Source organism: Perca flavescens, chromosome 20 (genome assembly GCF_004354835.1).
Source record: "Perca flavescens isolate YP-PL-M2 chromosome 20, PFLA_1.0, whole genome shotgun sequence".
NCBI classification, from domain to species: domain Eukaryota; kingdom Metazoa; phylum Chordata; class Actinopteri; order Perciformes; family Percidae; genus Perca; species Perca flavescens.
Genome location: NC_041350.1, coordinates 20,369,253 through 20,431,256, shown reverse-complemented (window position 1 = coordinate 20,431,256; position 62,004 = coordinate 20,369,253). Strand labels below are relative to the sequence as shown.

Here is a 62,004-nt window from a genome sequence, read left to right as displayed (position 1 = left end):
AATAAATCCCCAATACATACTGAATGAGTTGTTAGAAAAAAGCAAAAAAACTTTTTTTTTTGGACAAAAATATCCTACATTACTAAACGATAAATTCCATTTTTTTCCTATCCGCACTCACGGTGAATCACCCACAATCAAGAGGTTTGACTGCATTGGGTTTATAAATAGGCAGTGACGATTCTCTCCGAATCCACCCACTAATATTGCAGTGCTGCTGTGGAGTTATTTATATCTCTGATCCTGTTGGAAGCCTTCTTTGTCAGTGTGTCTGTGTCACAGCGGTGGAATCAACAACAGGTCTGCTTTTCTGCAGTCGCTTCTGGATGAGCCCTACACTGAGCAAGCAGCACTAAAGTTAGCTCAGACAAATATTAATTAAGCTTGTTGACCCCAACAAGCTGTTGTGGTCACAGCTATTTTTGCATCCACTGCAGTTTGCTTATATTCTTTTGGTTTAGGGAGAACATTTATGGATTGAGAAGATTGGAGTTTTTAATCACCATATATAGAGCCATTTAAATGCTGGACATGACTAGATGCAAAAAGGAGGCTCCATCTCCACAGAGCTCACTGCTTCATAATTCATAGTGTAGCATCTTTGACTTTGTCCCAGCGTAACCTCAGGATTATCTGCCCTCTTTATTGAAAAAGCCATCGGGCCAGATAAGATAATTACACTGCTTTGTTGATCCTGTTAGTCTGCATGCAATTGGATATCCATGGCCCAAATCTAGACGTGACACAGTCTTTACTTCTGTGTTCCCACAGGGAGCTATTTTTCCCATTACCCTTCAGACACGTCCACAGTGCTCTTGGGCAGGACATTGTGATTCTCTAAATACTTTAACCGTAAGCTCTCGTGAGGGTTTAACGTATCACATGCACCTATTCAGTTCGTCTCATTTGTCTCATATAGGATGATGTGTGCTTCGTTCATCTTACTTCCACCCACTGTCAAGCCTATCGGAGCAAATTTGAAGTTATATTTTTATGGAGAGAATGATTTGGAGGGGTGGGGGGGGACCAAAAAAAGCAGCAGGAGCATAATTGCACCATTAATTGGCCCATGATTCATCGTCTCTGGACAGCTATTTTAGTTTATCTCTACCTTTTTGTCTTTTGATTCCATGTCAGCATCACACCCCCTCTCTATGCCCTCAGGAGAGCAGAGATATAGACTATAGAAATAAACTTTCCACCACTCTGTCTTCACAAACACAAAAGGAGTGACATCATTCTGTCAGCAGGAGAAAATAGCATGCTTTCCATTGACATCACTCTACATCCCGTTGCTAGGAGACAGGGGAGTCAACAGTAGTTACTATGGCGACTGTACTTCACCTTCAAAGCTGCTGACCTTTTTGGTCATCTATGGTAGACTAGAATGTGTGTGTGTGCAAACTGTGGCCCTAGTGTTGTGTAACATGAGCATTCAAGGTCTTGTTGACTCATTCACTGCACTGTGATTGTTATAGTACATTCTAGATTAAAGGGCTACTGAGACAATACGCAAGATGCTCTGCAGCAACTATAAAACGTTGGCGTAATGTGTAATGAAAACCCATGTCTCATAATGTAATTTTAAACTGATGTTGACATTTTAAACTGATGTTGCGGTCAATCTAATGACATGAGCTATTACATCAATAATCAAAAGGTCAGAAGAGCAGTATTAGTATATAGAATACAGTGGTCAACCTGTCCTAGGTTGGCCATGAAAATCGAAAGAACAATGACTGGAAACGTGAATGAGTTGGTATAGTATATTTATTTATATGTACATTTCCTCCTGTAAGAGACTCTTATTTACCTGAGGACAGTGTATTTGAAGAGGTCCAGCATCAGCAAGTGATTGTAAAATGAGCAACGGAAAACAGCACAGGTGAAAGAGTAATACATGGAGATTCTGGCTGGTTCACGGTTGAAGGAACAGATATAGTTTGGTAAACTACTACATGCTGATGATAAAATTGTTAACACAGCTGGATCACAGTGACTGGAAACAGCCTCTTTACACTGAAACTACAGGGGTTCAGATTCATATAAAAAAAAAAAAAAAAACACTTCACTAACATTTGTCTCACAAAATAGGGTTGAAGTGGTCATCTAGATCCCACATTGCAGGGTTACAGAAAGTGCTAAAGACTGTCTAAGACAAAAATGTTTCCTGACTCACAGAATTAACAGTTTGAAATGGTATTGAGTGGCAAGGAGAGATCGGTGGCTAAAAGTGTTGTTGACGCGCCACTCAAATCTTGTTTCAATTTCGGTCCTTTTTTGGCACAATTGGAGTAGCTTTCTCAGCTGTCATTTGCTAATTGAGTTTAGCAGGCGCATCAATGCCAGTCCTCTAGAGAGGGACACAGAGGTGGGCATTACAGGGCTTTTTTGGATTAGGTTGAGTTCGTGGCCAGTTTTCCACTCCAAGTCTGGTCGTCTATGCCACCCTGCACATCGAGGGGTAATGTTGTCCCAACAGGACATTCTTCCACCTCAGCACCACCACCCACATCCTGCCTCTACAAGGCATCCCTTCATTCCCAGAAAGGGCACAAAGCTCATCTGCATCTACAGACATAGGATCTCAGTCAGATCTTTCATCCTGATAAACTGATGATTGCAAGAAGTCTTACCTCAGCGTAGCTTTGGGTACCCTTACCAGTGGTGGATGAGGCTACCCTTTCCCAACAAAGTCAGACTACACTATGTTTGGTTACTTTTTAAAATCGCGTCTGCTTTTCTCCCCTTTGGCTTTTATGTGCAAAAGCTACTTAAGCAAACAAGCAAAATAACATAGTCTATGTTTCCTGACCCATACAGTAATAAACATCATCACAGACGTTATCTCTGAGGACAATTTGTATAAAAAGGTAATTATACCCAATAAAGGTAAACAATGGTACACATATATACCTGTATATTCCTTAGTTAATCCATTGCTAGTGACTACTAATCAAAACTGATTCATTTAACTAGTCCCATCAGTCTAATCCAATTAACTACAGTGCCGATTTGAATATTGGTTAGAGTCAAGTCGTACAGGTGGTCTGTATTATGGCTCTGCTCCATATTTCATGACAATAACATAAAACCAAGGGCCACAGTGCATACAATAACATCAGTTACAAAGACATGGCAACGGTATACCAAATACTAACAGCATCGTTTCATCATGACACATGTCCACACTGAGGTTCTGAACAAACAACTACAATAAACACCAACAACATAAATTGATAAAATGCACCGACAGCAAGCTTAATAACAGAGTTCATACAAGGAGAGGAATACAAATGGAAAGTGACACATTATGTGTGATACATTCCTTGAATCCAACACATAACTCTAAATAACATTCCTCTTTTTCTGCTTCAAAAGAAAGGTAAGCTCTCTCCACTGAGACCATGCATACCGTCAGGAAGTGCACTCATTACTCCCGTTCCTTTCTAAGGCATGGAGCACTGGGTTCCTCAAAAGGATCCTCTTGCCCTCTGGACTGAACAGGCCAAGACAACTGAGTCCACAGTGTCCTTGCTGAGCAAAGGTGGAAACATATCATTGTCCAGCCAACCCCGTCGGCCATCCTCACAGCAGCTTTCCATCCAGCCCCTTACTCTTCTCACCCGCGTCGGCAGCCATGGACTTCCAGTATCGATGGCAGGCCAACTCCAGCAGCTCCAGCCCTCCAATCAGCTTCTGCTGGGCCATATACACTCCAACCATGACCAGGCAGTAGAGCCTGAATGGAGCCCACAGCCACAGGCCAGTGAAGCACAGAGCAATGAAGCTGCTCCAGTACAGCAGCGAGGCAGCTTTGATCAGAGTCACTCGCAGCTCCGTCTTACAAGGTGGCACACGCGCAACACCGTCCCTATCAAAGGCCCGGGGCTGGCCTGAGTAGAAGTCCCGCAGACGGATCTCCTTCTCAGCCCAGCGCTCTCGACACCAAGCCTCCAGGTCAGAGGAAGAGTCGGGCAGGGATGCCACTGGGTAGCGGCGGACGTGGAAGTGGATTTCGCGGGGGAAAAACCCCATGATGAGGTGGCGTTCTGTCTGAGGGATGTTCTTGGGGTATGCCACTGTAATATCATGGACGGCATCCAGGTTGTCTCCTAGGAAAAGGGACACAGTTTTAAATGATCACAGGAACGTCAAATAAAATCTGTGTAAAATACTAAATTTTCAGTCACAGCTTACTGTAAACTACGAAGTTTCAGACATGACACCGCAGGGAGACTTATTATTCCTTTTCCACATCCACACTTGTTCTTGGAATTGTTGTATGCACCCTTTATAATCCCAGCTCATAGCTCCATTACTCATGTATCTCTAATTTTCCAGGGGCTTAGAGCTTCATCCTCTCTCTGCCTTCAAAAGTACCATAAGCTCTATACCGTCGTCATTGATCTGCAGTGCCCTTACAACACACACATACATAGAGCTGAATGAAATATCAAGTGGACAGGGTAACACCTGCCAGCGCCTGCTCCTGTACAGCTCAGCTCTACCAAGGTAAAAATAGAGCTGAGAGGGCCACAGTGGACGTGGACAAAGACAACATGCACAGCATGTCAGTCAGCAGTGCAGAGAGAGGGAGAGGAGAATTGGCTAAGTCTGTTGACATCACAGCGATTCCCAACACCTGCTTGGAGAGTTAGTGCCATGCTCAGCATCCAGGGCAGGTGGGGGGGATGAGTCGGCAGGGCCAGAGGTGGTATTTAAGAACTCTGGAGGACTGCCAGAATGAGCTCATAGGGAAACATGAGAATCTCAGGGGTGTTGTAATGGCTGGCAGTAGGATGAAGCGTAGGTCTGAGACTGACGAATAACAGGTATGATATCTCTCCTACACTGATGTTACTACAATCATCATGAAAGCATGTCATGTCCCCTTGGTTTTGCTGATACAATATTTCTATCAGGATGACGCTGACCAAATAATGCCCATCCGTTTGACTGCCAACTAACAATACATTTTTTTTATAATGAGCCGATCATTGTCATGTTTATTGTAGACATTTCATGATTTCAGAAACAGTTGAACCTTTTCGTAGTCTGTCCACAATGAAGGTGAATCCAGTGCTGCGGGGATGCAGCACATACTCGAATTTCGGCAAGTTGTTTTGGGCAGCAAACGCATCACTCTTTGCTCTTGTATTTTCTGCAAGAGACACAGATACACAATAAACCTCTGGCAACTGCATTCACCATAATACGTTGTGTTATCTTGTAAATGATGTCACATATGTTGTATGTGGAAACTATTCTGATTAGGGAGCAATCAACTATGTGTATATAAATATATTTGCATCTTTTGTCATATGGAGCTAAATCGGGGCCAAATGTTTTGTTCATTTGAAAAAAATATATATAGTTGAAAAAATAAAGCTTGAAATTGAAAATTTAAGTTTTGGTCAAAACTTGGAAAAAATAAAACCATGTATTCAAACTTAAAATAAGTGTACCAATTTTTCTTTCAGTTTGAATAAAATATAGATTAAATTCTGGAATTATTTTGAATAAATTATAAATTTTCATTTTTCACTTTAATATTTGTTTTCAGTTCCACATTTCATGTTTTCAGATTCAAAACTTATTTTTTACGCCTTCAAATTTTTTTTTTTCGGTTTCAAATCTTTTTTTTTTTTTTTTCAGATCTGTTTTCACTTTCAGATAATTTTTTTTTCGGTTTCAGACTTTTGGCCCTGATTTTGCGTGGGGGCGTGGCTTCAACTCAGAGGGGCGTGGTATTATGGTGACAGCCTAACAACGAAGGCAGAAGACTCCTCTGTCATGTTGACTTCAGGAAATGGTGTTACTGTGAGAACTATGACTGAATGCTTTCTATCCACTATATACATGTGATGTTTACTTAATAAACTGATGCAAGTGACAAAGTTCCATTTAAAAATTGTATTGGACAACACATGGTACCAATTACACTATAAGAGCAATAAACTGATTGTGCAGTTCGGCAGGGAACAATGACTTCTCCCACTTCCATGTATGACATTGAATGTAGCACCACAGTATTCACTCGGCAGTCAGCATAGCGTCCGCTCCGCCAAGGCAACCTGCTGGCGCAGCCCACAGGTAAGACATGTGAAAGATATTAGCCTTTTTGAATAGATACTTTGGGACATTATCCCGCAGTGGCATTTTTTTGTCATTAACACATAAAGGGGAAAATAGGTGGACAGCTGGAAATGAAGCATCGCTAGCACAAAAGTTAGCATTAACTAACGTTAGCTTCACACTAGCTGGTGTTTTTACACCAATTTTAGTGTCCAGCTCAAGTTTTTTGACTTTAACGTGTAGTGGTCTTTGTTAACCTGTTTGTCAGAATGACCATAACTCGACAGTGGCTGCCTGCAGCCGTACAGCCTAAAATGTAAAACATTATAGATAACTAACATTGCTAGTGTTACCTTTTCATGGTTAGTTTAAACAACATAACTTGTCCTGGTCCGCTTTGTTAATCAATCAATCAATCAAAGCTTTTATTACGGACACACATGGTCCAGAAAACAGACAGTAAGACATACAAATACAAAAAGACAAGTTAGTGTATTCTGATACTTAAGTTAGGCTGTGGTAGAAGCCTTCAAAGTTTGCCCACTTGGCATATTTTGTAAGGCATAACTGTCATGCTGTTACATGTAACGTTATAGTGTAAAACGTAATTTATCAGGCTACAGCATTAATGTAAAGTCATATTTGTCTACTCTATAAAAGGAGACCTTCTTCACTGCAGCCAGTGTCAAGTTATGGTCATTCTGACAAACCGAGGTTAACAAAGACCAATACACGTTAAAGTAAAAAAAAAACTTGAGCTGGACACTGAAATTAGTGTAAAAACACCAGCTAGTGTGAAGCTAACGTTAGTTAATGCTAACTTTAGTGCTAGCGATGCTTGATTGCCAGCTTTGTCCAGCTGTCCACCTATTTTCCTTTTATGTGTTAATCACAAAAAAAATGCCACTGAGGGGATAACGTCGCAAAGTATCTATTCAAAAATGCTAATATCTTTCACATGTCCTACCTGTGGGCTGGTGCCAGTGAATACTGTGGTGCTATAAGTCATACATGGAAGTGGGAGAAGTCATTGTTCCTGCTGAACTGCACAATCTGGCACAGTTTATTGCTCTTATAATGTAATTGGTACCATTTGTTGTCCAAAACATTTTTTTAAATGGAACTTTGTCACTGGCATCAGTTTAAGTAAAAATCACATGTATATAGTGGATAGAAAGCATTCAGTCATAGTTCTCACAGTAACACCATTTCCTGAAGGCAACATGACAGAGGAGTCTTCTGCCTTCTTTGATAGGCTGTCACTCATAATGCCACGCCCCTCTGAGTTGAAGCCACGCCCCCACGCCAAATCAGGGCCAAAAGTCTCAAACCGAAAAAAAAAATATCTGAAAGTGAAAAACAGATCTGAAACCGAAAAAAAAAGATTTGAAGCCGTAAAAAAAGATTTGAAGCCGTAAAAAAAATAACTTTTGAATCTGAAAACATGAAATGTGGAACTGAAAACAAATATAAAAGTGAAAAATGAAAATTTATAATTTATTCAAAATAATTCCAGAATTGAATCTATATTTTATTCAAACTGAAAGAAAAATTGGTACACTTATTTTTAGTTCAAATACATGGTTTTATTTTTTCCAAGTTTTGACCAAAACTTAAATTTTCAATTTCAAGCTTTATTTTTTCAACTATATATATTTTTTTCGAATGAACAAAACATTTGGCCCCGATTTAGCTCCATATTGTCATGGCCTTGCAGCCCGGTTTGTGACACAGCTAAGGAGAGACAGCCATATAAAATTGTTTACTTATGTTAAGACACAACTGAAAATAAAAATGTGTATGTGCATTAGACTGATCATGTTATTCTATTTTCTAATAACAGTACAATTATTACATACATTATATTTACATCCAATGTAAGGTAATTAAAGTTCATTTTAATGACTCTTAACAAGCCAGCAGTATTGGATTCATTCTGACTTTGTACTTTACAGCTGCTTATATACTGAGTAGCCCTGTAGTCTAATTTATAATATATCTATAAAAAAAAATAGAACTTGGTAGATAAGAGATACAATAGCAAAAATAACAGTATGCTATTATAAAAATAGCAGTTAAACAATCATGTTAGTTACGGGATATGAGCACATTCATGAAATACATCCACCAGTGACAAACGCTTACACATTTGTAAAAACCACAGGGGGACATCAACACAGGAAAGATGACTGTTTATTAACCAGGAACATGTTAACTATATCAAGACTCATTTGTCATATTATGTAACAAGTAGCTCCTTCAGGCCAACTTGTAGGACAAAAAGACTACGGACAGAACTCTGTTGATCAGGCCTCTGCTCTCTCAGGGCGGGCAAAGCTGTGACTTGTCATTCTTACACAATCTTTCATTAAATTCACACAAGTTCTACAAGCTTTAAAAGGGGTCATGGAAATGTTTAGAGGGGCTTAAGTGCACTCTGGACCTGATCCTGTAGATGGAGGTCTGTATGTATGCCAAGAGTAAGGCACAGGACGACTTCCGCATAAGGCGTCAGCACATGCTTGTGTCAAATTAAGCCTTGAGGTGTAAGAGGCTTAAATGCAAACGTGTGCACATGCAGACACACAAATGCACAGGCGCTAACAACACCAAACGTAAAAACAATCTTTAAAGCCCTTAATCTGCTTCACTGGACCCCTCATGACATCATGATATGTCAAACCCAGTAAAGCTACTCAGGACTTTGATTGGCTTATTTGTGGTCTGAAAGGGCTTTAGACATTGGTGTCGCTGATGCTTGGATTGAAACAAGATCAGAGCATTCTTGGAGAAATGACTGTGTGGGGTGTGTGTCCATCAATTTTGCTATGCCTTTTCACTTGGAAATTGGATTTGCATAACAGTGTCAGTGCAAAGGTGAGAAGAACAACTGAAATGTGGGCAAATTGTCTCAAAGAATGGATGGAGAGTTGCATTGTTTAATCCTTACCAGTGAGGTCTGTGCCCTCCGGGAAAAGCAGCAGTTGCAGTGGCTCTCTGATGTCACAGAAGTAGTCCAGCATGTTACCCATGTGCTTCTTGTCGTCTTCCCAACGGCGCTGAATAAAGACAAAGCAGGCCACCTGCATTGCCCAGCCTGGAAAATACATACAAAATCTTTACATGTGTAATTGATTCATTCTTACGCTAAACTGATTCGGTAAGACTTTTCAAAGCAGGCAGGGCCTATGTTTTCCGGGAAAAGCATCTGACATTGGCCTTTTCCATCAGAGTAGCTATGCTCTGTGATTCCACTGCTCGGAATGTGCATTATACTGTTCCTCTTTTAAATTTAGATTCAGCTGTTTCTCTTCCTCTATTCAAAGTAAACTGCTTTGCAATGATGTAATGATGTTTTTGAAGAAATGCTTCGCAAAGCATATATATTTTGGTATGCAGAGGTGTACAAGTCTGTGTGTGTGTGTGTGTGTGTGTGTGTGTGTATGCGCGCGCAGGAAAGGACAGAGCCCCCACTGTATACCCACCAAAGCCAGGCACAGCCTTCAGGGCAGCCTTGAGGCAGATCTTCTCCAGACGAAGGTAGCTGTACCTGAGCAGACAGCACCAAAGAAACATCCAGTCCAGGCGGGTACGGTGGTTCATGATGATCACACTTCGCTCCCCCGGAATGAAGCCATCACCTGTTATCACCACCTTCACCCCAAATACCAGCTCCAGCAATGACTACAGAGGGAAGAGACGCCGGGACAGAGGGAGGATGATGATGAAGTAGTACAAGAGAGGGAGGAATGGAAAGGGCAGTAAGAGAGAGCAAAATGGAGAGGTAGATTATCAAGGGGAAACAAGAATGGTTATTGAAAAAGGATGTAGAGGGAGAGAGGAGGGACTGGTAAGAGGGAAGGTGGTAAGATACATTTAAGAGAGAGTGAGAAGAAAATAAATAAATAATGCTTTCAATTCCTGCGGCCACCGTAAACAACATTTGCATAATTGTTGTCAATGGCAATCTAAATAAATAAATACTTCTGATGAAAATAAAATCTGAGGTTACACAGGGAGGCATAAATAAGGAGATGACGAAGACTATCGTGACCGTGTCAAACCCAGGTAACTTAAAGCCATCTTGCACCCACATTAGTAGGCTAAGTAAAGGTTAAGCTGGAGTACACACCACAGGCAGGGTGAGCCAGGTAGCGACGATGCGATCAGTGATCCAGCGGTACCAAGCAGGAGACAGCAGCATCAGAGGCAAAAAAGGACCCAACATGAAGACACTTCCAAAAAAACTACCCAAAAAAAGGGTCACCACAAAGTACAGGCCCCGCACCGACACAGCCATCTGTGGAGAGATGAAGGAGACAAGATTAACCTGAGTATAAGTCCACGCTATGTAAATAAGATGGTCTTGAGCAGCCAAAGCGAGAGCTGACGTTATTGTGATAAGAATAAAAAACGATGACATTTATGGAATTAATTCCCGACTTGGATTTCCACTATGGAAAGCAGGCTAGCTGAAGTGGAGCAACTCTGTAACATGAAACAACTGGGATTATCGGCAGTCTCATCAACAGCAAGGACTGCTGTTCTGTTGCTCTTCTGAGATATTTTCCCACAAACAGTGGAACGTCCAGGGCAGACATTCCTAGTGTGGAATGTAAATAGAGGAACCTTTCTGACTGTGGGTAACAAATTGTGGGTGCATGGTCAATAAATCCAGTGTGGTTGTGGCTATAAATAATTATTCACAGTCTGTGCAGGTGCATAAACTTTATGCAACATTTTCGGACGTTCACAACATAAAAGATTGGTAGCCACTGAAGCTGTAAAATCTTGTCAATAACTTTAAAGTGTAACTGGACATTTTAACAATGGCTGCATTGCTATTTTAAAAATGAAGCTAACATGGAGCTAAGTGTAGGCAATGTGACAATATCATGAGACAATATACCGTACAGTAAATGTAAATCAGAGATTTTGCCATACCGTTGCACTTGACTGTTTTCTTACACCGTGGTAGCTATCCCTTAATGCATTGGCGAGTATGTGAGTCATTGCACCGATTCGATACCACGTAATTTGGCCCTGAATAAAATTTAAACTAATCTGTGTTCTTTATCCATTATGACTGTCAAATTAGATAATAAAAGAAAGTTATATGGCATGTTTTACAAAGGCTTTAACCTGAGCCAGACCACACAATAATGATCGCAATCCTATCACATCCATACAGGGTTAGTAGTGTACAGCTGTGTGTGTGTCTATATATATATATATATATATATATATATATATATGCATGCAATATATTGCTTTACGCACAGTATCAAAATATATTGCAATATACTGAATCGTGACCCATGTATTGTGATACGTATCAAATCGCCAGATTCTTGCCAATACACAGCCCGAGAATTTACTAGTTTTCAAAAACTAATTTTGAAAATAGCAAATGAAGCAACTGGTTTGAAATAAAAAACACATAAATACAAACTACAAAGACGCCAGCGCTCTAGATGAACGTACCTGGAAAAGCATCAGAGTAGACTGAATTAGCATGGTTAAGCATGTTAGTGACGGTAGCTGCAACACAGCAGAAATACCATGGTCATTAGATCCCTGAGGGAAGGGAACTGAGCCTGTAATCCTTCTGAAATGCCAAACCCAAGTAACAGGACCTTCAATTGTCCATGACATATCAGGTAAGTGTAAAGGGGAGCATCTGGTTATGCCAATGTGGATCCCTTGTCATTTCAAGGACATCAGTGGTGGCCACTTCAGCTTCCAATGGTAATGTTACACTTGTACAACATGTCCCTACATATGTATACAGGTGTTTTCAATTATTTTGCCTGATTAGACCTCTTCTGAGGAGTGTGTGCTTGACTGGAATCTTCCTCTCTCTCCTGTTAATTTTGTTGCACCTGTTTCGATGTACCTTATTAGTACATGGACTTTGGTGAGCTTATGTAATTCCTCATGCGGCCCCACCAAACCCGAGAAGAGGTCTAAGTTACTAGAATAATTTGAAACACCTATGTCAGTGTTCAGGGCCTTTAAAAATAAAATTCCAAATATACACTAAGTGAAGTCGACCTTAAGCGCCCCAAAAGACCAATTTATTTCCACGTAGTCAAACCAAAAGATTAAGATCTTGGTCTAGTGGATGAATAACGCTCTCTCAACCAAGTCAAATTGTCACTTAATGTCAAATGCTTTTACATGCTGCAATTGCTACATGCTGAGACATGACATGAGACATGATATGGAATCAAACAAGTGTCATTAATATTTTTTGCTTGTGAAATGATGTTCAGCTGTAGAATTATTTTGTGCATGTGTTAAAAAAGTGTTGTAGCTGTAGAATTACGTTGTGCATGTGTTTTTGAAATGTGTGGAGGGATATGAGATTGTGAGCGACGGACACACAAATGTCCTATCTGTGTGTGCGACCCTAAAGTTACAAGCACGTGTTTTGACCCCGTTTTTTATGCCCGAGCTGACTAGCCAATCAGGACGTTGCCCACTGACCATCCAATCGGAAGAGAAGTCAAACTGTCCAATCAGGGAGCAAAAGGTTCTTTTCTGTTTACGCCGTCTACCTAGAGCAAACTGTTATCCACATGGAGGAGCTGGAACCGAATCTTCTGGCCATCTCATGTTTTATCCTTGAAACACATTAAGAGTGTAAACGCGGTTAACATTAATTACCAAACTATGCGACCATGTACGAGTTAAGATAATTATTGCTAAAATAGCGTCGTTCCGATCACCAAATCACTGTCTTTACTTTTATCGTTAGTTAATTTTTTTGTTTTACTTTATTGCTGTGTCATGCCAAACATTTTCTTTTTTCAAAAAAATATTTAGAAAGAAAAAAAAAAAAAAAAAAGACCAAAACAGTACATACAAATACCTACAAATCATCTCGGTAAAGAGCTTTATTTCTCTTCTCCCAGGCTTTCTCAAGATATCTCACTATATCTCACATTATATGGTTCACATGTGAACAGCCATCCCAGTCTTTGAGCATCATCCATATTTACTTAATCAATATGTTTTTTTAATCTTACTAAACAAGGTATCACGCTGTTCACAATAAAAAGGACAGTAGAAAACAAAATAGAAAACATTTTCTATATCATTTAAACAACACATATCGTCCAGTTTCCACAGTCAAAGGTAAAATACCAGATCTCAACTGAGCACATAGAGATCTTTGCCTTTTAGACAAATTGTATACAACATAATTCTCCCTGCCATATTCAGGTTTTATCATCATAAAAATAGGCAATTTTGGCTTATATACCGTATATTGTCGGGCCCACTGCTCTCTTTAGCAAACACAGATTCTTTAAACAGACCAATATTCACTCACCAAGCCCCCAGTTACAAAACTATTTGCATATATCTTTAGACCAAGAACCAAGAATGTGTTTGTCCCAGAGAAATATTTGCCTCGTCAACCTATCTGCATCCATATCGAGTAAACCATTCCATTTAGCCATATAGCTATACTATAGCCAGTGTTGGTGCATATTTATGCGCACCCAGAAAATATATTATGGCACTGTTTTGCACTAATTCACACTTATGTAAGGCCTTTAACCCCCACGGTACAATCGAGTAAAGGGCACAAACAAGCGTATTGAATATACATCTTGTATCGATAATCAACCCTTGGCTTCGGCACTTCTTCGGCCTTTTTCTCAATTTCTACTTAATGTTCTTTTCCAGGGATACGTGTAGACTTCTAATCAAGCATTATCATTCATTCCTGCGATGCGCTCACTTTATTTTCGTAGCTCTTGTGTGATGTTCTCATTTGTTTCCGTGTTTTTGTCAGCGTTGCTTTGCAGCGTCTTTCCACCTTTCTCAGTCATTGTTGCGCTATGGTTGAGGTTTCTTCACAACTTTATCAAGCTGGATGCAAAATTATCCTTCTGTTATCTGCATGTTGGGCTGCTGCATATACACCAAAATAGGTGTGCATTGAAACACCCACACAGTTTGTGCGCCACCACCTAGCATTTATTATTGCAATTATCAAATTTCAACCAAAGTGCAAAATATTAAAGCGAGGGTGCAATGCATGCTGTATCACTGCACCACTTTTGAGTTGCCACTGCATACATATATATATATATATATATATATATATATATATATATATATATATATATGTGTGTGTGTTACATGCATCCAGTGTATACCACAGTGATGCTGCCTGGAGGAAGCAAACTGGATTTGTGGTTCTATATGAATAGATACCCTCTGCTGAATCGGTTAAACTACTCTTTGGAGGATTTGTTGAACAGTTTCCAACTTTCAAAAAATTTTCAATATTCAAAGTTGACACTTCAAGCTTTCAAGTTTTATTAGGCACTTCAAAGTATCACAGCACGTTACATAAAAAAAACTTGTACATGTCGAAACACAGTGGTAGAATGTAACTAAGTACTTTATAATCACTCAAGTACTGCAGTTAAGTACAAATTTGAGGTACTTATACTTTACTTGAGTGACACCCGTATGAACGTAAAAACAATGTGGAGAGCACCTGGACGAGCAGTCCATAGACCGTAAAGGAATCAACGCACCGGACGGGCGTCCGCTCAACTTCCGCAAAGGCTCACTAACTTAAGGTGGGCTGACCAGCTATTCTCATTTTAGTGAGAAACTGCTCCTCCATGTTTTGCTTTAGTGATCTCTCCCTTGCTGCAACCGACAACCACTAAGCAAATAAGCGGATGATGTCATTCGCACTTCAGCGCTTTAACATCCAGGAAAAACCCTGTGTAGTATTAGTACTTTTACTTAAGTAAAATGATCTCAATACTAATTCCACAACTGATGATACAGTTCTTTAGTTCAGTAGAACTCTTCTAACAACTGCCTCTTGCCATGGTACACGCCCCACAGGGGTCTGAAAGACAGAACTGAATCACCAGTGTAAGATCATCCATCCTTTTTTGTTGTGGGAGCTTTATCAGCATCCCCTTCATTCTCTTCCTCTGTCCAGTCTCTTCAATCTCTCCAATATCGCCTGTAGACACACAGAGTCCAGACGAGGGAGAAGAGAATGTTGCAGTTTCTGGGGATGCCGAGGGCAGTCATGGTTCTCGCAGCCCAGGCAGAGGAATGTTCCCTGCTGAACCGCAGCGACACACTCCAGCTGCAACACCCCAGCTGCAACACCCCAGTTTCACTTGATCCTTTGCACTAAAACACATAATAGTAACATGTTTCAATTATGTGAAGGACAATTAGTCAGCATTGACAAGACACATACAAACATACATACATACATACATACATACAGTGGCAACTCAAAAGCAGAGCAGTGGCAAAGCATGCATCGCACCCTCACTTTAATATTTTGCACTTCGGTCGAAATTTGAATAAATGCAAGGTTGTGGTGGCGCACAAACTGCGTGGGTGTCTCCATGCACACCTTCTATTTTGGTTCATGTACGTGCAGCAGCGCAACATGCAAAAGGGCCGGGTGAAGGTAAATATATAGATCAGTGAGTGTGGCGATTAATAAATACTCTCAGCCAGTCACATTACTGGTCTCATAGCTCTTTAATAGCTGTGCCAATCACAGTTAAACGTGACAAAGACTTCTCCGCAAACAGAAAGCTTTACCCCCGGAAGTGTCTGGATGGAGTGTCATGACATGGACACGCATCACCACAAATCTAGACCCAAAGACAAATGGAGTATGATTTCCATCAGCCAGTTACTATAATGATAAAAATAAAGAAATTTAATTGGTGAGTGGACCTACGGTATTTTAGCAATAATTCTAATGTATCTCACTCCTGAGATGCTACTTTTTGCTAGAAAGAAAGTAACAGCTCTGGCGCACACTTCTCACAGTCTGGCGATTGCAGCCACACTCAAAACAATAGACTGTAGCTATATTGCTAACCGCTAACATTATCCACCCCAAGGGCCTGCGGCAGTATGTCGGGAAGCACCTGTTAAAGATTAGCCTTAACATTACTCGTTTCAACAGTACAACAACAAGAAACATTAGACAACTGAGTGAAGCTGCTAAGACATTAGCAACGACCACATAAACTAATAAATATGCAAATTAAGTAACCCCTGGATGCACGCGCAGCTGTCTTGATATGTCTAGTCAATTACGACGTAAAGCTTTACTGGCATGTTCCGTGTTAACATGTGTAATTAACCCACCTGTTTCCCAGAAGAGTCAGCTCCTCCATCTTGACTCCAACATGCTCCAGATGGACGAAGTAAACAGAACAGAACCATTTGCCCCCTGATTGGACAGTTTGACTTCTCCTCTGATTGGATGGTCAGTGGGGCAAAGTGCTGTTTGGCTAGTCAGCTCGGGCATAAAAATGCTTGTAACTTCAGGCATTAACACGCAGATAGGGAATTTGTGTCTGTTCCTCACACTTTGTGAAACCTCACTGTTAAATGTATTCCTCCACATATTTTGATTACACATGCACAAAATTATTCTACAGCTAAAACACTTTTTTTTTTTACATATGCAAATTAAACGTACAATATGTAACTTTCTGCCGCTAGGGGTCTCTCAACCAAAACAATGGACGGTAAAACTGGACTTTTGATGACGTTGGGAAGTTGCGTGGAATTATGGGAGTTTTTAGTGTTAAACACCTTTGCTGCCGGTTAGAATGCATCAGTTCACGGACGAGTTCACCCATTCAAGTTTATTCACATTACGTTTAGTAACGTTTATTCATGTTATTGTAATAAAATAGCTGCAGTTTCCCCAACATAATTACGTTTTTCTTGATTAGATTTTTATTTGTAGCTGACCAGTTAGCTAGTGAGCCAGCAAGCTAACAGTAGCCAGCAGCTAAAACACAAAATATTTCACATATCAATATCACCTTTTGGATTCAACACCGGGGCGGACGGGTTTGTTGTAACGCTAGCTAGCTACTACTACTACTAAACGAGGCTGAGAGACGGGTGTGGGTGGGGATTGTCAGGGAAATCTCCGCGACAGCGTCCAGGACGTTCAATGCCTGTTATGCAGCAGCAGAACATCTCCCAGCTGCCCGGAATTATCTCCCCTTCACTTTTCAGTAATCTTAACTTTTCGTTTTGGTGCTTAACCCACCTTTTGTTGGGTTAATTTAGCTAACCGTAAAGACAGCTAAACGCGAAGGGGGGAGAAATTCGGCACATAGCTCTTCGGTAGCGCTACGGAGATGTAGCTATAGCTACCGCTATGGATATTGCCGCTGTTGTGACTCGGTGCTGGGTCTGATATAGTCCGTTTTCCTACGTTTAATTAAACTGACGTTAGCGTTGTAATCACCAGGCACTGGAGATAAAATCTGGCTGGGGGTTGCTGTGATGAAAGTAGCTGGCTGATAGCTGACTGGGGGCTAACGGTAACTAGCTAGCTTTATTTCCCGGGGCTGTTGTCAGCTGTCATCCCGACTGAGTCTCTCTGCGCCGGGGGAGTGAGGCAGACAGACCGGGGTGTGCTACTTTGGCTAAATTAGCCTTATATTAATCTTCTATCTATACAGCTAACGTTAACGTTACTAGTGAAGTTATTCGTGGGTTAGCTCAGTCCTGTTAGCTGTGGTCGAAACAGTCATATAAAAATAACTTTATTAGCGTGTTGAACGATGTTGTAACCTCATAATGTTACCCGCAAAGCTTTAGCATCAACGTTAGCACATTGTAGTAACGTCAAGCCGGTATCAATATTGAACTTTCAAAATAGATAAGGTCTCTGTTGTATTACTGTGATAAAAAGTGGGATGTAATTAATCACAAAATGATGCTGTATGGCAAAAAAAGCAGTATTACAGTTACAAGTATTTTTTTTCTGTGACATTGTATGATTTACAATTACTCCTGAACGTATCATCTTGGTGCCAGTGTTCTGACGGAAGTTAGAGTAACTGGAGGGTGAAAGGTTATATGACGCCACTGACGAGCGACTAAAGGAAACGTGCCTTGTCTGAAAATAAAATAACAGATTTCTCTGGGTTTGACATTTGGTGGAAACATTTGGGATAGTGTAAGAACACAACTCATAAAAATATATAACATAGGTATGGTCATTTTTAGACATTTTAAAGCAGAAATGTTACATATTGTACCTTGAAATGTGTGTCAACAAAAACATTTCACATATGCACAAGATAATTCTTCAGCTGAACATCATTTCACAAGCTCTAAATATGAATGACCATTTTTGATTAGACTAGCGCAGGTGCCTGCTTGGAGCATGTGCCTGTTTGGAACAGGCTGATGGCAGGAACTTTGCTCTGCTGAAATCATGATTTTAAAACCGCGACATCATCTGACATAATCACCAAACGCAAGTTAAAGACAACAGCTGTGCTGTGAGTTTGGCTGGATTTACTTGTATAATGGATCACATAGAGAGAAAGTTAGAAGCAATAGAATGTCTATCTTACTTTTCCTCCTGCAAAGTGCACCGACCCCATCTGCAGTTAACACGACACGGCCACTACACAGTCCCTCTAGGATTTTGCGATTGCGCAATTCACTCAAATTCAACCAATCACTGTGACTTTAATGCGACTCACAATTTTGACCAATCACCACAACTTTTCCACAAATTTGACCAATAATTGAAGTTTCCCGCGACTTCAACCAATCCCAGCAGTCCCGCGTGCCAGACTTTACGTCAGTATAATGGGACTCTGAGTGCCACTGACCAATGTACGCTGTAACGATTTTTCACTCTAAAGTCAGCGGGCTGCTGTAGCAATCCTTTCGGATTGCAGGTCTGCAGCGGGCGGGGGCTCATTTGCCTCTTATTCACCAATTCACATACGCCGATGGCATGATGCAAGGCGCTGGCCCGCTACACAACACACCTGTAGCCTTGCTGCTGCTCCTCAGTCAGTGACAGAAAGAGGTGTTGCGACCTTGCTCTCTCTGGACAATACTGGCGTCTCTTCTACAGAAAGTCGCTAGATTTGTTGCTAGCCATGTTTTTTTTTTTAACCCGCCCCCCACTGCTGTACAGAGGCTTGTAGGCTCGCTTAGTAGCAAGCTGTAAACATGGAGCTGGAGGAAGGCAATCAGCCGCACTAGAGATGAAGCTATCCCCGCCACAGCTGCTGTACTGCACGTGTGTAGAGAAACACAAACGCACAGGTTCCTCGATTTATAGATAGATATAATGAAGGGCTACGTGTCTATTCATGTAAGTTGTACCTGGATCTTGTGTGAGCCTGTGTGACTATAAAAGAAGCAGAACATTGCTGACAAATGGCACGGCATGCAAAATGCAATCTTTAATAAAACTGAGATAAAAGGTTAAAGGCCAAACGCAGCGATTCTTGATTTGATTAGGTCCTGGCCCTGCTGACGCAGGAGTCTGAGCTGACGCTACAGCGAGACATTTCATCCAGCAGGTGTTTTCTTCTCTTATGACTGCGGTTCACACTTTCCACCTCAATTACTGTTATGATTGCACAAGCCTTTAGTTCAGAATACCTGCCCCCACTCCCATCATCTTGCCCTCGTTGACACCCTCTGCCGCACCATGATGCAGCAAGTCTCACGGCTGAAGGTGCATTTAAAAGACACAAGTGTGTTTGCGTGCAGGATTATGCTGGCAGTAAGGGTTTAAGGGTTACTGGCTTTAATGACGGAAAATGTGAGACACGAGAGGTGACAAAACACGCTTGCTCAGCACAATTAGGCTGTGTCCCCACACACCCAAAAAAGCACACCCTTGGGTGGCTCCTGGAACAAGCAGACGAGTCTGTTTATACATACAGCAAAAATGCATGGCACACCTGGAGCCTGCGTTGTGAGAAGTGAATGGAATTATGGACGTTTAGATGTTAAATAAACATGTTTTCATCCGCTTGGCGTGGACACCTGGGACATAACAATAAGGCATCCACGGAAGCACCTTTGTTTCCATGCTCCAAAGCAAGTACCACTTGTGATTTGATTTAGTGCCATCCATTTGGGTTTGTTCATTTATTTTTTTAAGACAGTAATGATTCCGAAAGCACTTCCCCAACACACCACCACACGCAATGCAAAGCATAGGCCTACTCCTCATAGTCCAAGTCTAAATTCTCTGGCAATCATTTTGCGTTCCTTACTTTAAGCCAAGACCAGACATCCCAACAGAGAAGAGCAGAGTGAAGAGGTCAAGCATGTCTAGGCTAAACAATGAGCTTAAGTGGTGTGTGTGTGTGTGTGTGTGTGTGTGTGTGTGTGTGTGTGTGTGTGTGTGTGTGTGTGTGTGTGTGTGTGTGTGTGTGTTTTAAGAGACAGACAGAGAGGAAAAGAGAGAGCGGAAGAATGAAATAGATAATGCTGTAAAATTAATTGCAAATAGATTGAAGTGCAGGTCTATTTTTACAACCTAGAAGACACTTGGAGAAAACAAAACACTCCAGAGATGAGCAATAGGGATGTAAATCTCAAGTTCTATCACGATATGATGCATCGATTCTTTGGGCATCGATAGGATATTTGCTGATATCTTAAGTCTGTCACAGTACAATTTTGATTCAATTCAGGAACCTGCGATCGATACGAGACGATATCATATGCCAATTTAACACAGTTACATTAATATCAACTCAAAAAAGAAACTAAATATGATTTGTCCGTTTTATAACTGAGCTCTTCCAGGCATTTTGTTCAGCAGCCGTAGCCAACAACGGTGACTTATTTTAAGCCAAGAGAGGGGGGCTGTAAATCGGGAAGATATGACCGTGAGTTGCAGCGTGTTTTGCTGCCATAATTCTAAGCCAATAAAGTGTGTTCAGTCGAGTGGAGAGGGCGGCAAGGTAGTGTTATTTTTAGCAGTTCCTACCGTAATTCTAAGCCTAGGAAGTGTGTCTGCCTGTCGGGTGGAGAGGATAGCAAGGCTGTTGTGTTTTTAGCGGTTTCAACCGTAATTCTTAGAATAGCACGGGCTTTTACGGCTGTCAATATAGCCAGCATCTAACGTCAGCTACTCCGCTGTGCTGGGAAGTAATGTCTGGCTATGTGAGACAAACATCTAGCAACATTGTTGTGGATGCTGCTGTCTCAGTCTGGCAACTAACGTGAACTTTGAGTCTGGGGAGGAGGGGGGCGGGGGAGATGACTCCCTCCAGTATTTAGAATTTGTACTGCAGTAACTATTTTAGACACTGTATTACATATTGCACCTTTAACAACCTTACTCAGTCTGCACCCCTCAATATTGCCACAATCAACCAGGGTCTTTTACTGTATGAGGGGAAAATTAATTGAGAGGAGGAATAAAAACACAATAACACTGGGACAATTTTTTTCAACTGAACAACTGGAGTTAGGGCTGGGCGATATGGTCAAAATCTTCAACCATAGGTAATTTCATATCTGGATTCTGATAGAGTGAGACAGAGTGAGAGAGAGATAGATATGCATGTCATCTGGTAATTCAAGAAATAAATAGTATATATGAAATAAGCAAATGGTATAGCCTATTTTTATACTCCTGTGTGAATTAAATACTTGACAAATGAAAAGTACTGAGCAACATGAAAAAAAAAGGATCCGAACGTAAAGCGGCGTTCAAATTACGTAAATATTGCCGTAACGCAGTTCTAGAATTAACGCCTTGCAGTTGTATGCCTATACCGCATGCGGAAGTATAAAAGTATTTAAACACTAGATATTTTTATATTGTTTCGACGATATTTGACTTCCTTCTTCTAATACATCACGATATCTGCTAACGTATGTGAAGTCATGGGTTAAGTAATCCAGTTGATGGTAATTGCATTGATCTGTGGTGTAATGTAAAGTTTGATTATAAAACCCAAACTGCAATTTTCAAATCATATTCCTTCAGGTATTACAGATACATTTCTGAGAAGTTTTTAATGTGCTTGTTATTGTCAACTGAGACAACGTAATTGTGTATCACAAAATTTCAATATGATTTTTTTTCACAATATTGATTCCATTGAAAGACAATAAATTATATCAAATTATCGCCGAGCACTAACTGGAGGTGGAGGTCATAGTCAGCTAGAAAAGTCTCTGAATAATTGGATAAAATAAATAGGACTTAACACAGAGTAATTGATGTCATCAAATTGGACAATGGCTTTCTTGGGTAACTTTTCCTTGAAAAATGTCCTTTTGTGTCTAACCACTTTCAAGCAGCCCCACAGGCAGGTAATGGGGTAATGTGTGTTGTGTATACATACTAATTGCACACAGGTGGGGAAACAAATGACAACAATCCTGGTGTAAACAAAACTGCATCACATCAGGAAGACATTTTGATATATTAAGACTAATTTCTTACAGTCTCTCAGTATATATATTTGTCTGAACTGGTTGGGGTTTATTATCAGCTGCACATTAAGTCTGAATGAGTAATGAATTTGGGAGCAAGGTGCATGTCAGTGGCTGCATCGTGGACCTTCCTATACCATATTGAATAATTCAATAACGCCAGGTATTTGCTGATATTAAATCAACCTGCATTAGGAAACACGGACGAAACGTTGCCTTGTTAATGCAGTCTAATCAAAACCAATAAGTCGCTCATTATCTAACGTGCACACATTTTCCATAATCCCAGGGTGGGGCAAATAAGGAGCAAGGACTTTAACCAGAAAGACCAAACAGGTTAGCCAACGTTTAACTTTAACGTTAAGCTAAGTGGTTACACAATCAGGCCCTAAACGAGATTTGCCATGTTCGGTCTGTAAATGACCATCCATTCAGTTAGCGCAAATGATGACTTAAGCCTGGCCTTAGCTACATGCAAATAAGTGACAACCCTTTAGATTAAAAATGGTTATGATAGTTTCCGTTAGGACAGTTTGTGCTCTTCAGTGGCCACTTCATTGATAAGTTACAACCATAGACAGTATATAAGAAGGTTACAACTCTACCGTAGATTGTGCTGCCCATAACGTTAACGTAGGATAGGCTACTTGGAAAAATTAGAGAAAGCTAACGACCAGGCTCACAACCAGGATGACCCGTCAACATGCATGCTAATTTAACAACCCAAATCCAACATAAAACATAAGATAGCTAAAGCTAGCCGACGTTATCCTGCTAATTTTAACAAGGCTGGATAATGCACTAGCTAACTAGCTACTGTCGGTAGATATTACATACTGTCGGATGACAACATACCCACCTTCCGTGTTTCTCCTCCCGAATCAAAGTTAGTTTCAGTTAGGCGAGCTAGTTATTAGCTCCAATAAGTCCACGCACTTGGTTGCGACATAGCAAGTAGCTAAGCAAGCCAGTAGCAGCTTGCTAAAGTTAGCTAACTAGCAAAGCTTAGCAACAATTGCGTTACTAGTCCTTAAAACTGACGCTTGTTTTTCGCAAGATAATAGCCCACGACAAGCTTTCGTTGAGTGCCTTTACTTACTATGACTACAGCAAAAGTACAGCCGCCGCCGTTTTGCTAACACGACCTCTCAACTTGTTACCTCTCACCTGTCCTTACACCCAGACATCAACAGGGGGTGCTGTTTGTGCAAGTTACATTCCACTTGCGAGGAGCAGAAACAACATGTGGAGCAAAAGTGAATGTTGTAGATTTCTCATGTTGTTAGTGACTATGGTTGACGTGTTTGTTATATTTTGAGCAGCAGTCAAACTACCTCCACTCATAAAGTCTTTGTAGGAGGTGCAACGGGAGAGTGGTAGACAATGAGTAAAAAGACTCCATGCATGGCTAAGTTACAGTGGTGAAAGAAGTATTCAGATCTTTACAATGTAAAGCTGTCATTTTGCATCATACTTTTAAAACTGATCATACAGTAATCTGCAAAGTAGGTAATTTGTCACTATAGCTGTCAATTATTTGTAGTGGGGTAAAAATTACAATAATTCCATTCAAAATAGCAGAGTAGAAGAAGAAAAAAGCAGCATAAAAGCAATACTTGAGTAAAAGACAAGTATCTCAAAATTGTACCTAGAGATAAAGATAAAGTCCAATCCCCCAAAACGTTTAGTAATACAGTTAATTTATCTCAGCATCATCATTTAAATTAACATGAACATTTGCAGGTGAAATTAAAAAAAAGTTCTTTATCCAATTAACTATTCAAAATATCATAATTTTAAAGGTCCAATATGTAATATATTTACTGTATTAAATCAAAAAATGACCACAATATGTCATCAAATATTAAGGAAACATGCTAAATTGAAATACTATCTTCTCTGACAACAATGCTAAAGCCAGGATTTTCTCCTTTGGAATTTAAATTGGGATGGAATGTCTGTTTTTGTTTTGGTCTTTGTGGTTGTCAACTGCCCATTTTGACACCGGTTGCCAGACATTAAACGCAAACACGCAAAAACAACATGCTGCAGCAAGTAGAAGCAACTGGATTAACAGAGATAGATTAATTCTACCCAATCTAAAAAAAAAAACTTGTCATCTTTCTAAACAGTTGTATGACCAGAGACGTGGTAAAACATGGGAAAATATTGGAGGTGAGACAGCTAAGAGCCCATAGGACGCAGAGTTGGCTAATTTCCTCCTGAACAGGTAAGCACTGAGCCTTATGCTAATTTATCACGGCTACTAGTAGGGATGGGCATTTTCAGTCATTTTAACATTAAACTAACGTTATATACAGTACTCAAGTTAGTTACTCGCAAAAAATGTAGACACTGCCATTAAAGTGATCTTGACTGGTGCTGGCTAACGCCGCCAGGCTAACACATGTTAATCGTTAAAGTTACCGGAGGATCGGGGCAAGCGGGCCACAACTGGTTAACGTTACAACCACCATGACAGACATATGACAGGAAACCTCAAGTTTGACTTCCTCATAACGGAAACACGATTTAACTTTGACAAAACAACCGTGTTACGTTCTCTATGGTAGCTCTGCAATGTATATTATGTTACGTTATGGAATATTCTTATTACCATCGTCAGCTTTAAGGTTATTAAGCTGGACAGTAAGATGATTCCCACATTGTTACAAAGTGACATGCAAACAATGTGTAATGTACAGTGTATAGACAAGATGCTTTTAGTAAATTATTTTGTAGATTATGCAACAACACATTGTTTTATTCATCTACACATAAACTCAAACAAAGTTATAATCTATAATCTAAAAAAAAAGAAAGGCTATATGTTTATTTAATTTTTTATATATAACAGGGTCTGGAAAGTAGTAAAACCGAAATTCTTCCCCTGCTTCTGTTCAGCGGCCGTAGCCGACAAACGGTGACTGTGACCTGGGTACAGACAACAGCGAGGTCGCCGTTTTTCACCAAATTTCTGGGGAGGAGGGGCCGGGGGAGATGACTCTCTCCAGTATTTTGAATTTGGACTGCATTAATCATTTTAAACACTAGCTGTCGGTATTACATATTGCACCTTTAATCATTAATACAGGTTAACAATGAACATGACAAGTCCACAACACACTGAAAAGAAGTTCATCGTTCATGCCCTTTGGTTAAATTGTTTCAAGAGTAAATATCCAGTAGGCTTCACATTGTTTCAACATACTCTACCTAAATATAACCTACTTCCTTTCTGGAGGTTCAACCTTTGCAATGGCATACATGTCTTTCAGTTATGTTTTCGCTGCATTAACTGCCACTGGAAAGATATGCCCATTTCTGTAACTACTTTTGTCCTCACTAATCCTCAAGAGGTTTTGCTCATGTTGCAGTGTTCATCCTCAAGATCCCCATGTTAATAATATGTCAGAACTCATTCAAATCTAAAGCATCTTATTGGCGATATACTTCTGGACTCAGTCCCCAACATAGCCTTTTAAAGTAGTATAAATCCTAGCATGTGTCATTTGTTTCTTTTACCCGCAGTTATGAGGTGTTCTACTGTTACAAATTACCTCAGCATTCAGTGATGTGTGCGTGCGTAGATTAGTCAATGTGTCTGAGCGTATCCGAGCATGCATGTATTCTCTTGTGTGTAAACGTGTGTGTGTGTGTGTGTGTGTGTGTGGTAGACTGACAGACAGGGTAAAAGAGAGAGTGCACTTAGTCAAACTCAAGACTTTTCCATGACCTGTTCCCTATGGCATGCACTCTATCTGAGAGACTGAGTGAACTGTATAGCTTTGTCAGTATAAACTTCTCAAGGGTCAACGCATCACTTCAGAGGGGGAATGGAAAAACTTTGCTTTGAAACAAGCTCTCATTTTTTCAGTTTAGTGCCAACTCACCTTCAAAAGAGAAGCACGTCCAGATGATTAATGACGCTTGTGCACGATAATTTAGCAAAAGCAATTTCATTAGGTACTCTTAATCATATTCCTTTGGAGAATTCCAAATATCTAAGCCCTCTGGTGAGAATCACAGTCGTTTTAATCCATGAAAAAACATAAAACATGTATACTTTAGTTATGTTTGCTGATAAAAACGACATGGGAGGTAAGCCAAGTCAAATGCAACAGATAAATGTAGAGACCAACAACAATAATTCATGATCCACATGCCATTCCACTTACATCAATCCACGTGGGAGGGACACTGTGACTTTTTTTTCGGGCATTGTACACAGTGTTGTGGTTTATTTTCAATGGAGTCTATTGATATCACTTTAACAAGGCTTTATTGAAAGAAGAAAAAACTCTTCAGTTGTTGAGTCTTCTTCTCTTTCGCTTCACTACCTTTTCAAATTGACAACACGGATCGGCCTCACACCTGTAACAGCACAGTAACTCCAGTTTTGCATCTTGATTTCTGTGTTTATCTCCGTCTATGTCCTAGTCCTATCTTCTCTCTCTTTCCTCCCTTTTTCCACCCTGGTCTCTATAGGCAATAAGGATTAGACTGACGGGGCCATAAGCTATCTATTTATATCAACAACAGCCTATGGAAGAGCAGCAGCCTGTGGATTAGCACATTAACACACACAACTACAGTAAAAAGCATATGCCAGCATACTTGTATTGATCAAAGCTCTAAAAGCTTTAGGATGAGATGGAGATGTATCTTACATCGCTCTGTTGAACAGAGAACAAGTCCCTGGGTACTTAGACTCATCCGTCCAATAATGTGCTGTGGTTGTGAACCCAGCAATTGTGTTGTGTCTTAAAAGGCTGGTCTGTTGACATGCAGGTACAGACAGTAGTTTGGCAGAGTAATAATGATGCTTGACTGATTAATTGTGATGTTGTGGAGGCTTTATTTCGCAATCACTATTTGTGGTCCTCTGTTCTCTGACTGGTGTATCACATGGCGCTGTGGGGTTTTCAAATGTCAAATATATTCAGGGAAAGGACATAGTATAACAAAATGAGTCACTGACTTGTAGAGATCTTATCCATTTCTGCTTTTTTCATTTTATTCCACCGTTTATAGTATCATTTGGAAAGTACTATAGTTAATTTTATGAGGGTATGGTGACACTAAGCAAGTTTCCAAGTGTCATTTTTTGCATTGGTTGCATTTTGTCGTAAATCATCAAGTCTTATCTAAGTTGGCCACAGTGCAGGTGTTCTTAATGCTCTACCTCCTCATCATCCTTAATTTTCCATCCCTCCCTGACCCCTTCACCTTTTAATCCTCCCTCCTTGTTGTATGCCTCTCAGCGTATCTTATTCTAGCTCTTCCCTTGTTGACAGTGCCAGATATGTGTCTACGCTTGGTGGGCCGTCTCCAGACAGGTTATAAATAACTAGCTAGAGTTTTTGCTTCATGTCCTGAGAGCTCTACTTTCTTCTCACACTTAAGGAACCATGGGAAAAGAATCTTTCCCTTACGCACATGGCACTCATAATAACAGACACGGTTATACATAAAACCTCCAAGCACATGTGCTCCTTTGCAAGCTTTGCGCAAACACACAGACACAGTTATGCATGCACACACAAAATAAACCTTGGTGGCTTATACAATAAGGTTGCAGCATTAAATAAGAACAGGGACACTGTGTATAATGAAATGTTAACTTACATTACATAACCTGCACTGTGGGAGGATATTACTACTGTCATGCAAGTATGGGAAACTTGCTGAAACAACAGAAAAGGCATAAAAGTCTGGGAGAGCAAAAAATAGAAAGAACAAGAAAACAACTACATTGGAGAAAAAAAAGTAAAATGAGAAGAGGGAGTGGAAAAAGAGTTCATCGTATAAGCATCCTTTTTCTCTTCATGACACCATATTGAAGAGGGAGGGGTTATGTTATGGGCACATGGTGTTAGTTCATGTGTAGAAGGGTGACAGTGAAACAGCGTTAATGTGGACTATAGTTGGGAGTCAGGGAGAATTCAGGGGTTGGCAGGTCAGACTCTGCTGACACACTGGGATCAGCGATGGGATTGTTTCCATTGGAAAGAATTCCAAGAATGAGCTAGAAGAGCTATCAGTGACTTCACTCAGAGGGCTCTGACAACAGTTTTAATACATAGCCAGGCACACACGCTCTCTCACACACATTTAAAGATACTGTAGCTCATGCCAACAATGGTGTGCGAGACACACTCCCTTCCCCTATGTCACCGAGTACTCAGTGACTTTCACTTACTGTTTGCAAAATGAATGCTGCTCCTCCGAGCACTGGCACCACAGAGAAAGCCAAACACCGTTCATCTAAACACACACCCTACACAAAGATGACACAGAGCTAAGTTTAAAAATCTGCAAAGCATCCCTTTAATAATTATTTATTAAGAGTGTAACATAATAGTTGGACATTTTGGGAATATCCTCATTCTCTGTATTGCCAAAAGTTAGATAGGAAGATAGTTATAGATTCCACTCTCTGTATGGTAAATATGAAACTGGTTGGATTAGTTTATCCCAACTTAGAATAGCATAGCATAGCATACCTTATTTTAGCAGTTTTTGTACATGGCAACATAAGCAAATAACCCCACAACTGATTAAAATGTTGCTAAATCCGGATTGGTGCATGGAAGTAGTGACAATACCTTTTCCACACTGAGCACCACCCACCAGTGAGAAAAGCACAGAAGAAGAAAAATAATTACAGTGGGAAAACCCCAAGCTTTTCTTTCTTTGTTAGAAAATGCTGTGTTTATCATTCATAGTAAGTATCTGTGTGTTGAAAGAAACAATTTGATAGCCAATGGAGCCAAATTTATAATGCCCTCTTGGGCATGTCTTTAGAACCCCCTTTATAATTATTTTTGTATTATTTTATTTTACTTATTTGTTGGTATGTGTGTGTGTGTGATCTGTATTGAATGAGGACCAGTAATGTGCGGGTAAATGGGGACGGGGGTGGGAGAGGTGGGCGGATGGTAGGGTGGGTTGGTAGGGGTGGGTCGATATAATCAATAATAAGTACTGAGGGAAGCATAGTATATAAAAAATAGAGATGAAATTCTGACGAAATTCTGATTTTGATGAAATTTTAAAATCTGTCTTTATTGATTTATTTCTTTTTATTTCTTTTTTTATTTGTTGTTTTGCCTTTATTTTATGTATTTCCTGGAACCAAATTATGATGACCCACAGAAATTAATAAAAAAATATATATATATATCATTCATAGTAAGACGCTGATTGAGAAAATAGGTTTTCAAGGCCTTTTAAGTGAGATCTTTCTGGGAGTTGTAACTGAGATGGAAATACATTTTTTTAGTCCTTCAATCAGGTTTTAAGAGGCGAAGCAAATTTCAATTACCGGATGCATTAAAATAGTCTTTAATTGCAGAAGTTCCTTACTGAGTTAATCAGCTGAGAAGTGGCTGAAGGAGAAGAGCTGAAAATAAGAGCTGCTCAAAATGTCAAAATGCTACGGAAAGATGCTTCAGAGGCTTCCTTTCATATCTCCGTAACCTCCAGAAACACAGCACCTTTCTTTATTAAAACTGAAGTATATTGCTTTCTCACCACTCGCTTACTTTCAGTAATTTTTGAAAGACGACGCAAAGTTCAGAGGTGTCTGGCTGACGTCACATGATTGCGTAGCTAGATGCAAGTTCAGGCAGTCTCTCCAAGGACTGCAGTTGTCTTTTTCTAACTGCTTGTGATTTCTTTTTTCCATGATCTCATAAACTTTCCACTGAGATCAAGAAGCAGTTGTTTAGAAAGGGACAAAGGACATTCCGTTTCTAACCTATTCAGAACTAGCCACCAGCTCCCTTGGCCAGACACACGCTCTGCTTCTGACCACCATTATCAGCTGAGGGGGTATTAATAACTCTTTATGCTCCATTTTTTCCAGGAAGAAGGAGGATGCAGGATAGAATGTCAGTTCATTGTTCACCTTCCAGGAAGTGACCATAAGGCCCTGAGAGTATCACCTTGGAACAATCTGTCAGGCTCTTGGCCCCCAAAGGCCCTACATCAGCAAATCTGATGGGACTATTCCCTGTACTAGCCAATTAAACTTGACCTATTCGGTCACCAATACAGTACATAGCAGCAAATCACCTGAGAAGTTTCCATTCCAACAGTGATCAGAAAGCTTTGTTTATTCCTGTAAATGTGGCAGTTCCCCATTAAAGCTTTACCACTCAACCACATTTTATTAGTCTTGTATCAGTGTGGTGAGTGTTTATGGGTAGAGCGTGAGGACTTGCTTCCACAGACATGCAAGTTTTAAGAATTTAGGAATGGAAGCTGTTCAGGGCTCAGGAATTAGATTTAGCTTAACTAGGAGTCAGATTGTGTGTGCAAGTTGAAGACAGGAAGTAGCATGTGGCCTGTTCTCGCTTCTACATTGAACCATTTGATAGATGCATCTGTATTCGTAGAGAGATTCTGTATGTGACAGATGCCGAGCAGGAAGTAATACTGTGTTTCTGTAACCACTGCAGGTGATGTGAGTATGGAAAATTGGGGGAGGTGGGGTTTCACATAAAAGATGAAAGTAAACACAGAAGTAATGTCTCTTGGAAACAATATAAATGCATTGAAGGATTACCCCTGTAAAAGACTAGTCTACTTCATCTTCCCATAAAAATGGCTCTTACAGTCTCTTTACAGTCAATTATTCTCACAGCTGAGTCACACAGTCAGATAGCAAATTCATAGGTTTATTTACAGCCTCTGTAATTGTCAGAGAAAAGTGGTCTAAATACAAAAAAAACAACCCAAAAAAAACACAAGAAAGATGGCGGCTAATCTCCCTGAGCTTTACAAAAACAATGTGGGACCTGTAGGTTACAGACAGGAGAAAGAGAGAGATGTTCTGTACACAGCCCTAATGCCACTCAAATCAGAAGTTACAAAAACAAATCTTCTCAGTCATGCTTGTACAACAGGATTTCATAGTGTGCACAAATGTGAAATATTTTCTACAAATGACAAGACTTGTTTCACAAACAATAAGTGGTGATTTTAAAGAGTGGAAAAAGAAAAACTTCTGAAATCACAAAACAAATACCAGACATTACTACCAAAGAACAAAGACTTCCCATCAACCACTTTTTGGCAAACCAGACTTTAGAAAAAAAAAAAAAAAAAATAACAGAATTTAATACTGTCAGATATAGCTTTACTTATTTGCAAACTCTGTCCCACAGAGTGAATTTTCTGCAACCTGAACTTCACGGTGTCAAAAGTATGGCCGTTTTCTCAAAAACAAAAAAAAAAAAAAAAAAAAAAAAAAAACTAGGAACAACTTTCAGTTCAGGAGTGTAAAGCTCAAAATGATTCTCAGGCTAAAAGAAAAACAAACCCATCGTACAAACCAGATCAACACACTACATGGCCTCAGGGGTTGGCTCATTGGGAACAAGTATTTACACATCCTTCATTGGGTCTGTACATCGCTTCATTAACTGCTTTTTTTAAAAATTACAATTTGCAGTACTCAGCTTTGCCCTTTTGAACAATAAACCTACTTGCGTCAGATTTTGTTCTCAATGTTGTACTATTCTGATTTGTCGAAGTACGGTTTGTCAAAAGGCTCACAGGAGTCCTAGCGTGACTGCGCCCTCAGTGCACAAAAAGCCTTTGTACAATTTATTGCATTAGCAGGGCATGCTGGTTTATTTTCTTTCACTTTCCTGCTCACTTCTTAAAAGAAAAAAAAAAAAAAAAAAAAAATGTCCAGGTTGCTTTTTTTTTTTTTTTTTTTTTTTTTTTTGTGAATGCCTGACAAGTCACAAAATCTTTTAGACAAGGGGGGAATTCCCAATAACATTTTACACAAACACCCACTTCAGACAAAAATCACAAAACATTCACTTCTCAGAAAGACAAAATCTATGGACAGCAGTGGCAATTACAATAATCAACATATCAATCCAAAAACTAACAAGGTATGGACAGTGTTACTGCAGACAATAAGCCCCACGGGTACCACAATAGTTCTGTGTGATAGTATGAAGTCTCTGGGGTCATGATGCCAGCCATTTTGGAGTAAAGTACAGAGCAGTTGTAGCCCCCTGCAGTACAAGAGCTGTCCATGGAGCAGTGAGCTGCCGCTGTCCCGACAGGACATCCATTCTGGGCTGAGACACACACTGTGGTAGGAACTACGTGTAGGTTGGACGTGTGCTTGTCTGTTCTTTTGTGAAGAGTGTAATTTAGCGGGTTTGCAGTCAAGGAGAATAAATTATTGTGTGAGAAAGTGTGTTGCCTGTGTGTATTGTGTGTGATGCTTTGGGTTCGAGGGAAACGAGATGGCATCACGAGACACTGAATGTGTGTCTGCCAGGTTGTTTGAGTGCTGAGGTGCAGTGTAACCAGTGTGGCAATGGGAGGGAACAATAGAGTATGGGTGCTGCAACACAGCCTCTAGTGCTGAGAATTCTGTGCTGGCTGTCCATTTTGGATGCTGCCATTATCCTGCTCCTCCTCTTCTTCCTCCTCCTCCTCCTCTTCACTGACCAGAAACTCCTCTGGAGGCCAGCGAAGCTCCCCACTCTCAACTTCTCCCTCGGTAGGCTCAACCACAATGGATGGGAGCCGATCCTTGAGCTTACAGCAACGGTCAAAGTCTGAGGGGTCGGGGAATATCTAAAAGAGGAAAGACAATGGATATTAATATTTCATTAACCTCAGAAGTTAATACAATTTGTTTTCTAAATGGCAGAGCAGGCTGTCAAGCTACGAGAGTCAGCCGTCCCGTTGTAAGGTGAGAAATTTGTAAGCATATTTCTGATCAGTGCTAAGTGTGCGGTAGGCTCTGGGACAACAGAACTAATCTTGAGCCTTGTAGAAGTGTTGCAGGCACCACTACAAGGTTAAACAACTGAAGGAAGTGATGTGAAGACTAAACATCTGTGATGTGAAGTGGTTGCTTAAAATCCCAGTGGCATACCTGCTCTTGCCCAGCCCACATTCCTAACAGCCAAGCCAGCTTTCCACATCCTCACCCAAAAACAAATTCCACAAGAAATTGTTACATCAGTTGCTGTGTACTGTATGGGTAAATGAGGCATGTTTAGTGAGACTTACAGTAAAGTCTGCAACATGTTTAATCTAAATGCTTTGGTAGGCATTGTGCCCAGCAGCTCATAGCTGCTTACAAACTCATCCAGTACCACATCACCCACTACTCCGAAGATTATATGGGAACATAATCAGGGCATTTCAAAACGTGAAAGGTTTACTGGCAAAGTATTTGTGTATAAATAAAAATCTTATCGCCTATAACAGTCAGCATTTGGTGCAGAATACTTTACATTCCTGTGGACAGAGTTGGAAAAAACGCTTAGTAAAGAACATGAAAATCAGCCATGTCATCTATAAATTCAGACTGATACGTCTGCTTATAAATGCAGCGTGCCACACTCAAATGTTCAGATCTTAACTCAAGGGCATGAGAGACAGACAAGAGAGATTACATGCATTCCCTGTCCTGGCGAGATTGGACAACATCAGACTCTGTTCTCAGGAACCAGAAAAATGGCCCAGGAAAAAAAAAAAAAAAAAAAAAAAAGTATGCCACTCCTGGTCCAAGAACAGCATTTTTTGCTGTTTGGATAAAGTGGATGAATATTTTTAGACCTGCATATTTCACTCCAAGACATTGGAGGGGTCGGGAGCAATGTCACTGTCTGGGCAGAGAGCCGAGTGGAAAGAAAGCATTAGATGAGGCAGGAGAGAGATGGAAGAGATAGAGGGGATCCAGCTGTGTCCAAGTCTCCATGAATTCCACAGGAGACAGATGAGAAGGGAGAAAAAAATAAAATAAAAACACAAGAGCTATAAATATGCCTTGTGGATGTGAGAATTTATCAGGTTATGAAAGCATGTACGTGTATTTGTGGCTTTTACATGGTTCAAAAACCGCTGTGTATAAAACCACAGCAAGAGGTTTTATTATGCGTGTGTGCAGGTCTGTGTTCATGTCTAATGCCTGCGCGCATCTCCATTTTCTGGCCTGCATCACCAATCCTCACTGTGCGTCAGCACCAAGGGGAGTTAGGCAGTAAATGACCTTGCCTTTGGACTCATAGCTTACACGTCATAACTTGTTTCACTTCCAGTGGCAGGAAGCAACGACACATCAGCCAGGCACAATGCTGGCTATTTTAGAAATTTGTGTGTGGCACACTATACGCCTGAATCATGAAATTGCCTTTTGAGATGATAATTCAGTAAATGTGCTCATCCTTCTCCACTAGTAGGTCACATTCATTTCAATAAAATTGCAGCTGCAATTGTATCGTCCCACATTTTGTGTCAAAGATCCTGGCACCCATAATGGAGGAAGTGACTGGTGGCAACATCACTGCTCCGTACAGTGCTTTTCTAAGGAGTGGCTAGGACCTTGGGCAAATGGCAGAGGTGAGGAAATACAAAGTATGGGATGGAAAGAAAGGAGCAGTGGCAGCCTCTTTTTCTCTCTCCTCTCGTCCCCCCCCCCCATCCGCTCCTCTCAGACTCACAGCTGGGGTGTGAACTGTGGGGAGAGGAAGCCAGACTTATCCTCTGGGTCAGTCTACATCCTATCAAAGTAGTCTACATGCAGCATGGCATTACCAGGCTACTGTATTAGGTTTATGACTGTCACTTGTATGAAATTATCTAATCATTTTTAAAACAAGAAATGACATTACTACACTGTTGGCAAGTCTGGCCCACCAGTTAACATGCAGCTTCATTAACTATTAGGCCAACTTCCAAAACCATAAGTTTTGGAGACTTAACTGCATTTCACTGTAGAAGATTAATTGATTTAAGTATTAACATAGGGCCCTTTAATTCTTTTTCTTCACCCTAGGTACAAAAGTGACACTAAAATAAGCAAGCAGCTGTGTGTTTAAGTAGTTTTTTCCAAGATTGCCCTGTTGAGCTGACAGTAAAACAAAGCTGTTGAAAACCCCTTGTCATGACCACCTGATGGCTGCTTCTCTCATTTCTCTGAATCTGCAGGGTTTATTTTGGTTGCCACACACACACACACACACACACACACACACACACACACACACACACACACACACACACACACACACACACACACACACACACACACACACACACACACACACACACACACACACACACACACACACACACACACACACACACACACACACACACACACACACACACACACACACACACACACACACACACACGTTGTGACCGACCATAAACTCCAATGCCCTTTAACTAACATATTAGATCAGGAAAAATAAGGGATGTTGCTGTAATGTTTCTCTTAGCATTGTAATTTCATTCTTTGTTTTTAAAATGTTCTCAGTTATGTAAATCATCTTTTGGGTATTACACTTAAATGACAAAACAATTGTGTTAGCCTGACTCATAATTGTAAACTAAGTCAAACTATTCTAAATTTAGTAAAAAACAATTGTTTGGCCAGGGGTATTGTAGATAAAGAGACAATATGTAATATAATCTAAAATGCATCTTTTCTTTTGCATTTATATCCATTATACCAACATTTCTACTGTATCATACCAAATGCAGCTGCTGTTCCCAAAATCACAACATGCAGTGGCTGCTCCCTTCTGTTCTTGCGGACGTCATCCAATTCATGAGAATGAATGAATGACAAAGCCAAATAAAACGTAAGGGTTGGGAATTGAGACAGAAGTGGCATTTCATTGTTGTGCGTGTATGCGTGCGTGCGTATGTCCTACCTGGAAGGAGAGTCTGTCCTTGCTCGGGCTGAGCCTCATATCCTCCATGGGGGAGCTGTTGATCATCACCTCAGTCATATTTTGGCCGAGCACAACACTGGGCTGCAGGGTTAAAAGACGAAAAGAAGTTGTGATTAGATTCTGTGCAATGGTGATCATGTTCCAAGAGACAACGTATACTGCGCACAACCTTTTAGCACTAAAGCATAGTGCGGATTCAAAAAGGAATTAAGAAAAAGGTGGCAATTAATATAAATGTGGTGTGTGTTTCTACTAAATCTACTAGTGGACAGGTTGTATACAGTGAGACAAAAGATACTAAGTCATGATTAGAAATCAATAATGGCATGTTACAAGGAGAAAACTCATTTAAAAAAAATTAAAAACCACACCTATCAAACTGTTCATATGCATCCACACAGTCAAAGCCTGAAAGCCATGGTTGTTTGCTTTACCTGCACATGTTAAGACCGTTTTGTTTATACTCTGCACATCTTGACCACAACACATCAAGCATCCAGTTTGTGCTCTGCTGTGCTAATGCACTGCAAAAGGTGCACAGCTCATGATGTGGCTTGCATAAGTTAGCCGTTTCTAAATGCAGGATGGTGTGCTCTTGCACTAGCAACCAAAGAACAGTCATTGTGAGAGTGTGCTGGGGGAGTGCTGTGGTATCTGACTGGGGTGGAACTTGATGCACTCCGTTCCAAAGTGTAGCCAAACTTTCCATTTTAGAGTTTAGTAACAAGAGGTTGTTTATCCATGTTCAGTGCATTCACTATCTAGCATTGTCGTAGGAACGCTTTAAAAAAATAAGACAAAGCAGGTCCTAGGGCTGATAGACGCTGTCTTGAGACAAGATGCTGGGCAGCCTTCTCACTCTCTCCATTTAAAGCCTGGTGGTCAGTGGCCACAGGCTTGTGGTTTGTGTGGTCACTGGCTATATGAAACAAAGTAAACCGTACATGACAAGAGGCTCACTCACATCCCCACATTATCTGGTTCAATGGACTTTGTTTGGGGGCAAAGATGTGAGCTTCGCTTGACCTACTTTGAATCTTGAATGTTTATTTTTGGATACAGCAGAATGGTGATTATTTAAACATTGTTTTAAAATAAGGCATGATTATGTGTTCCAACATCCAAGAATACAATTTTACCATTCACCAGTCTTATTCATCTATTATGACAGGCATGCTCCGTAGCAACAGTAGAAAAACTGAAAATACCAAGTCATTTCAATGTTTCCATACAAACAGAACAGTTATGTATTTTTGTCTGCATTTATGAGTCATACAAAAAAAAAAAAAAAAAAAAAAAAAACCTCATACTGAGAGTCCATGTAGATCTCTATGAATATACATGTTTACTGGTAGAGCAAACATTACATAGATATTGCCTTGTAAATGACAGTTTGCTAAATTCAAGACTCTTCTCCACTTACTGCACTACATTTTAGCATTTAACATTACACTTGTGGCTACGAAGTAATATTCAGCAAAAGACAGTCTCACTTTAAATTCCACAAGAACAAAGTGAGCCGTCCCCCCCCCCTTTGTCTGAGCTCCTTTTGTTAATTTGGGATATAACCCGCAAGATTTCTAGGCTTCCACATTGTGCATCTACAACTTTCTGAAACACTGTCGTTCATCTTGCTAATATTCCGTTCAGAAACACACTGCAATCATGTTGACTCAATAAAGAAGCACATTTAACAAAAATACATCCTATGGGGGGTGGGGGAAGAATAGAGTGGCATGAGTCACTCAAAGCCAGGAGATCATTAACCCCTGAAGTAATTCATTTATCAATTAGTTTTTCCATCACTGCAATTACACACACCCCTCACCTGTTTCATAAGGGAAACACTGACATCGCAGTAGGATTTAGGGTAGAAAATTGAAAAGCTTCTGGCCGAATCACTATAACAACTTTTACTGCACCGGTTCGACGCGGCATACTTGGATGAAACAATACACGGATATCTAAAAATAAAAGAGAGGCTTGAAGGATACGCAAGATTTAACATGGAAAAAATGTCAGCTGGGGCTGCTCTTGCACTTATTTCATCTTTGACTGGGATGCAGAGAGGGCGAGGCAGGCATGCAAAACACAGCGGAGGTGGGAACAGAGGGCTGGACAGTGACAGACCTGAGCATAGCGGGACGACATGGAGGGAAGGGAAAGAAAGATAAACACTCCGGTCTTGCCAGTCATATTTCTGTTCGGGGATCGTATAAACATCCTGCTAGGCTAAGAATAACAGAACATCGGCCTAATAAAACATAAAGGGGCACAATAAGGAGGAAGTGGGGGTGCACAAGTAACAAGTCAACCTGGGAGGAAACAAACATACAGACTGCAGTCACATCCATTTACTGCTTAAAGTGTCAGGCAGGGATGAACAGTGTGTCCCTCTCACAGGGTGGAATACTAGAGAGACGTTAGGTGTTCTCAAGTAGCCTATGCAACCTGTACGTACGACATAAGATCAGCAGCCAGTCTACACCTTCATTGATTGTGTGTGGTTGATAATAAAATAAACCTCTTAACCTCCTGACCTAGTCAAGATAATGCATACCTGGTTCTGCCAGCTTCCTACTTCACATCCAGCCATAGGTAAGTAGGTATGTATGCATGTATGTATATATTTAGTGGTATATACAATTAATATAATTGTTTCTTTGAAATGTTGGTCAAACTAAAACAATTTGGAAACATCTTAGACCATGAATATTAACACAATTGTTGCGACTCTACTTGAGTTTACTTATGCAATATTTATTAAACGCTACAGTTGCATGAAAGATTGTTAATCAGGGCTACAACTAATTATTATTATCGATTGATCTGTGGATTATTTTCTCAATTCATCGATTAGTTTTGCTCTATCAAATGTCAGAAAATGGTGAAAATGTTTCAGTGTGTCCCAAAGCCCAAGATTATGTCCTCAACTCACAAGATAGATATGCCGTGTTGTTAGCAGCCTCCTTCACTTCTGCTTTGGAAAACTTCTATTCCACCTCATTATATAGTGACCATGTTGCCATTTGCTCTCAACTTCATGCAACAGCTATTCATACATTAGTAGGTAGCAGTAGAGATGGGCAATATATCGCTATTATAAATCGATATCGTGATATGAGACTAGATATTGTCTTAGATTTTGGATATTGTAATATGGCATAAGTGTTGTCTTTTCCTGGTTTTAAAGGCTGCATTACAGTAAAGTGATGTCCTTTTCTGAGCTTACCAGGCTGTTGTAACTGTTCTATTATTTGCCTTTACCCACTTAGTCATAGATTCTGATGATTTATCAAAAATTTCATTGTGTAACTATTTTGTGAAAGCACAAACAGTCAACACTACAATATCGCTGCAGTAGCGATACAGGTATTTGTTCAAAAATATCGTGATATTTGATTTTGTCCATATCGCCCAGCCCTAGTCAGCGGTCACATTTTAACAGAGCTAGTTGTTACGGTCAGTAATACCATTTGCCTCACACCAAACTGTCAAAATTCTGATAAGGATGCCCAAAGAATAACAGCCATTACCTAAGCACAACACCAGGTTCATCCACCTGTCTCAAGACTATAAAAAGGCCATGCTATCTCCTGTTTATACTGTAGTGGCACTGACAAGAGCCCAGGCAGCAACCTCACTGCACAAGAAGGGAATAGGCATCTTGCGTTATCAACATTGTTTCCCCTCTGCCACCCCACACTTCTTACTACTACTGTCATAAATCTCAGCCTGTGTGGCGACAGAAGCTCCATGCCAGTGCTGAGCGTTCCACCAGCTGAGTCACACAGCTCTGCAGGTATGTGGGTGGTGCGGGGACTGACTAAGACCCCCAGGAGCGTGCTGGAAGGATTCCTGCAAGTTGAGTCTACCACTGAAAAGACATCAAGAATCAGTTACTACTCTAGTGCCATATGGTAATCTCAAGTGAAAGGTTTGTTGACCTTATGTCTAAAAGCTTGCCCCAATCTTGCAGATCCAAGTACTGCTAGGCATACCTTTGAAATAAAAACTAAAACCGTATTTTCATATTTCTTATAGAAGTTAACATCACAGAACCGAAGCATTGGTATACTATACATAAAAGCACAGGCGAGAAAGCACAGTGTGGTTACAGTAAAGAGGTCGAGTCTGAAGCAGGAACAGCAAGAAGCCTGCTGAGGTTTGAACAGCGCTCGCAAAACAATGTTTCAAAAGCGACTTGCACATCCTCTCGACAAACAGGAAAAACATTTGACAGATAAGAGAACACAAAAAGGTTCAAGATGCATTCCCCATTTCTGTGTCAAGAAGCAAATCAACGGGTTAGTGTACTGATTGCCAAAAAGAAATGTGAGATTGTAGACAGAAGTAATGGACTGTAGCAGAGTGAATCCATCGTTCTCCAATTGCACTGCACCATTAAAGACCAAAGAATGAAGGCAGGGTCTTATTCAAATGTTTAAGGTACAGCCAAGTAAGCCTGTGTACTTCAAAGGTTTAAAAAAAAAAAATAAAAAAAAAAAATAAAAAAATTTCCTTGAATAGAAAACACTGAGCACTGACCTTTTGGAATTGGCACATGCAGCAAATACATCAAGCTGGCATGAGTTTGCCAGTGCCAATTTCGGGGGCAACACCCCACAGAAAATCTCAAAAGGGAAGAGTGGGTGTAGCAACAAAAGGTTGCTTATTCTGAGGGAAATCACCAAGCAAAAACAAACCACAACTATATATACACACACACTTCATTGTTCTTACCCGTCAGATGCAAAGCCAACAACTGCAGTGTCTGATACTTGTTTTAGTAATTTCTTTCAAGCACAAAGCAAGCAAACCACTGCTGCGCCTACATGTGAACAGGTGAAGGTGAAAAAAGATGTACTCACCAGTATATATCTGAGGGGGAAATACAGACATGAATTCACACCTGCTGTCAATAGAGCTGATTAGGGAATCTAATGACAGCTGCGGACTTCTTCCTACTTTCTCTCTCCAAGGCAGAACAGCACGCTTACGTAAACCGAAAGTAACTGTGCGACAAAGTCTGAGCACAAAACGCAGCTCTATAATTTGGTGCGTCTGATCATCACCTCAGCTGTGTTGAGCATTTATGCAAGAGGCGTGTGCTTGTTCAGCCGAAGACACGCCTCCTCTCTGCACGGAGCAGAAAACCTCAATGGCAGCGCATTAGCAGCAGGAGCCAATCAGAGCACATGTGACTCGAACCCCCTGATGACGACAGCAGCTACTGAACCCTCTCATTGGGAATGGACAAGAAGATACTGCATGATGCTATTGATTTGTAGTCTCCAAGGCAAAAAAAAAAAAAAAAAAAATCTTACCTCCTCTTGAATGACAAAAATCACACCGATTCGTCCCTTAGGTAATCCGTGACATTTATCCAAATGAGGAGAGCGAGAGCTCCTCCTTTCATTCACAAATATATTTCAAGGTCAATGTCTGCATATTGCAGCTGCAATGAATGGTCCTCTTGCAGGGTTTTTGCCTTTTAATATACCTTATAAAACAAAGCATGCAGAGTACACATGTAAGCAGACTGTTTCATACATTTCAAAATTATGTCCTTAAAGTATAATAAGCCAGGTTTTCCAGGACCTGAACGTGTTTATGCTATGTTCACGACCTCTTGGACATAGTGGACCTTCACACCTTATAACATGTCCAGTTGTCCTTTTCCCTGCACGCAGGTGTAGCCTACTGTATGTAGGCTACATTTGGCTCAGAGAAAGCAGGTGCACAGTGAGGCTCTGCAGTTTTAGGGGTAGATGGTAGGCCTCTATTGCCACCTTGTGACTGAACAAGGGCGAGTCCTTAGTTATCTCATTCATAATAATGAACAGTGGCAACAATGCAACATTTTTTTAAGAGTACATCTTTAAATGCTACCTCATTATCTTTGTGGTTACATAAACATCGCATTAAAATGCAGCTCACAGCTTCAGCGAATCTGGCAGTTTGCAAATGCCCTTTATTAAAATCTCTTGGGTGACAGCAGATGACACACACACACATGCCCAGCAGGGAGGCAAACAGCGAGGAAACAAGCACATTTTAAATGCTGCAGAAAGAGTTTTCTTTCACTCCTTAAAAATCAACCAGTCATTAAAACCTCATGTTTCTTGTTCAAATATTGTTCAACTCTAAATGAATAATGCACAGGACATATAGAATATTTCAGTGCAGCTCCAGTGAAGATTTGGTATAAGCTAATACTGAATAGTGTCAGACAGTGTGGAAAAAGGGCCTGCCAACGATGGGTCTGATTAGGCTACACATCAAAAAAAGACTAACTAAATAAACTAATGAGCTGTCACTTGACAGAAATACGTATCATCAGTAAAAGATCAACATTAAAAGTCCCATGGCAAGAAAATTTCACTTTATGAGGTTTTTTAACATTAATATGCGTTCCCCCAGCCTGCCTATGGTCCCCCAGTGGCTAGAAACGGCGATAGGTGTAAACCGAGCCCTGGGTATCCTGCTCTGCCTTTGAGAAAATGAAAGCTCAGATGGGCCGATCTGGAATCTTCTCCTTATGACGTCATAAGGAGCAAGGTTACCTCCCCTTTCTCTGCTTTGCCCGCCCAGAGAATTTGGCCCACCCATGAGAGAGAGATATCATGGCTTTCAAACGAGAAATTCTGCACCAAGGCTGAATTTCAAGAAAAAGACTTCAGATACAGGATTAGGAGACCACTAAGGCCTATATAAAAGCATCCAAAAACCAGCATGTCATAGGACCTTTAAGGCAACATGGAAATTACAATACAATAATAAGTCTAGTAGATAAGTCCACATGAGCAAAAATAAGAAAAGTTAAATACATAACAGTTAGCCCAACAGTAATTTATCTGTAACTTAAAGTGTTGTTACATGCTTTTTCAGCATTGTGTGCATAGCTCCATTTTTAGCGTGTATACAATAGATCAGAACTGTAATACAGTATTTTTGTAAAGATGTCAAGCCAGACACCCAGTTCGTAGTACTGTAAATATAGGCTATAAATATTGCAATACTTTCATCAGTGGGCTATAGACTCAATCACCATTGTGTTACATCCTTCAGTGATAGTGACTTAAAAGGCATTTATTGAAATAAAAATAGACAGATAACGCTCCATTGAGGGTGTTTGGGGAGTAAAGATTCCTGTTATGTTAATATTTGTTTGGTCACATATCTGACAAAATGGTGGATGTAACCATAGACCTATGTACATGTATATGTGTATATACTGTATGTCTATGGATGTAACAATGTCAGTTAAACTGTAACTGCTATGGAACTTTGTCAGTAGCGGTTGCTACTAGCAACATAATGTTCAACTGAAACCAAATACTTAAGGAAGTTTGACTTACAGGCCTATATATGAAAAACAAAGCTTGTAGGTATTTCTAAACCAATTAAAATGAAAAGTATAGGCTTCTTTTACCAATGTAACTGATGCCGATTTAGATTGATTTATTATATAAAATGTAAAAGTATTTCCTTTTTGAGCAGATATGTTTCCTTGTTGAACGTGGTGTTCAGAAGTCAGAACCATCGATAAACTTTAAAATGAACATTGTTTGGCAATGATGTCAATGCAGCATATTATGTATTGGCTATGTGGTGATTTTTGGTTGGTTCTCTGATGTTATTTATGTTTATTTTATGTGTCACTGCAGCTTGTTAGCAACATCCTTGGATGTGACTCAGTTAGTGACATCATCATATTGTCATGAGCTCTGGTGTTTTGGTAAAATCTGTCCACTCAGCATGAACTTCTGCTACAACATATGGTATAAAAAAAAACCTAAGACACCTAATAAACCTATTTTTTTACTGTAACCTTGCGATATCTCATCTGCATCCCTCATGCACAGCTGTGTCAAAGTTTGGCACCCCCCTATCAAGAATTGGACAAATAACACACAAAAAAAACATTTATTGAGAAAGATTCATTGACTCAAAGTGACCACAGGATGTCACTAGTGTCTATGTAATGATCAGAAGGTGCTGCATGATGTGCATACATGAGCTACTGTTATGAATATTAGATTGACATATAGGCTACTAATCAATTATTGTGCATGGCATGAGCTAATTTAACTAATATGTTTTTACAATATTCTCAGTAACAATAAAAACTGTAGTTGTAGGCTGTGTGAGGACATGGCAAGCAAACTGGAATGTGTTCAAACATGTTTTATTAATAATAAGTAAGTAATTACAATAAGCATGTGACAGAAATGCTTTAGGATTTTTTTTGCAATTATTATTATGCTTTAGGGATTATTAGGAATATTTAAGAAATTAAGTCATTTGGATTCAGTTATCATATTAAAACAAGGCACATAGTATAATGTGACTGGAACCTGTTCTTTTTGTTTTTCTAAACGGCAATCATGCCTTGCTGTGGCTTCCTTGATTAGTCCATAAAAACGATGCTGATATGTATACATTTTTGCTTGGTCTGTTTACATATTCGTTAGTGCTGATGCTCACTAATGAAGCTCAGCGTAAATTCTTTCAGGGAGACTTCAATAACGTAATCACATCTCTCCTAAAGTGATCAGATGTTTCTAGGCATTCACTTTTCAGTTAAACCAATCAGATTCGCTCATGTATTTCACAAGCCAATCACAGCATGACATCCCTGCTTTAAATCTATTCTCTCCTATGCAGTTGTCAGTTGTCATTTCAGGCAAACAGTGCGACCCTCCAGTCATCTTCACCCACGGCACCCTGGGTCTTCTTCCGGCTGACCGCTCCCATTGACGCCTTCGATTCGGTCTGCTTCACCACCACCACCACCAGTGTCTAGACTCCATATATATGGGGGATATGTCTGGGTTTCTCTACCCCTTTAAAACATATTTGATACGATGGAGTCTAATCTCCAAAACTTTGTACATTTCATATTTTGCATATGTAGCTTACAAATAAATCTTTGCATATCTGCAACGAAGTCTCTCCTGATTGAATTACATAAGAAGTTCATCAGCTGCACAGTAGTGATTGGGATATTTCTAGTCTTTTTCAAATCATAAACCTGAGGTAGTAACCATGAGTGCACAAGTCCTAAAACACCACTTGCCACACTGTAATAATCAATAATCGGTAGTGTGATTTTGCTTTGGTTGAACAGTGAAGGATTAAGAAAATAAACTGTTTCTGAACCGGTTGTGAGTTGCAATCAGGTTATCTGAGCCAGTCAGTTCATTCTTCAAGAACTCTATGTTTGGAGAATGGCGACCCCATCTGTTCATTTTGAGCATGTGGAGGGCAGGCCAGCTGCTTTTACTGCAGCTCCACATAAACAGCTGCACATCTGGGCAGGCAGAGATGCCTCAGGGGAGCAGAGGGGAGCAGAGGGGAGGCTGAGGACCGACTGCACGATGTGTAAATGAACGAGGCCCTGAAGGGGACGGCAGTCGACAAGCACCCGTTGTCCTCTTGGCTGCTTTCCGCAGTAGGCTTAGGTTTCTTTTTGGACTTTCCAAGGTTGTTTTTTTTAGTTTTTTTAGTTTTTTTTTTTTTAGATCTTTTTGGTTTTCTTGTTCTTCATCATTGTTCACTGCTTTTGCTGATTGTTTCAAGAGAGAAAATATAAGTATTCATTGTTCATTGGAGCTAAATAGGTGAATTTAACCTTTCAACTTTATCGCTTTAAAAGAAACCTATCATAGAAAAATGATCACATGCAGGAAATATGTTTTTGTAGAGATGTTTCCATGTTCTCAGTGTTTTTTTCTGTTGTATGTGTTTATGTCCATTAGCGTAAGCATGTGCAGGCCTACAGGTTTATCCTGTGTGGGGACAAGTATATTTCTTTCTCATGCATACATGTGTGTGTTTGTGCATGTGTGTTGCTGAGGGACATCTGATCTCCGGGCTCACCGCACGCCACGCTTGCCTGCAGGTGGTCTGTCCACACTTGGGGGCTGAGCAGATTTAATATTTCATAGGAGCACAGCACACCCCTGGATGCCATCATTGAGTCCACATGGCTGGCCGGAAAGCTGCTCTGTGAACACTCGGCTGAAATATGCGGGCCTGCCAGCCCCCTCTCCGCCATGCTGCTCGCTCACTTGCTGGGCCTCACAATTAAAAGCTAACCACAGCTACAGATGTGGGCAGCTGTCTTTAACCCATGAGATGCCACTGCAGTCTGCCACTCGTTACTGTGTAAAGTGCTAATAGTTGCTGATAAAAGTTGGGAAGTTACTCAAATGTTTGTGCAAGTATGTGAATTGGTTTAGTGAAAGAAGAGGCAGAAAAGGCCGAAACAAAAGCAGAACAAAAAAGTGAGAAAAAGACCAAAATAAAGAAGAGAAAGCAAGAGCTGCCGAAAAACATTTCATTCTGAGAGGTTCCAGACCAAGTATGCTAGCTCAACCCTCAGCTCCTCTAGTTTAATGCCCCCTCCATCTTTATACACCATATAAACAGGAAACCAAAAGTGTTTATGACCACCTTACACAATCCAATGTCAGGAATTCAAGTTCAGGTCAGAATTTCCTCCACCATTCATCAGATTCCAGCGAAGCCAAACCTTGTTCTGTGTTTGCCGTCATGTTTGGTGTGGAGTTGGACTTTAGCCAAAGAGAACAGAGGGAACTTCACCAGCACCATTATTCAACAAGGTCAAACCCGATTTAGATTTGAAACCAAAGCCAAAACAGGGCATCTTGAAGCTGTTAGGAAACTATTCCAGATCTTAAACAGACCAGGGGGACTGTGTACATCTCCCTAATTGCACATGTCAATTTATGTACAAGCGCTTGGTTTAGTCAAGCTCCATTACTCCCCTCCTTTCTTACTCTCATGCTGTTTCACTGTCACTGTCTCCTTCTCTTGTTCTCTTTCTGCCTTACACACATACACAACGTTCTGGACATGAAAATTGACAGATGTGTGTTGACAAGTGTGTGTAGTCTTAAATGTTGTTGTGTGCTTACACAGAGGCACGGAGACACACTCGTTCACACACACACACACACACACACACACACACACACACACGCACACATAGAACGTTAAGGCAAACCAACAAGTCACTGAGACAAACCATGTCAGTTCACAGCTTGACAGCTTCTTAATGTTGTGTAACTTCTCAGAGGAACAAAGGATGCATTGCAGAAAATCAAGACTGCATGTTATTAATCCGGCAATAACTCTCTCAAATATTTACTGTATTCCGCTATCAGTGGTGAGGGAGACGAATGAAGAGCTCGACAAAGACCTCACACAACCATGGGAGTCCGCTGGTTCTAGAGACTGTGGCAAGCATAGCAGGTGAAAAGAGCTGTTTCTCACTTCGACCGTCAGGGCCTATATAATGTTTGAACACACTGACCATAACCCTTCGGGGACCTAACTACAATAATGCTGTCATCACCTGGTTTGAGAGTTGAGGCTCGAAGGTGTGACACAGCTGTCCAGCATCCATGGGAGACTGACCAGAGCAAACACAGCGCAGTGATCATGAAAACTTCGCTCTGTGAAGTTTTCTTACACATATTCCTTACATTATCTTAGTAATGTTTATTCATTTGTATTGAATGCTGTAGAAATACATTTGAACTCCTTTGATCCCAGTGCAGTTTTTAGATTTTTAGATGCAGGACAGAGTTTTGGCAACAGGGATGCAACACAGAGGTGGACACGAAAGCTGCATTATATGCCCTTTTAACCAGTGCATACAGTCCGATTTACTCAAGAAAACCACAGTCTCGTTCAGAACAGCTTACACCGTGGCAAAGGAAAGGCTATCGTACAAAAAGCTCAACCCACTCATGACAATGCAGGAGCTTAACGGAGCCGAAGTTGGTAATATCCACAGTTAATAACACGGACAACCAGACGCTCAACAGGTTGCGCGAAGACAGCCTGTTTTCACTCCTGTTTGTGGACCTCAAGGACCTCCTCTGGACAAATTCGACCCAGTTCCATTCGTCAGAAACTGGATTAAAGCAGGACATCGCCTCTCTTCTTCCTGGAAACCAGGACGGCAACCACAAGAAGTCGAGCCAAGGCATCTTTGGTCTATTCTAAGTTAAGGTAAGAGACTATTTTTTTCAATCTTTGCAGTGACTGCATTGTGATGAAAGAACTGATTGTTGTGCATAAAATGAGTGTGTGCGACTATGCATGTGTCCTTTCCGGCCTTCGGCATACTGCATGGTTATGTAGGCCTTGTGGTTGGCTGTGGTCTTAGTGAAGCAGAGAGAGAGAGAACCCACTGTAGTGATGTTTGCCTTGTTGTAGGCTATCTGTCAGCATTCGCTGTTGTGCTTTTTTCAATTTGAGAAATGGCCTGTTTGCACGGTTAGGCGAATGTGCTTTGTGTATGTGTTCAATGATGTATCTGTCTGATCGTATTTGCTTTAGATGGATGGTTAAATAATGTCACACGATTGGTCATACTGCAGGCTCTCATTTGCAAGTGCACTGATTGCGTGCCAGTCTCCGATAGGCTATACCTGGCATTTATTCAGTTGATTGCTCTTGTAAGTGCACCAGATTGGTGCCAATTATTGTCATGTCTGCATTGTAATGCACAACTTTGCCTCTCCTTGTTATAAAACGTGCATCCAAACAACTTTAGCCAATGCAACTTTAGCCAATGCAACCTCCTATGTTGCTTTACGAATACTATAGCATATCGGATTATCAAACATTGTTAAGTGTGTGTGTGTGTGTGTTGTCATGTAGGCTATAGACTGTTTGTCTTGGCTTGCATCCATTAAATGTTATTAGGCATACTGCATATTGAGAAAATTTAGATCGGTATTGCGCAACAATCGAGAGATGTGGACCACCCCTGAATATTGAATATTGGGTATTTTGCACACTGCTTTTAACAAAAGAGAAGATCTTTAAAGGGTCAGTTTACCCAAAAAATATGTTTCTATATCAATAAAGATGTCTAACCATGCAGGGAGTTTAGATTGTATTTACCCAGTGAGAGATGTACCCTATGAAATTTTTGTGGTTCTGACTACATTTAAAATGTAGCCTATATTTAATGGTGCATTGCCTCTTTTCTTGGCCACTTAAGGGAAGTGGAACAAACTGAAAATATGTGGTAGTGAAAAGAACTGCAGTATTAGCAATAATTTGAAGTCATGTTTCTGGCCACCACACAATTGGATGTCCAATTCACCCTACTTTCAGTCCTGTTTTAGGTTCCACCACCTTCGGAGAAATATGTCTTGCTCTTTAGCTCTTTTACTGCTGGGAAAGTAAAATAATGGGTTTATCAGACCTTTTAGTTGGTGAAAGCAAGAAAGGATCAGGAAAGTGGCTGGGTTGGCTCAGGTGGTAGAGCAGGCGCACATATACGTACATAGAGGTTTATGCCTCGACGCAGAGGTCCAGGGTTTGAATCAGACCTGTGAGGATTTCCTGCATGTCGTCCCCCTCTCTCTCCTCTTTTAAAGGTGGAAAAGCCCCCAAAAAAAAAAAAAAAAAAAAGGGGTCAGGAAAACCCTGTTGATGGGAGCAGAGTTTGAAGATCTCTGTGGGTTTGTCACTCCGAGTAACATTCAATTGTTAATCTAAAACGTTAATGAAATTCTCAGTTGCAAAATCTTGGCAAATACAACAAAATGATGTGCATGTTCAGACAGACCACTTTAAGTAACTGAGGAAAATATGCTTTCTTTTGTTCAATTTGTGTGAACAACAGACCCTTTCATTTTTATTTTGTGCCACAGTATGCCATTGGCTCTCATCTTTCCATTTCCATTTCCTATTTTTTCCAGTTTCTATTCCCACTAATATTTCTCTTCGTTGCTTGCCCCTCTGTGGGTTCTCCAATGTTTTCTTTGTTAGCCTTTTAAAATTATATCAGATTAGTAAACAGAATGTGCCTTTGGAACATTGGATGAATGGTTGCTGATAATGGGCAATGTAGATATTGCATTAAAGATCAGCCACTTCTTTCTACAACAGTCGAGAACCCTTTTGCAAATATGTAAGCACATAATGTAATCTGAAAACTGCTGCCCTGATTAAAAAAACAATGCAACTGATCTCAGCTGGTATTCTGTCTGTAATGGAGTGGAATGGAAATTTTGAAGTGACCCCAAACTTTTGACCGGTAGTGTATGTACATGTGATGTTAGTGTTCTGTTGTCTGAATTTTACACCGTCAAATCATTGACTGCACCACACACGTAACGGGTTTCCAAGCAAATTTCTAGTAAAGTCAACTAATTCGGGATAACTGGGACACTGGGGGCAGAGGAAAAAGAGCCTCTCTGTCTCTGCAAGCTGTCCATTTTGGATGTGAGTAAATAGCCATGCTTGGAAAGCAATCATCAGGCAAACATTTTTACATCTCGGAGGGTAAAGCGAGGCAAGGCTTGGGCAATGGAGACTTCCCAACTAGGAAAAAAAACATATAGCAAGCCTCATTTATTTATTTGCATCTTCATCTGAAGAGAACTAATAAAACAAATATGGATAATTTATAGCTATAAGCTTATTGTTACTGCATGTAGGAATAATCACTGTGAATTATTTAGATTTTTTTTTTTTTTTCTCAATCTGTTTATTAGATTTTCTGACATTTAGATTGTTTTAATCATTTTGTTTACTTCAGTAGCTGGTCATAATGTTCTGACGGTCATTTTCGAGATGCAACTTGGTGTGAAAACAAGACACTAATGAAGCTCTGATTTATTCTAGTTTACGTGGAGACTTTTAAAGCCTTGATGTGAGTCATAACGGCTTCAAACACTAGAGGGTAGCCTTTTCAAGCAGGATTAGCTGTTTTCCTCTTCACAGAGATACAATTACCCTGCCCCACCAAATATTTCAATAGTGGGGAGATAGGCCCATTAAAATACCTTTAAAAGGTCACAGAAAGCCAACTTCAAGGTTTGTTGTCTCACCAGTTCTGAGTTACACTGAGAGGAGGTCGGGATATCTGGGCCTTGCAGAGAGGGGGTCCTTCCATTCTACAGGTTCACAGGAAGGATGGCCAAGCATGTTTGCTCATGCCATGGGACACAATGTTTTCAGAGGAACAGCATGAGCAGAAGAGGGGGCAGAGAGTGTGTGTGTGTGTAAGGGAAAGGGAGGAGGGAGGGAGGAGAAAAAGCTCTGAAAGTCTGGTGGCCACATGTCACCGTTGCTGCTCAGTGCTTGGATATTGCAGGCTTTCGTGCTAAACATCAACGCAGAGGCTGAAAATAAACCCTGTCCAAATACAGGGGTTGGGTGGTGGACTGGTGACTGCCTGAGACAGGCCCCAGACAAGACTTCCACCAACAACCTCCTCCTTATCTGTCTAGCTTTTGGTCCCTCCAGGCCCAAACATCGACCCTGACCTGGAGGCCCTGACTCCCAACTTCCAACCCCAACCAGTTAAGGGAGTGTACAAATATTATTGGCTTGGGAAGGGAAGTTGAATCATATTTTCCATTTTGTATAAAGCAAGATCTGACCATTAAAATGAAAATAGTAACACAATTGTGAATATTCCAGTAACTCTCTGTTTTTGAATAAAGAGCTGCTACTGTATGGTTATTACAGCCACAGAACGAGTGAAACAAGCCCAGGCGGCTGCTCTGTGGCTCTGAGCCTGGATTTCACTTATCGGAAATCAAATTTATAGTCTGATATTTATGAGATCAGATGTCTGACTGTCCCTCAATTCAGTTAAATGATGCCTGAGCTGCATGGCTGGAAGTTCCCCTCCCCCCCCCAGACAGCCTTTATAAGCCATTAAGACAGGAATGGAAATAATTATTTTAATTTATTAAATATCAAAATGAAAGCCATCTTTGTGGGGTATCCGATTTTGACAAGGAAAGACTTAACCTCTGATGTGAAAAATTGAAAAGACCCTCCAAAAGACTACCTACCCTAGCAAAAAGAGAAAATATACAACCCTCCCCTTCTCTGACCCCTCTTCTCCCCTAATCATTTTTCTACAGTCCCTAAGGCTGAGTGAATTGTTGTTTTTCTTTTCTTGTTTGTTCTGTTTCAAATATAAAGATGCCCTTCGTAGTGGTTTGAAACATTGTTATTGATCACACCATATCTAAATCATTTTCACATAACAGCCCTCTGTTGCCATATTGGGAGCAGACATGTCTATATTAGTGTCAGAGACACCAAGAGGTATGTCACATTACCACACAGTAAAATAGAGGACCTTAATTGCTTGGTTGCTGTCCTTTGAAAAGCTCTGTTTTTCCTTGGAACAAAACGTTCCAAAAGTAGACGAGCCGAGGTCGAAGCACAAGGAGTGAGCCACATCAAACGAGGAGTGTGCATGAATCTGTCAGCAATGAAGGGCCATTACTACAGTAGCAGCACCCTGCCTTAGGGAATATGCTGTCAGCTTCCTCATTAAAAGACTGACCGGGGCAGGAGAGAGCCTTGGGTTAGCTCACATTTTCAGGTTGACTCTTTTGCTGTTTTTTTCTGTCATTTTTCAGAGACATCTAGTGAACATAAAGCTGAAAAAAAAAATAAAAGTGATTTTAATATATATTTTTTTATATCAAGCACAATGTGTCTGTGCGTGTGGGAGACGGAGAGATGCCAAGAGTGCGATAAACAGCGTACGTGCGTTTGCATCCTGTCTGCGCAATTAGAAACACAAACACATCAGATCTTAAACAAACTTACCACATCCAACTTCTGCGAGCAATTAGAAAAGCATCAACACCATTACGCACTGACTCTGACATGCCATGCCTAAACCCTTCACCTTTTCCAATGAGTAAAAACACACATTGGTGATAAAGCTAATGGAGCTCCTGCAAACGGGCCACATGAGGAGTAAGAGAGAGAGAGAGAGAGAGAGAGTGATCTATCTCCATCGTGGGTAACCATCGCCAACGTCCGGCCCGGGGACAGAGGAACCACCACAGAGGTTGCGCAGTAGTTAGTGAACCTGTCTGTCTCCTGTCAGACTGCTGTCACACACACATTGAGCCAAGGATCAATACACACTGCTTTTCCAGGTCTAGATGCACTGAACGCACATGTTTTGATTGCTGACGGCCATGTCAGGAGTCAAGTAGAGCCTCTTAAAATGTGTCCTAGGGGCAAGGGTCATCCGCTAATGAGTAAAAGCTTTTTTTCCCCCTTTGTTGGCAAGGAGGGAGTAAGGAAATGTGCTCACTAGGTGGTAGGGAGGTGAGGAGGGGGAGGGAGGGGAGGAGAGAACGTGTGAAGGGATGGGTAGTGGCAGGGGAGAGGAAGGGTGAAAGGGCCGAGCGGGTGAAGGGAGGGGGTGTCAGGAAGTAGAGCGAGAGGGGAGACAAGAGGTGAGGTCTCAGGTGAGAGGGGGTGATAATGATAAACTGTGTTTTTCTGTCGTGTCTGACAGAGAAATAGAGGGATGGAAAAAAAAGGGGAAAAGAATGCAAAGACAGGTCCGAGACTTCTGTGGAGAGTCAACTGTTAAACGTGGCTTTATTATTAAGACAACCACACTTTCTAGTTTTGTTTTATGTCAAACACATCACTGAAAAGTAAAAATCTACAATATTTTCAGCAACCGGCTGTGTCATTTGAGTAATGGTACTGAGGAAGAGTGAATACTTTTCTAATCTTTCATTTAGAATACAAGTTTTACACTCACACAATTTGAATATGCATCTTGTCTCCTCTTTATGCCCTTTGAGGCAAATGTGTAATCTTTGGACTAAATAAGTAAACCGACTTGATGTGACTAGTTTAATGGCAGTTAAAGTTACTGGATTGATGGGCTCTTTAACATGGCCTAAGACGTACGCTGCTTGGTTTTTAGGGTAAACCTTTCTGTCACCCCCAACTACCATGGATCATTACTTTTGTTTTTTGGTTTTGGAATTTGTAGATATCGGACAATACCTGTATTGTAAGGAAGGGTACAATAAAACACGGTAACAGACGAGAGTCTTAACATTTCTAGAAAGCAGACAAATGTTGACGATGTTTACGGAACATCGATCACATGACAATCATAATAGTTTCAAAAAGATTAATTTTTTCTGTCAAAATTACAACTTGACCATTTCAAATTCTCAATTTTTTTTTAAAGTCCCTTTTTGGTTGTCAAAAATAATGACTGAAAGGCAAGAAACTGAGAAATTGTATCTGCATTCTTCTCTGTCTCACTGTTTACCTACGTGCACATGCAGTGTATTGATCTTCCCTCCCTACTGCACTCTGAGTGTGGTGTGGGAGCTTGTCAGAGGCCAGACAGGTAGGACCATGACTTACTGAAATTGTTTCACAAGAAGCTCTGCATGCCCTTTGGCTTTCTTTGTGTCCTGGTGAGCCTGGGACCCTGGCAGACGGCGTATATAGGAGGATGTGTAGATGAGACACTCGCGGAGAAGAAAGCTAACCCCTTGTGCTTGGAGGGTTAACCTTAAGCGCTGCAATACCTTTGAGTGAAAAAAGACACTCTTTGTTTCCTTCCGCTCATCTGACCTGGCCTTTACCTCTGCAGCCAAGAGAGGTGTGTATGTGTGTGTGTGTGTTTTAGCAATGCCGGGCTGTTTGAAGCCTCTCTGATGGTTCTTTTGGTGCTCTCCAGGAAACGTTTGTCTGTGCATTGGATGAGCTCCTCCAGATGTTTCCATAATTTCACTGGATGTGTACGTGCATGCCTGACTGTGGCACTATATCTGGATGTGTGAGCTTATGCATGTGCGCGTGCATGTCTATGTGTTTAGATAGGAAGAGACGGGAGGGGGGCCATGTTCCAATTAGAGATGGGTAAACTGTTGATGTAAAAGAAACTAAAGCTAACATTTACAGGCCATGACTCTGTGATGTCTCCCATTGTGACTTCGGTCTGCACTGTGGCATCGGGCCTAAAGCAGCGTTCAGACGAGAGACGAGCCTGAAGGATTGTTTTTAAATTCCACATTATAGTTTCCAAAGTGCACTTCAGTGATCTAAACACTTTTTAATGTTCAATCACTGTAGAAAACACTTAAGAGTACTATTTTTCCTGTCTGAACTTTACGTAAATGCCCTGCTGAAGTGTCGATGAGCAAGAGCAAGACTGTAGCTGACCTGGGACTTTGACCTCCATATGGACTGGGGAGCGAGTTAATATATGATTTTTTTCTTTTTCTTTGTAAAAACAGAGTAGTACAAAACAGGCAGGAAATCACCCACAACTTAATGGCCAATGAGAGACACACTTGCATGCACAAAAGTTGCACATATACTGCCTCTGTGGCAGGAGGGATCACCTCCAGTGAGTAAAAGTATGGTTATGATAAAGGTGAAAAAGTTACGATTGTAATAAAGGTTACGTAGAGGTACCAATTCATTGACATAAAAGTATACAGGCGCAACATACAGCCTTGTTTTTGAGCAAACAAGGGAAAACGAAGAGATGACAAAACAATCCCTACTCGAGGCCCACTTACTCACATGTTTCAGAGCTTTCAATTCTGAGTACTTTCAGGACTTCACGTACATTTGAGCATAAAAGTTAACATCCATCCATCCATCTTCGTCCGCTTATCTGGTGTCGGGTCGCGGGGGGAGCAGCTCCAGCAGGGGACCCCAAACTTCCCTTTCCCGAGCAACATTAACCAGCTCCGACTGGGGATCCTGAGCGTTCCCAGGCCAGGTTGGAGATATAATCCCTCCACCTAGTCCTGGGTCTTCCCCGAGGCCTCCTCCCAGCTGGACGTGCCTGGAACACCTCCCTAGGGAGGCGCCCAGGGGGCATCCTTACCAGATGCCCGAACCACCTCAACTGGCTCCTTTCGACGCAAAGGAGCAGCGGCTCTACTCCGAGCTCCTCACGGATGACTGAGCTTCTCACCCTATCTCTAAGGGAGACGCCAGCCACCCTCCTGAGGAAACCCATTTCGGCCGCTTGTACCCTGGATCTCGTTCTTTCGGTCATGACCCAGCCTTCATGACCATAGGTGAGGGTAGGAACGAAAACTGACCGGTAGATCGAGAGCTTTGCCTTCTGGCTCAGCTCTCTTTTCGTCACAACGGTGCGATAGATTGAATGCAATACCGCACCCGCTGCGCCGATTCTCCGACCAATCTCCCGCTCCATTGTCCCCTCACTCGCGAACACAACCCCAAGGTACTTGAACTCCTTCACTTGGGGTAAGGACTCATTCCCTACCTGGAGAAGGCATTCCATCGGTTTCCTGCTGAGAACCATGGCCTCAGATTTAGAGGTGCTGATCCTCATCCCAACCGCTTCACACTCGGTTGCGAACCGATCCAGTGAGTGCTGAAGGTCGCAGGCCGATGATGCCATCAGGACCACATCATCTGCAAAGAGCAGCGATGAGATCCCCAGCCCACCAAACTGCAACCCCTCCCCACCCCGACTATGCCTCGATATCCTGTCCATAAATATTACAAACAGGATTGGTGACAAAGCGCAGCCCTGGCGGAGGCCAACCCTCACCTGAAACGAGTCCGACTTACTACCGAGAACCCGGACACAGCTCTCACTTTGGTCATACAGAGATTGGATGGCTCTGAGTAGAGACCCCCTCACCCCATACTCCCGCAGCACCTCCCACAGTATCTCCCGGGGACCCGGTCATACGCCTTCTCCAAATCTACAAAACACATGTAGACCGGTTGGGCATACTCCCAGGCTCCCTCCAGGATCCTTGCGAGAGAAGAGCTGGTCCGTTGTTCCACGACCAGGACGGAATCCGCATTGTTCCTCCTCAACCCGAGGTTCGACTATCGGCCGAACCCTCCTTTCCAGCACCTTGGAGTAGACTTTACCAGGGAGGCTGAGAAGTGTGATACCCCTATAATTGGCACACCCCTCTGGTCCCCCTTTTTAAAAGGGGAACCACCACCCCAGTCTGCCACTCCTTTGGCACCGTCCCAGACTTCCACGCAATGTTGAAAAGGCGTGTCAACCAGGACAGCCCCTCCACACCCAGAGCCTTGAGCATTTCTGGACGGATCTCATCAATCCCCGGGGCTTTGCCACTGTGTAGTTGTTTGACTACATCAGTGACTTCCGCCTGGGAAATCGACGACAATCCCCCATTATCCTCCAGCTCTGCCTCTAAGATAGAGGGTGTATTAGTCGGATTCAGGAGTTCCTCAAAGTGCTCCTTCCACCGCCCTATTACCTCCTCAGTTGAGATCAACAGTGTCCCATCCTTACTGTACACAGCTTGGATGGTTCCCCGCTTCCCCCTCCTGAGGTGGCGAACAGTTTTCCAGAAGCACTTTGGTGCTGACCGAAAGTCCTTCTCCATGTCTTCTCCAAACTTCTCCCACACCCGCTGCTTTGCCTCTTTCACGGCAGAGGCTGCAGCCCTTCGGGCCCTTCGGTACCCTGCAACTGCCTCCGGAGTCCTCCGGGATAACATATCCCGGAAAGACTCCTTCTTCAGTCGGACGGCTTTCCTGACCACCGGTGTCCACCACGGTGTTCGTGGGTTACCGCCCCTTGAGGCACCTAAGACCCTAAGACCACAGCTCCTCGCCGCAGCTTCAGCAATGGAAACTTTGAACATTGTCCACTCGGGTTCAATGCCCCCAGCCTCCACAGGGATGCACGAAAAGCTCCGCCGGAGGTGTGAGTTGAAAGTCTGTTGGACAGGGGCCTCCTCCAGACGTTCCCAATTTACCCGCACTACACGTTTGGGCTTACCAGGTCTGTCCAGAGTCTTCCCCCACCCTCTGACCCAACTCACCACCAGATGGTGATCAGTTGACAGCTCTGCCCCTCTCTTCACCCGAGTGTCCAAAACATACGGCCTCAGATCAGATGAAACGATTATAAAATCGATCATTGACCTTCGGCCTAGGGTGCTCTGGTACCAGGTACACTTATGAGCATCCCTATGTTCGAACATGGTGTTTGTTATAGACAATCCATGACTAGCACAGAAGTCCAACAACAAACAACCACTCTGGTTTAGATCAGGGAGGCCGTTCCTCCCAATCACGCCTCCAGGTGTCTCCATCATTGCCCACGTGTGCGTTGAAGTCCCCCAGCAGAACAATGGAGTCCCCCACTGGAGCCCCATGCAGGACTCCAGTCAAGGTCTCCAAGAAGGCCGAATACTCCGAACTCCTGTTTGGTGCATATGCACAAACAACAGTCAGAGTTTTCCCCCACAACCCGCAGGGCGTGGGAAGGCGACCCTCTCGTCCACACCGGTAAACTCCAACACAGCGGGCGCTCAGCCGGGGCTTGTGAGTATCCCCACACCCCCCCCGCGCCTCACACCCTGGGCAACTCCGGAGAAGAAAAGAGTCCAACCCCTATCCAGGAGTATGGTTCCAGAACCAAGACTGTGCGTGAGGTAAGCCCCACCAGATCTAACCGGTAGCGCTCCACCTCCCGCACCAGTTCCGGCTCCTTCCCCACAGAGAGGTGACGTTCCACGTCCCCAGAGCCAGCGTCTGCCGCCCGGGTCTGGTCCGTCGAGGCCCCTGACCTTCACTGCCACCCATGTGGCATTGCACCCGACCCCAACGGTTCCTCCCACAGGTGGTGGGCCCATGGGATGGAGAGGAGTTGCCACGTGGGTTGTTCGGGCTGTGCCCGGCCGGGCTCCGTGGCAAACCCGCCACCAGGCGCTCGCCGACGAGCCCGCCGTCTGGGCCTGGCTCCAGACGGGGCCCCGGCTTCCTCCGGGCAGGGTCACTCCATCTCTGCTTAGCTTTTTCATTGGGGTTTTTGAACCATTCTTTGTCTGGCCCCTCACCTGAGACCACTTTGCCTTGGGAGACCCTACCAGGAGCACAAAGCTCCAGACAACACAGCCCTCAGGTTCACAGAGACACACAAACCTCTCCACCACGATAAAGTTAACATGGATAATAATAATTGTAATAATAATTCATTGAAAGGTTCCATAACAACTGAGAAAACGTCATGTGTTGATGTAGAATATGTAACACTGTTGAAAGCTCCAGTCAAAAGGAAGAAAGAAAGGGACAGTAAAGGAAGACTGTTTTGTCAACAGTCTTTGTCCACTCATAACTGTATAGTTCCATTCTGGATTTTCCTCTCTTCACACTATCTTGCATTTCTGTTTCATTGATCTAGTATAAATTATTTAAAAAAAAGACAATGACTCTCTATAACATAAGTATTCCTGTTACTGTCAGTATAATCCACGGACCTCACTCGTGAATCTGTAGTTTGCAATACAACTACTCTTTACTGAAGAGCTTGCCCCTTAATATATATATATTTTTTTTTTTTGGGCCAAACAACCCTTTAGGGAAAAGCAGGGTTGGAAGAAGCTGGATAGCTTCTTCAGAAAAACAACACTCTTTTCTGGGAATTATTGTGGATCAAACCGACACCAAAACAAGATGTGACTGTACCTGTGGATAAGAAAAAAGAGATATCAGGGGGCTTTCCTAAAGACTCAGTGGAGGACAGACACAATGAGTGATTTAAAAGCACAGGAAATATCATAAGGAAAATACCTGCATGAGACCATCAAAGGCACGGAACACTAGTAGAGGGGGTTTATATCTCACTTTGAGTTTTTCATTTATCTTTTTTTGTGTGCGTGTGTATGTATGTATGTGTGTGTGTGTGTGTGTGTGTGTGTGTGTCACTTGTATATGTGTATTACCATTGACTTGATGGAGAAGCAGGTTGTGTAAACTCTTTAAAGCAAGAGATGCTTATCTGCATGCAATCAACTGACATATTATGTTAATTTGTACCAGGTACTATCCACAACCTTTGGCAATAGGAAACAAAAGAAAACGGTTCCAAGCGAGTCGAGTCCATGCAGTGGAAATGCAGCATTAAATTCGCCAGCAGAAATTGGTACATCTGTATAGATTTCTCTTAGTTGCTTACTCAAATTAAGAAAACCATATCAGGTTACTAGAGAGAGCTGATGAGGTTACTTAAATGTACGAATGAGCAGCCAACCCCAATACAGGCTGACTACCGTATACATTATGCGTCTAGTGCAAAATGGAAAAGAGCAACAGCTAAGAGTGACTTGTGTAAAATACAATACAAAGGAAATAGAGTATTATCAACCCATAAATAGCCCACTGTCTTATTTAAAGTGTGGGATAATAAAAGTCCATATAACTTGACTCAATGTCATGTTTCCACTATGTCTGAATGTGTCTATTTAATGTTATATGCATCTATTTCCCATGTCTAAATTAATTTGCACATTTCAATCTGTTCCTTTGGTGCATGCTTGCCTGCCAGTTCTCTGCCGAAAAAAATCCGACCTTCTTCCACTGCTGAAGAGCCACACTTGAGCTGTGACCTCATTTGGACGGTGAGCACCTGTGGAGTGCAAACAATTATCCTATTAGTGCTAAGAGGGGCTGCTCCTACTCACCTAGAGGAGCCCTTATCCCCGCCCACAACTCCTGCACCACTTCATCGCCCCCCAACAACCCCTCCATCCTCCAGACAGCTTTGGTTTCTCTCCCATCTGAAGCTGGGGAGTGTCTTGGAGGTGTGGTGGCACTCTGAAGGGGAGAGGGGGGGGGGTTCATGGGGATCAATGGTGTTCTCCTGGTTGTCAAAGTTCAGACAAAAAGGGCCTTCTTTGCCTGAGACAGAAGGGCCAGCCCACACACACCTGGATGGCCACGGGAATCATAAGAAGGCTCGCAGCGCTTCAAAGCCACTCTGCCACCTGGGTTCATCGCTGGGAGTAAGGAGGGGTGTGTGAGTGTATGTGAGGATGTGGCACACACACACACACACACACACACACACACACACACACACACACACACACACACTAAAGGGGTTTAAATGTTAATTCTCAGTGACTGAAGTCCTACTTATCTCAAAGTGATAGACACAGACACAAGCAGCTATACATCCACATGTACAGACCAAACAAACACTTAGCCACCCACACACACCAAAAACTATCCGTGCACACACACACACACACACACACACACACACACACACACACACACACACACACACACACACACACACACACACACACACACACACACACACACAGCTCCGTGGTGAGGCTGGGAACCTGGGTGCAGGGCTGCTGTAGGAGCTGTTTGAAGCCAGCTGTCACAACCTGACAGCCTGTTGTTTTAGAGGCCTTTGGTATGGCCAAGGGGCCGAGGGGAGAAAAACAACACCAGGAATGTGTACAAGTCAGGACCCAACAGTAAATCCTTCGTCCGTTTCCTTTCTCCCAATGCAGACAGAGGGGAGCAGGGTCGTCCAAGGGAGAGAGCAGAGGGACGTGGGAGCGCCTCGAGTCTCCCAGACGAGCCACTGAAGTGATATGCATCTCCCTTACATTCTCTACTTTTTCTCACACCTTTTTACTCTCTTGTCTTCTTTTGCCGTCTCTTGTTGTGTCTTTTTTTGCACTCCCTCAGTCTCTTGCTCTCTGCCCTATGCTTCACATATGTGCTTAATTGTAATTGTTTTATCGTGCGGCTGTTTATCCTGTGGTTTTATTCATGTGTAAGAGCAGACACACAATAACTGCTTAAAAAGGAGAAAGAAAGAAAGAAAGAAAGAAAGAAAGAAAGAAAGAAAGAAAGAAAGAAAGAAAAAGAAAGTAAGGGTGGGGAATTCACAGACGCATACATACATTCAACACACATTTTCTCTTAGTGATGGATACAAACACACCCACGAAACTGCACTAATCCAGCTAACGTAATGCAAACATGAACACAAAACCATACAGTAGCATCCAAGTGATGAGCACATAGTGGACGCTAACAGATGTGGATACATGACCTGCCTCTTTCTCTTCTGGAAAACTAGGTTCTGCTGTATTCAAATAAGTCAATAATATGCACGGTCACGAAACACAAGAGCATGCAGAAACAAGACTCTGCACACTGAGGAGGAGACAACAAAAGTACAACGTCTCATGAAAGCATCCTTGGAATTGGGTGTGATTTTGCTTACCTCAAGGTTGACATCCCCTAAAATGTGTTGTTTACTTTCTGCAAAGCAAAGTTTGGC

General features: G+C 41.6%; 2 protein-coding genes across 12 annotated transcripts; both read right to left on the bottom strand.

Annotated features, from left to right (window-relative positions):
• Positions 1-1,752: 1,752 nt before the first annotated feature.
• Positions 1,753-23,691, bottom strand: lclat1 (lysocardiolipin acyltransferase 1). 10 transcript variants are annotated; one of them, XM_028565932.1, is made up of 7 exons: positions 23,201-23,691; positions 14,985-15,258; positions 10,211-10,378; positions 9,564-9,762; positions 9,029-9,175; positions 5,048-5,164; positions 1,753-4,115 (listed from the first exon to the last, which is right to left on the bottom strand). In XM_028565932.1, exons 2-7 carry the CDS (start codon positions 15,039-15,041, stop codon positions 3,589-3,591), a joined length of 1,215 nt encoding a protein of 404 aa, XP_028421733.1. In that variant the 5' UTR covers positions 15,042-15,258; positions 23,201-23,691; the 3' UTR covers positions 1,753-3,588. The 10 variants fall into 10 exon arrangements, with proteins under 10 accessions (XP_028421733.1, XP_028421734.1, XP_028421736.1 ...); XM_028565933.1 differs by having other exon boundaries at positions 23,441-23,691; XM_028565935.1 differs by having other exon boundaries at positions 23,509-23,691.
• Positions 23,692-32,122: 8,431 nt separating this feature from the next.
• lbh (LBH regulator of WNT signaling pathway) lies at positions 32,123-41,162 on the bottom strand. 2 transcript variants are annotated; one of them, XM_028565925.1, is made up of 3 exons: positions 40,946-41,162; positions 36,054-36,155; positions 32,123-32,955 (listed from the first exon to the last, which is right to left on the bottom strand). In XM_028565925.1, exons 2-3 carry the CDS (start codon positions 36,129-36,131, stop codon positions 32,734-32,736), a joined length of 300 nt encoding a protein of 99 aa, XP_028421726.1. In that variant the 5' UTR covers positions 36,132-36,155; positions 40,946-41,162; the 3' UTR covers positions 32,123-32,733. The 2 variants fall into 2 exon arrangements, with proteins under 2 accessions (XP_028421726.1, XP_028421725.1); XM_028565924.1 differs by lacking the exon at positions 40,946-41,162 and adding an exon at positions 40,818-40,926.
• Between the last annotated feature and the right edge of the window lie 20,842 nt (positions 41,163-62,004).

Excerpts from the sequence above, each read along its gene's own strand:
- lclat1 (XM_028565932.1), bottom strand. The coding sequence starts at position 15,041 with ATGAAGGGGATGCTGATAAAGCTCCCACAACAAAAAAGGATGGATGAT. Across the intron at positions 10,379-14,984 it reads GGATGGATGATCTTACACTG|ATGGCTGTGTCGGTGCGGGG; the intron begins GTGATTCAGTTC and ends ATCTCTCCACAG. Across the intron at positions 4,116-5,047 it reads TGTGGACAGACTACGAAAAG|GAGACAACCTGGATGCCGTC; the intron begins GTTCAACTGTTT and ends CCCTTTTCCTAG.
- lbh (XM_028565925.1), bottom strand. The coding sequence starts at position 36,131 with ATGACTGAGGTGATGATCAACAGCTCCCCCATGGAGGATATGAGGCTC. Across the intron at positions 32,956-36,053 it reads AGGACAGACTCTCCTTCCAG|ATATTCCCCGACCCCTCAGA; the intron begins GTAGGACATACG and ends TTCCTCTTTTAG.